This window comes from Archocentrus centrarchus, chromosome 3, assembly GCF_007364275.1.
Source record: "Archocentrus centrarchus isolate MPI-CPG fArcCen1 chromosome 3, fArcCen1, whole genome shotgun sequence".
In the NCBI taxonomy this organism is placed as follows: Eukaryota; Metazoa; Chordata; class Actinopteri; order Cichliformes; family Cichlidae; genus Archocentrus; species Archocentrus centrarchus.
In genome coordinates this window covers 31,995,914-32,067,181 of record NC_044348.1, presented here as the reverse complement: position 1 = coordinate 32,067,181, position 71,268 = coordinate 31,995,914, and the positions used below count along the sequence as shown (strand labels likewise).

General features: G+C 41.5%; 5 protein-coding genes across 5 annotated transcripts in view; 1 reads left to right on the top strand and 4 right to left on the bottom strand.

Annotated features, from left to right (window-relative positions):
• The window catches only part of LOC115778251 (calponin homology domain-containing protein DDB_G0272472-like), a 6,722-nt gene extending 6,400 nt beyond the window's left edge, over nucleotides 1-322 (bottom strand). Inside the window, exon 1 of the mRNA XM_030726311.1 lies at nucleotides 1-322. This exon is cut by the window's left edge and continues 636 nt beyond it. Coding sequence (XP_030582171.1) covers nucleotides 1-322 — 322 coding nt within the window.
• A 6,887-nt stretch (nucleotides 323-7,209) lies between these two features.
• Nucleotides 7,210-14,081, top strand: LOC115778379 (uncharacterized). The gene is made up of 2 exons (XM_030726480.1): nucleotides 7,210-7,279; nucleotides 12,839-14,081. The coding sequence occupies exon 2, from the start codon at nucleotides 12,864-12,866 to the stop codon at nucleotides 13,776-13,778; it is 915 nt and encodes a 304-aa protein (XP_030582340.1). The 5' UTR covers nucleotides 7,210-7,279; nucleotides 12,839-12,863; the 3' UTR covers nucleotides 13,779-14,081.
• An 8,867-nt stretch (nucleotides 14,082-22,948) lies between these two features.
• LOC115778296 (adhesion G-protein coupled receptor G1-like) lies at nucleotides 22,949-32,058 on the bottom strand. The gene is made up of 12 exons (XM_030726361.1): nucleotides 32,001-32,058; nucleotides 31,626-31,677; nucleotides 30,593-30,677; nucleotides 30,244-30,363; nucleotides 29,682-29,831; nucleotides 29,541-29,595; nucleotides 29,359-29,450; nucleotides 28,385-28,503; nucleotides 26,885-27,165; nucleotides 23,613-23,715; nucleotides 23,152-23,480; nucleotides 22,949-23,071 (listed from the first exon to the last, which is right to left on the bottom strand). The coding sequence occupies exons 1-12, from the start codon at nucleotides 32,056-32,058 to the stop codon at nucleotides 23,025-23,027; spliced, it is 1,491 nt and encodes a 496-aa protein (XP_030582221.1). The 3' UTR covers nucleotides 22,949-23,024.
• Nucleotides 32,059-35,349: 3,291 nt separating this feature from the next.
• LOC115778062 (adhesion G protein-coupled receptor G3-like) lies at nucleotides 35,350-43,058 on the bottom strand. The gene is made up of 12 exons (XM_030726078.1): nucleotides 42,921-43,058; nucleotides 42,619-42,673; nucleotides 40,996-41,083; nucleotides 40,760-40,882; nucleotides 40,180-40,329; nucleotides 40,033-40,087; nucleotides 39,841-39,932; nucleotides 39,531-39,649; nucleotides 37,194-37,468; nucleotides 36,221-36,314; nucleotides 35,806-36,134; nucleotides 35,350-35,725 (listed from the first exon to the last, which is right to left on the bottom strand). Exons 1-12 carry the CDS (start codon nucleotides 42,973-42,975, stop codon nucleotides 35,607-35,609), a joined length of 1,554 nt encoding a protein of 517 aa, XP_030581938.1. The 5' UTR covers nucleotides 42,976-43,058; the 3' UTR covers nucleotides 35,350-35,606.
• A 16,455-nt stretch (nucleotides 43,059-59,513) lies between these two features.
• On the bottom strand, nucleotides 59,514-68,909 carry LOC115778250 (adhesion G-protein coupled receptor G1-like). The gene is made up of 10 exons (XM_030726310.1): nucleotides 68,772-68,909; nucleotides 67,512-67,637; nucleotides 66,052-66,097; nucleotides 65,791-65,879; nucleotides 64,993-65,108; nucleotides 61,529-61,797; nucleotides 61,368-61,452; nucleotides 61,048-61,177; nucleotides 60,527-60,683; nucleotides 59,514-59,647 (listed from the first exon to the last, which is right to left on the bottom strand). The coding sequence occupies exons 1-10, from the start codon at nucleotides 68,907-68,909 to the stop codon at nucleotides 59,538-59,540; spliced, it is 1,266 nt and encodes a 421-aa protein (XP_030582170.1). The 3' UTR covers nucleotides 59,514-59,537.
• Between the last annotated feature and the right edge of the window lie 2,359 nt (nucleotides 68,910-71,268).

Sequence of the window (71,268 nt, the reverse complement as noted above, 5' to 3'; positions counted from 1 at the left end):
TGTGTGCATCTTCCAGGTCACGGATTTTGCGTTGCTCCTCTATGTGTTCATTGAGCTTGCGCTGCAACTCGTTGTTTTTAGCTTCTTGTTGCTCGTTTTCTTTAAGCAGTTCTTTATTTGTTTTCTGGACTTCATCAAACTTCTTTTGCAAGTCTTCATCTTTTTCCTTGACCCAGTGAATCACATCAAATTTGAATGTATCTTTCGGGTGCCAGATCGTGTTCCGCAACTTTCTGTTTTTCTTTTCCTGTTCATGGATCTTGTCCTCCAACTCTGTTAGTTTATTGTCCTGTTGAACCTTTTCTATGAGCCTTTTTTCCATTTCTTGCAGGGTGTCATTAACAGAGGTGGGAAGTAACGAAGTACAAATACTTCGTTACTGTACTTAAGTAGATTTTTCAGGTATCTGTACTTTACTTAAGTATTTATTTTTCTGACTACTTTTTACTTTTACTCCCTACATTTTTACACAAGTATCTGTACTTTCTACTTCTTACATTTTCAAACAGACTCGTTACTTTTTAACACGTCAGAGAGAAGTTTGCATTTCCGGTCAGTGCGCCGTCAAACATCAAACGATCTGAGCCTAAACGGAGGAATAATAACACATTAGAGACAATCGTACTGGCGTATCCTCCATCATCGGGGCTTATCTCGTACAAAGAGATTAAATACGCAAACCCATATAATTAACGTCCCATTTATAGCGCTATAATCAGGGGTCACAGCGGGCCGGACCGAGTCCGTAAGTTGCGCTGCAGCACACAAACAGCTTAGCTAGCGCTACTGAAGAGGAGCGAGCATGAAGGAAGTAACGTGTGGCAGGTAAATGCAACGTTTCTAAATGCTCAACAAATATCAGCAAACACACAAAGTGTGTGCAGTTTGTTACACAGTGTGTCTGCTAGCTAAAAGAAGAGCTGCTGTATTTCAGGGAGAGCAAAGAGAGAGAAGTTCACTCAGAGATGGAGAAAGAGGACAGGAGAGGAAGAAGAGAGGTTAGAATTAAAGGTAAGGACTGGAAAATAAACTGAAGTATGCTGACTTTGTGTTATTCAAAGATTCTATGAAAATGCTGCAATTTAGTGTTTAATAAATAGGTTAGTTTGTTGTACTTACTACAGTAAAGCTCTGTGTTGGTGCACAGTGTTTGTGTTCATGGTCAGAGTTACAGGTTACATCAGTGCAGCAGAGATGAGTTTGAATCAAAGCTGCTGATGCTGAGATTCATTCACTGAATCCAACATTTCTACAGCCTGTATGCTGTCAGTGTAGGGGATGCAGATCAGCCCAGATAGCTGTGAAATACTGGGTTACATCTTTGTGAGTTCAGTTCATCCACACAGAGCAGTAAACCTCAGAGCAGCAGCAGCAGGTCAGCTGATCACAGCCTGCACACCAACATCATTTACTGCAGCTCACAATAGAAAGCTGTGATTCTTCTCCCCATGCAGAGCCACTACAGCTGATCTTAGGGTTCCTCCACTTTCTGAATCCCACTGTAACCCCTGAGTATCCTCATGTTGGTGTTTAGGTGGAGGCACAGTCACCCTCTACTATGGAGGACACAGAGAACAGAGCTGTGTTTAAATTCCCTTTAACAGTTTGTGTCCTACATAACAGATTCAAGCTGAGTGCATTCATTAGAATAAAAATTTAGATTGGAATAACATTTGTATTCTCATGTACTATTTTATATTATTACAATAATATATAATGAGGTTCGGTTTGTTTTACACAAAAATAGCAGGTAGAAACATCCTCCAAAGAACTACTTTTACTTTCTTACTTTGAGTACATTTCAGAGCCTGTACTTTTTTAATTTTACTTAAGTAGAGAAGTTGAACCAGTACTTCGACTTTTACTAAAGTATTTTTTAACATAAGTACTTGTACTTCTACTTAAGTACAGAATGTCAGTACTTTTGCCACCTCTGCACAAATCACACACTTGGTTTTAAGTATTCTGCTATTAGTGCAGAATAATCTAGTCCAGGTTTGAAGTGATTAGGTGTTGTAGTTTTTTAACTATAGCAGATTAAAGATGCTGAAGGTGATGAAAAATTAAGTGGAATGGCCCTTTAGCCATTTCCCGAATCGGAAGCTGCAATCGGAAACCAACTTCAGCTTCGTCAGGTAGCTGATATTACTCCAGACTGAGCACATGAAGGATTTTATTGAGCCTCTCCAGGACTGACTGCAGGTAAAGTTAAGCTAACACAGCCTATTGTTCTCCAAATTCAGTCTGAGAGCATCCATCAGGTTAAAGTGGGTCTCACGATTTCAGGTGTTGCTGTAAAGTATTTAATAAGCTTTAGAAATGGATTTAGTTATGTCTCTGCTAAGACTTTTGATTCAAATTTAATTCCTTTTTTCTTATCGGTGCTGGAAATCCTTGAAAATGCTTCGATTTTAAAATTGTCCTTTCAAGGATTGAAAAGTGCTTGATTTTTGGTCACAGTACTTGAAACTGCTTAAAACTGTAACTGCCCTAAAAAAAATATCTGAATAGTTAACTTATGAGATGGAAACGAACCTGCACGTCTGCATGTGAGCTGTCAGTCTGTTTGTGACCCCGCCCCTCCCCAGAAGACAGTCGCTGTGAGAGAGTGAGCGGACCTTTAGGAGGTCACATTTTTTTAGCCGGCCAGAGTGGGGCTTTAATTATTGTTGGCTGGAAAACTGCAAATCCCAGTAATGGATAAGACGAGTATGGAATTATAATTAAGTCAAAAGAAAACAATCCGCTCAAATTCCCCAAGCGTAGGTATTCACTTCTGGCGAGTAAATTCACCAACTCCAGTGCGTTGAAGGTGTATGAACCCTATTTATTATCTTTGCTTGACCTTAAACTTTTCCACAATGCACATTTGGACTCTAACTTATTGAAAGTCCCTATTTATACAGTTAAAATACTTTGATTTACCAAAGTTTAATATCCAACGTGCCCCCCCAAAAAATTAGCTTAAGATTTCCTGAAGTTTAATCATTATAATCCTTAAATTTATTCATGTCTTCTGTTACAGATCAACTCAGCCTGCCTTTCCCCCTCCACCTTGTCTGCTACCTCACTGAAGTAAGCCAAAATTCAATCTTAGAGTTCATTTAGATACTTTTTCCTAAAACTGCAAATAATTTCTGCCAGAAATATTACGTGTGAACTGTTACAAGGGGAGGGGAATCTTGTCTATTTTTTGTGTGTTAGACTTTTTTTGTGTACACACACCTGAGCTTGTAATATGCTGTCAGAAATCTTGCAGATGCACATCAATACTTGAAAAGCAACTGTAATGGACGTTAAGCTTTGACTGTTATAATATATTCTCCATTTAAAGAAAAATAGCTGTTATTGCCAGTATAAGTGGCAATAACAGCTTCTTCTCTGTTATAATGTGTAAGTTCTGTGACTTCAGGTTTTGTCCTGTGGTCAAGATTGAGGCTTGTTTGCCTGCTTTAAAATCCTGTCTGCTCTCTGAATAATAACAAAAATGCGTTTCTAAAATATTTATTTTTAGATAAAATGAATAGAAAGACTCTGCCTGTCTCCAACTCCACCTCAAGATGGAGGGCCCGTGTAGACGTAGAGAACCGACTTAAACAAATGAGGGATGACGCCACAAATTTAATTGACTTTCAGAAGACAACAGAGAGGAACCTTGACCATGGACACATCAGTGAAGAGCATTTTCATGAAAGTCAAACTGGCACTGATAATCCACACTGTCTAGACCATCATTGGGCAATTCCAGGCTTCGAGGTCCGGTGTCCTGCAGGTTCTAGATGTGTCCCTGATCCAACACACCTGAGTCAAATATAGAAGTCATTAGCAGGACTCTGGAGAAATTGACTGCATACTGAGGAGGTAATTCAGCCATTTGACTCAGGTGTGTTGGATCAGGGACACATCTAAAACCTGCAGGACACCGGCCCTCGAGGCCTGGAGTTGCCCACCCCTGGTCTAGACACTGAAACCAGTGCTGGTTTTAGTGAGCAAGATGGCATGGAGATAGATCTAGGCCTGTCTGAGGATTTTGAGGTTGCTGCTTGTGATGTTCAGACTCAGACATCTGAGTCTGATCAATGTGATGATGAACTCCAAGACTTGGTTTCACTCTCTGACAGTTTATTCAACTGGGCCATACAATTTCATATTTACTTGGTCGCTTTGACAGCATTATTGGCCATACTTCGCATTTACCATTCTGATATTCCAAAGGATGCTAGGACACTCCTCAGAACTGAGACAGAATACTCAGTTCTTGAAAGGGCTGGAGGACAGTACCACTATTTTGGCATTCTGGCTTCTCTTAGAAATACATTGTTAAAGTTCAAACACACGTTAGCAGACAGTTTCACTTTGAAGTTACAAATCAACATAGATGGACTTCCTTTGTTCAAGAGTGCTTGTCTGCAGTTGTGGCCCATCCTTGGTCTACTATTAAGTGTTCCCATGAAGGAACCTGTAGTTATAGGTCTGTTCTGTGGACCAAAGAAACCAAATTCAGCAAAAGACTTCCTTGAAGACTTTGTTACAGAGTTGCAACAGCTTGAAAATGGTTTTGATTTAGAAGGTAAACAGTTAAAACTCAAGCTGCATACAGTCATCTGTGACACACCAGCCAGGTCCTTTTGTTAAAAACACAAAGAACCACAATGCCTACCATGGATGTGACAAATGTGTGCAGCCTGGAAACTATATTAACAGACGCATGACATACCCATGTGCAGACTATGCCCTACGGACAGATGAATCATTCACAAACATGGCTGATGAGAGTCGTCATCACGAGGGACCACATCGATTTATTGGCAGTAGTGTGGGTGTGGTTTCACGGTTCCCTCTAGATTACATGCATTTAGTTTGTTTAGGAGTTGTTAGAAGAACGCTACACATCTGGCTCAGGGGTCCTCTGAATTTTCGACTACCTGTGAACATAGTGGAGAGAATGTCAGCAAAACTGTTAGAAATGCGTTCCTTTATTCCTGTAGAGTTTGCACGGAAGCCCAGATCTCTGAGGGAATTGATCGTTGGAAGGCCACAGAATTTAGGCAGTTTCTCCTGTACACAGGAGAAGAGGATGGGCACATTTCTGGATCAAAATATGTACTGTAATTTCATGCTACTCTTATCTGGTGTTGCTATTTTAGTAAGTTCCAGACTGTCCTGCCACACACAGTATGCCCGTACTTTGCTGAAATGTTTTGTTAGTCACTTTGGTAAAATATATGGAAAAGATCAAATTGCTCATAATGTACATGGTTTGGTCCATCTAGCAGATGATGTACAATGACATGGTTGTCTGGACTCATTTCCTGCATTTCCTTATGAAAATTATCTGCATAAGCTCAAAAGGCTCATCAGGAAACCAGAGTTCCCCCTTGCCCAAATAATCCGTCGATTGTCTGAAATTAGAATTATGGAAGCTCCTCTTTTAAAAAGCCACATTATGCTGGAGGTTGTGTACATAACATTGTAGAGTGCAGTGATGGAGTCTATGTGGTATACAAGGAATTCTCAGATAAATCTTTGTTCTTTGATTATCCATTTAACCCTGACTATCTGAATATTTATAACATTTCACAAACATCAGATTTACTCAAGTGTGTTAAAGTGTCAGAGCTTGTTGTAATTTGTGCTGTTTTGCCTCATAGAGATGGTTTTGTGGCCATACTGACGTTCCATGCCTTTTAGGGACACATCAGATTTTTCTCTGTATCTGTCTGTTGTCCTTGCTGGCAGTATGACTTCATAGCTATTAAGGCTGTTTTTTCTAACAGGCATTTAAAATGTCAAGGATGATGCCACTTTGTTATATTATTTTCTAAGCAAAGCAATAGTGGTAGTGTTGCTGGTTGCAGCGCTTTTTTTTTTGTTTTTTGTTGTTTGATTTCTTTTTCCACTTCAAGATGTTCCATTTGGTCGAGTTCCAGAGCAACAAAGCGGTAGCAGTAGTACCAGAAAACTGGCGCTGCGATGGTGTTACCTACTGGCCCAACTATAGAAGTGATGAAAGAGCGGATAAGGCAGTAAAACATGTAGAGGAGCCAGGACCAGACTGGAAGACATACGATATCAGAATTATCAAATCATGTGGTATGCAATTTCTCATACACCTCTGCCTATTTTAAGTAAATACTGAAATATATTTGCTATTATATTTTATGTGTTTAAAGACAGCTGTGTTATCTATTGTAAACTCAAATTTGTAATTTGTAGATCAGTACTTTGAGGCACGACAGCTTCTGAAGAAATCTCTCACGTGCAGCACATCAGCCCTTCAGTCAGAAGAGGAAGAGGAGGAAATACGACCAAAAAGGAAGACAAAGGTGTGATAGGTTGATTTTATTATTCTATTGATTATTAATCAAAGTTCATAATTGAGGTAAATATCTCCATGGGAATTGTTAAGAATATAACCTATCATTCTTCCATCGGTGATCTACTTGTTGAGCCTTTTTGTTAATGTGTGGGATATGTGATCGTTTAGTCATACCTTGCACTGCAGGAGGGGGGCACTCCGGCCGCGGTGCTTCATTCTCAATGAAGCTGCTGAAGGAGAAGCATCGCGTTCGAGTGTATTTATTGATTTCCTTTCCCCTTCTCAGGTATGTGATGAGTGTTTGTGCTCCTAAGCTGTGGAGATATGTGCCGAGTCTTGTTTGACTCTCTGTAGACTGACTCACTACCTGTTCAAGACGTTTTGAAGTGTTATTTCTTTTGCATTTCTTGTAGCATACTGTTGGCTAGCTAGCTGAGCTAAGTGCTCTACGCTGCCGCTAGCATAGTGCACTGCGCCGCCAGAATGTGTGCATACGGTGATGGCGATGCATGTGCGTGTTAGTTCTGTTTGTACTGAACAACTATTGTAGAGAGAATAGGAATAAGGAAAAATGTCTGTTGATGTGTGTATATAAGTGTTATTTTCAATACTTTGGAGTTTGATGATTTAAATTTGTGTTTAATAATTTGCTTGGCCATTTATGTCATATTTGGGTTTACCTGCAAGGGAGGACGGGGAAATTATACTGTACCTTGGTTGAAATCATTATTTACCTGTGAAGACAGATGAAGGAAGATCATTTTGTGATATTGTCCTAGAACTGACTGATGTGTACTTTTGTTATAGTGTTTCATATTAATGTTTTGTATCTATGTGTATACTTCAAAATAATTATATATTCTCAATGAAGCTGCTGAAGGAGAAGCATCGCGTTCGAGTGTATTTATTGATTTCCTTTCCCCTTCTCAGGGTGTAACATTTTGGAGGCACCGCTGGGATGAATGTGATGAGGGTCCTGCTGTCCCAGATAGATGCCCTGGTCATCATTCAACCCCTTCCATCTACAAACGGGCTGAGAGATACGGTGTGGTGGTTCCGCGACCGAGCAGAGGGATCCGCATGCAATCTGAGGTCATCTACTGGTACCAGGAGAGCTACACTGTCTATTCTGCAAAGAGAAGGTCCTGCATCACACTAATACATTGCAAAAACTAGAGACTGAAATGGATTCTTCAGAGTTGGAGGACTTGAAATTAGAAGTTTTTGGAGCTTTGTACACATTGAACAAGGACACTTTGATTGAAGTTTGTGATTTTCTGTGTATTGGTGGTTCAAAACTTGAAAATGTATCAGGTAGAAGCCGCTCCTCCCTAATTTCATATGTCATAAGGCACTTAGAAAGAGAGGAGCTGGGCGAGCTTGAGGATCAAGGTATGGCTGAGTTCCTGGTTTTGAAAGATAAAATCGCTGAGTTGCAACAGGCTACTCAGAATAGTGCACTAGAACACATAACCTCAGATGCTAACCTGACAAATGAGACACAAGAGCAGGTCACCCAGCCTTCAGAAGAAGAGCGACTGAAAAGAGAGATAGAGACACTCCAGTTGGCTTTAGCATTATCACGACTGGAAAAAACAAATCCAATTAGTGGAGCCAAACAGTCTGTGAGTGGGAAGGATAACCATGCCAAACAGGTCCCCCAGCCCTGCCTATCATTACCATGGGGCCGAGAATTCAGAATAGCTGGCCAGATTGGTGAGCCAGGCCAAAAGGACAAACTTACCTTCTCCAGTCTAGCACACCAAATTGAACAAGCCATCAGCAAAGGAGTTCCTGAAATAGAAATAGTTGATGCAGTAATCAGGTCAATAGCACCAGGCTTACAATTACGCAGTTATCTGGAGGGCAGAACCAACCTTAACTTGCCTACCTTGAGGAGGATTCTGAGGTCCCACTATCAAGAAAAAGGTGCAACAGAACTGTACAAACAGCTCACATCAGAGGTCCAGAGTAGTAAGGAAACCCCACAAACCTTTTTAATTCGAGCTCTGGATTTGAGACAAAAAATCCTATTTGCTTCACAGGAAGAGGAATCTGGTTTAAGATATGATCCTGTCCTTGTGCAAAGCATGTTTCTCCACACAGTTCTGACAGGCTTGCAGAATGACAACATCAGAAGTGACCTGCAGCCATACCTCCAACAAGCAACAACTGGTGATGAGCTGCTTCTTGAGAAACTCAATGTTGCCTGTGCAAATGAAGCAGAGAGACAAAAGAAAAAGAAAACACTTTCCCAGGGGCGGCCAACCACTGTGCACTCACTCCAGTCTGACACTCCTGCAGATAAAAAAGGAAAAACCCAAAATCCTGAAACCAACATCAAACCGCAGTCCGACCTGCTGAATGAACTCAAAGAAATACGTTCTGATATGGCATTGTTGAAAAACTTGGGCGCTGAAGTTGCACAAATCAGAGAGGCAATCCAACATCCCAATTCAGCACAAACACAGTACTTTGCCTTACCCATGGTGCCAGAATGTGCTCCTCCTCCTCCTCCGCTCCAGCACTGGCCACAAAACTGGTCTCCTGCAGGGTCGGGACAAAGAGGTGATACAGCTCAGAATCAGCCGAGAGTTGCACCACAACGCCAGTATCCCACTCTAAATCGTGCACGCCTCAGAAAGTGTGTTGGCTGCCAGCAAAGTGGAACTGAATATTGCACCCACTGCTATAGATGTGGTAGTAGCGAGCACTTCCTCGCAGGTTGCAGGGTGAGAATCCCTAGACAAGACAGGGATGGTCCTTTAAACGGAAGAGGGTTACCCCCGCGGGACAGGGAGTAACTAGTAATAGTGTAATGTCCCAACAGCTTTGCTCCCACTGTGGTGTTCATGGGAAACTCAAAAGACTCAGAAGGTGTGCAGCCTGTAAAAAAAGCATTTATTGTTCTAAGATCTGTCAAGCTGAACATTGGCCAAAACACAGAAAAAACTGTAATAAACAACCAAAACCTCAGGTAAACCAGCACATTCACCCAAAAACAAGTTCTGTACGCCCCATAAAGGTGGATAGCCAATCCCGTCTGGTTGCTCTTGTAGGGAAGCAGTGTATGGTTGAATGTTATATACAAAACTGCAGAACTCAAGCGTTATGGGATACAGGCTCCCAAGTGTGTATTGTTGATGAAAAGTGGAAACAGAGACATTTACCACATGAAAAATTAAAAGACATCTCTGAGTTACTTGATGCACCTGATGACTTGAAAATCACAGCTGCCAATGGACAGAACATGCCTTATAAGGGTTTCATTGAAGTCAATTTTAGTTTGGCTGCTGAGGGAGCCAACTCTAAAGAACTTGTTATTCCCATGTTAGTGATGAAAGGTGGAAACCTTCCACAGCCCATTATAGGCTTTAATGTCATTGAACAAATAGTGAAGACCAGTACTGTAGAGCAAATGGATACCGCAAGAACAGAGCAGCTGCATGAGTCATTGAGAGTGGCTTTCCCATGCCTTGGAGAGAAAAATGTCACTACCTTCGTTGATCTGGTGACTGCTGACCGATCACATGACTATGTGGTGAGAACGTCAAAAGAGAAAATCCTTGTACCCAAACACACCTCTGTGCAGATTGACTGTAGGGTGCAGACCAAGCCACCGAATAAAGACACTACCCTTCTCTTTGAGCCTGACATAAATCCTCAGTGGGCTGAAGGGCTTGAGTTTTGTGAGACTTTGATAACACTCAGAAAGGGTGTTCCTCCTTACATTGCTCTCGATGTGCAAAATCCCACTGATCATGACATTGAGTTATCAGGAAAAACTGTTGTGGGCACCTTACAGCAAGTCCAAGCTGTGTATCCAGCTACAATTTTAGAGGAACCAAATCAGTGTCCCCCAGTGTTAGTCAATCACGTGGCTGCAGAGAGTGGGCGGGTTCCTGACACTCCATGGGATCCACCAATTGATCTGAGCCATCTGAGTGAACCTGAAAGAGTGGTGGTACAAGGGATGCTTCGTGATGAATGCGCTTCCTTTTCTAAATCAGATGATGACATTGGGCGTATCGAAAAGCTGAAACTGAAAATATCACTCAAGGATTTGGATCCTGTGGCACGCACTTACCTGTCAGTACCGAAGCCACTGTATAAGGAGATGAAAGAATACCTGCACAACCTTATTGCACAAGGATGGGTAGAGAAGTCCAACTCATCTTATGCCTCACCAGTTGTCTGTGTGAGAAAAAAAGATGGTAGCTTACGTCTTTGTATAGACTACCGAGAACTCAACAAAAAGACTCACCCTGACAGACAGCCAATTCCTCGAGTGCAGGACATCCTCGACAGTCTTGGTGGCAACTCGTGGTTCTCCTTGTTAGACCAGGGAAAGGCCTACCATCAGGGCTTTATGGATGAAGAGAGCAGGCCTTTGACTGCATTTGTGACACCATGGGGCCTGTACGAATGGATAAGAATCCCATTCGGACTAATGAATGCACCTGCAGCTTTCCAACGCTGCATGGAAGAGTGTCTGGAAGAGGTGCGAGACAACATCTGTGTACCATACCTGGATGACACTCTAGTGTACAGTCACTCATTTGAGGATCATGTCAGTCATGTTAGGAAAGTGCTCCAACTGCTGAGGAATTATGGAGTCAAGCTAAAACCCAGTAAGTGCGAATTATTTAAACCTGAGGTTCGCTACCTGGGAAGGATTGTTTCAGCAGAAGGTAGCAAAATCGACCCAAGTGACACCATAGTAGTAAGAGCTTTGAAAGATAAGGCGCCAAGCAATGTGGGAGAGCTGCGGACTGTCATGGGTTTGTTAAGCTACTATAGACAGTATATACAGGACTTCTCCCGTATTGCAGGGCCCCTTTATGACTTACTGAAAGGCACAGCAGAAGACAATAATGTGCCGCAAAACAGGACAAACACAAGACAGTCTACAAGAAGGAGCAAAGCTGTACCATCCCATAAGCCAATTGTGTGGACTGAAAAACACCAGTGCATATTGGAACGTCTAATAGATTGTTTGGTTGAACCACCAATCCTTGGGTTCCCAGACTTCTCTAAACCATTCATCCTCCACACCGATGCCTCAAACCAGGGCCTCGGGGCAGTTCTTTATCAGCAACAGGATGATAAGCTCCGTGTAATAGCTTATGGTTCCCGAACATTGACTGCAGCTGAACGGAATTATCACCTACATTCAGGAAAATTGGAATTCCTTGCACTAAAGTGGGCTGTCACAGAGAAATTCAGAGACTATCTCTATTATGCGCCTACGTTCACAGTGTTCACTGACAACAATCCTCTCACCTACATTCTGTCAAGTGCCAAGCTCAATGCAACAGGATGTAGATGGGTGGCAGAGCTCGCAGATTTCCATTTCACCATCCGATATCGTCCAGGGAGAGAGAATGTGGATGCTGATAGCCTGTCAAGAATAAATGTTAAAATAGAGGAAATGATCAAACACTGCACAGAGGAAGTGGGATCAGATTGTGTGGCAACAATAACCCAAGCTGTTGAGACACAAGAATCTAACTTAGCAAATGTCTGTGCAATGCTTTCCCCTCTCCAGTGTACAGCAGTCAGTGAAGAGACACACAAACCATTCCCAGTGGCAGAGATTAGGCAAGCACAGCAGGATGATGAAAACATTAGCCCAATAATGCAGTGCAAAATAAGGAATGAAAGGCCATCAAGACAACAATTCAATGCATTAAGCACCCACAGTAAGTGCCTACTGCGTGAATGGGAAAAACTTCATATTGATAACAATGGCATTCTTTGTAGGAAGACAACAAACAAGACACAGCTTGTACTACCTGAGAAGTATAAAACCACTGTACTGATAGAATTGCATGATGAAATGGGTCATCAAGGCACTGATCGAACAACATCGTTGGTCAGGGATAGATTCTTTTGGCCTTACATGCAAAAAGACATTGAACATTATGTGACAAAGACCTGTACTTGCCTGAAACAAAAACCACCATGTAGAGAAACGAGGGCCCCTCTCACAAGTATTGTTACCACACAGCCATTTGAACTGGTGTCAATAGATTTTCTTCACTTGGACAAATGTAAAGGTGGATACGAGTATATCTTGGTAATCGTTGATCACTTTACTCGTTTTGCACAGGCTTATGCCACCACCTCTAAGTCTGCCAAAACAGTGGCTGATCGTATATTTAACGATTATGCCTTGAAGTTTGGACTGCCAGCACGGATACACCATGATCAGGGTGGCGAATTTGAGAACCAACTCTTTTCCCAGTTGAAAAAGAACTGTGGCATAGTAGGATCCCGAACGACACCTTATCACCCACAAGGAAATGGGCAGGTTGAACGCTTCAACCGAACACTATTACAAATGTTAAAGACACTTACTGATCAGCAGAAAACAAGCTGGAAAGAATCCCTGAACAAGTTGATCTATGCATATAACTGCACGCAATGTGAGGTAACTGGTTTTTCCCCTTTCTACCTTCTGTTCGGAAGGTCCCCAAGGTTACCTATTGATCTCCTGTTCGGTCTCACCACTGGGACAGGGAAAACAGACCACCGAGCATACATGGAGAAATGGAAACAAGAAATGCAGGAGGCACATGAAATAGTACGAGAGAACGCAAAGAAGGCAGCAGAGAGAAGTAAAAAACATTATGATGGGAAAGTAAGAAGCTCTGTGCTATGTCCTGGCGATCGAGTCCTTGTTCGAAACCTGACACCTAGGGGAGGAACTGGAAAGCTTCGTAATCACTGGGAACAGGATATTCATGTTGTGATCCGTCAGGTTGCAGAAGGCCTCCCGGTGTATGAAGTCAAGCCTGAGCAAGGAAGAGGAAGGTCAAGAACCATGCATCGCAACTTGTTGCTGCCGTGTGATTACTTACCTCTGGAAACTGAGCCAAAAGCACCACCAAAGGAAGAGAAAAGAAGGGGGAAGGAGACAGAGACAGAAAATGCAGATCAGAAAGAGGAAGATGAAGAAGAGGAATGGGTGTACTGTTACAAACCAGTAATACACTCTCAAATGCCCCATGCAGACGGAGTGATTGAGCGTGCAGACACACAACAGGACAGTGGTCAGGAGAAACAAAATTTGAGTGATGATGAATTGATTGAAGGAAGGCTCATAGCAAACACAGATGAGCCTGAAACACAACAGGAAAATGTGCCACAGGAAGAGAACTATCAGGACAGGGATGAGAGCTTAGTTGAAAAAGCAGTGGATGAAATTCCAGCATTCCAACATCTAGAGCCACCTGGAGGAGAAAAAGAACAGACAGATGGTGCACCAAGGAGGGAAAGACGAGCCCCTAAAGTCTTCACCTATGATCAACTTGGGACTCCAACATGCTATAGTACAGCATATGGAAATGAAAGGCTCTACCAACATCAGCCCATACAATATCAACACATTCGACCAGTGACACTGTGGACCAATCCATTCCAGACCTACCAACCTATAATTATGCAAGGATACTAGACACAGATTCAGTGCCGAAAATGATGAATGAAGAGAACAGATCACTAAATTTGGGTGATTAATTGGCGGTACCCTCCCACCGATCACGTGGTTGAGCCAACTAGGATATAATGACTTAAGAACCCTTGGTTTATGAGTGCTGTGATGTCGGGACGACATCTAACTTTGTAGGGGAGAGTGTGATAGGTTGATTTTATTATTCTATTGATTATTAATCAAAGTTCATAATTGAGGTAAATATCTCCATGGGAATTGTTAAGAATATAACCTATCATTCTTCCATCGGTGATCTACTTGTTGAGCCTTTTTGTTAATGTGTGGGATATGTGATCGTTTAGTCATACCTTGCACTGCAGGAGGGGGGCACTCCGGCCGCGGTGCTTCATTCTCAATGAAGCTGCTGAAGGAGAAGCATCGCGTTCGAGTGTATTTATTGATTTCCTTTCCCCTTCTCAGGTATGTGATGAGTGTTTGTGCTCCTAAGCTGTGGAGATATGTGCCGAGTCTTGTTTGACTCTCTGTAGACTGACTCACTACCTGTTCAAGACGTTTTGAAGTGTTATTTCTTTTGCATTTCTTGTAGCATACTGTTGGCTAGCTAGCTGAGCTAAGTGCTCTACGCTGCCGCTAGCATAGTGCACTGCGCCGCCAGAATGTGTGCATACGGTGATGGCGATGCATGTGCGTGTTAGTTCTGTTTGTACTGAACAACTATTGTAGAGAGAATAGGAATAAGGAAAAATGTCTGTTGATGTGTGTATATAAGTGTTATTTTCAATACTTTGGAGTTTGATGATTTAAATTTGTGTTTAATAATTTGCTTGGCCATTTATGTCATATTTGGGTTTACCTGCAAGGGAGGACGGGGAAATTATACTGTACCTTGGTTGAAATCATTATTTACCTGTGAAGACAGATGAAGGAAGATCATTTTGTGATATTGTCCTAGAACTGACTGATGTGTACTTTTGTTATAGTGTTTCATATTAATGTTTTGTATCTATGTGTATACTTCAAAATAATTATATATTCTCAATGAAGCTGCTGAAGGAGAAGCATCGCGTTCGAGTGTATTTATTGATTTCCTTTCCCCTTCTCAGGGTGTAACAAAGGCAACGTTAGTATACACATTTTTTTTTTCTTTCTAGATTTGCTTTTTTGGCCATCATTACTCAAAACACAGGCAGCACAGTAGTGTGGTGGTTAGCACTAACATAACATAGAATAACATCTGGACGGCCTGGGTTCGATTCCACCTTGGCCTGGGCCCCTCTCTCTCTGTGTGGAGTTTGCATGTTCTCTCTGTGTCTGCGTGGGTTTCCTCCCACAGTCCAAAGACATGAACTTACTGGGGTTAGGTTAGTCACTCTAAATTGCCCATAGGTGTGAATGGCTGTCTGTCTGTCTGTGTTGGTCCTATGACAGGCTGGTGACAGCTGGGATAGGCTCCAGCCCCCCCATGACCCTGAACAGGATAAGCAGAAGAGAATGGATGATATTCAAATCACAGAATTCGAAAGCAATTAGGGTAGTGTACAGCTTGAGTAAAGTAAAAATTATATGTTTTAATAATGACAAACTAAGTATTAAGTATTTTTATTTTTCTATTCTGCTTGACAGTCATTTCTTTGGGGACTCTGACAGTGACACAGAAGAAGAAGTTCACCTGAAAAGGAAAGCCAGAGCTGCAGTAAGAAGCTCACTACAACCACCTGCTCCAGTTATCCAACCACCACCTTTCACTGGAGCTAGCATCCACACAATTCCTTCTTCTGCAAAAACTCCATCACCACCACTGCTTGCCCAGATGGAACACAGACCAAGAGATGAGCCAGCTCCTTCTTCAAGCCACGCCTACAGGCCTACTTGGAAAGGGGGACGGTATGGCTCAGACACAGTTACCTGCTCTGGTAAGCAATCTCTTAAACAGCTAATATTCACCTTTCGGTGACTGATAATTACATCACAAATGCAGTTATTCTCAGTGCAACATCCAAGTGAAAATAAACTAATCGAATGTAACAATGCATTTCTTCCTGAATGTACATTGATTTTTTTCCAAAAGTGTATACAGTAAATCCTGAATAATCGGCATATTGTATTCTTTGTAAATATGAATACTACACTATAGCCATTTGCCATGTAATCCAGTTATTGGAAAAGATTACAGCAAATTTGTCTCATTTCTTCTTCCAGCAGCTGCAGAAGTTCAAATATTGAGCTTACTGGAGTACATTAAACACCAACAAGACCAATTAACCACCAAAGTAAACTATCTGACCAACACGCTCAACTCAACTGTCCAAGAAAGAGAAATACCTGACCCTGTACAGTTTCCACTACAATCAATGGAGGAAGTGGAGGATTTTGAGAAATGGCTCAAAGATCCTGCTAATTATCACATGAAGCAGTGTGTGGTGAGTTTTCATCTGATTACCATTCTACTTGACATTCAACACAAAGGAATCCCACTTTTGTCAATGTCATGGTTTTGTATAATACGAATGATGCTGTTTATAATGAAAAGCTGAATGTTAAATACTAGGAATAACCAGATCCAGGTTTTTACAGTCCAGATAAGATGTGGTTATTTGCCAATACCCGTGTTAAATTGATAATCTGTATTGCTCACTGAGAGACTGGAAATGCTTCTTTGTGAATAAGGAAATGTTCCGCTTAACTCAAATGGCATTCCTAACTTTTTAAAATGAAATGTGACAAATACATGTAAATAAATTTACAAAGTGTGTTGGCTGTGCAGCTGAAGTGAATTTATATTTAATCGCACTGACAACAATAAGTTATGTTCAATAAAAGTATAAAATTGTTTTATGTGCACTGCTAAAATGAATGAATATATTACCATTTTGAGCAGGACTAAGTAGTAAGAATTGCAAACTGAATAGCCGTTTCAGGAAAAATGTAAAATGATTATTTTATTTTTCTATATCTGCACGCCAAGATACTGAAACTGGAGTTGCTCCTGATGCCGTCAGAGTGTGAATGGGTGAATGAGACATGTTCTGTAAAGCTCTTTGAGCTCTATAGGCTCTATCAGATCCACTCTGATTACCATTTACACTGCAGTCACACCAGTACTGAGTACACAGTGGGCTGCCCTAACAGGCCCCACACTACACAGCCCACATGGTGCAATACTGCCACCAGTTGGTATAGAGTGGAGACCACTGCTTCAGTCAACACATTTGTCAGATTGTTACACCAGATGCCTTTCCTGCCCCTGCCCCCCCCCCCCCCCCCCCCCCACATTGTGAGTTCTTTTGCAGTATATCAATAAGATCCCACTGAACTTCCTGACGTTTTGAATCAGTCGCCTTCTCTCAGCCTCATATTTCTGACAGTGTAATAAAACGTGTCCTATGGTTGCATCTTCTCCACGATAGCCACGTTTCCCTGTGTGGTGATTAATTATAAATAAGGTGCCAGCAAACACATCCATGAGGGGCCCACAGTGGGTAAGTGGGGGACTGTGTGGGCAGGGCAAACGCACACTTCTCTTACATGGTCCTCAAGTAGGTGTGTCAACACAGAACCCACAGCAATTTGCCCTGTGGAGTGCCTGTGTGGGTTTTATATGGCCAGCACCACTCAGAGTTCCCCACACGATTCCCTCCTGGGGGCCCCACGAGAGCAAAACTGCTGTGGGGTCCACATGGACGAGCCTGCATGGGTCCCCCCACATGGGTTTTCTGTGGGCAAGCTCACAGTTGGCTCACCCACAGAAAACCCATATGTGGGCCCCACAGTGCAAAACTGCTGTGGGGTCTGTGTGAGCTCTTGGGGCCCTCGTAGGAAGAAATGTGGGTTTGCCCCACTCACACAGCCCTCCAGTTCACCCCCAGCTACCCACTGTGGGTGAGCGCGGGCATGTTTGCTGATGTTAAAGCGTGTTTCAGGTTATGAATTTTTGCTTCTTGTGTGTCTCCTTGCACAAACATGAATGTTCAGAGTGTTACAGTGAAGCCAGTGATCACGAAGAAGCTGAAACCACAGACATACCACCCCCACCATACTCCGAACAGACCCTGCAGGGCCCTGTGGATGCCTCCGGCCCACCTGGTAGCACACATGAGGTCAGTAAGGTTTCTGGCTGGATGCACATCCACTCCTAAGAGTGAACATTTATTCATTTATTTAAATGTAAGTTAACAGTGACCACAGGCACAGTCTGTCCTTAATAACACTGCGTGGGGTCAAGAGCATTTTACGTTTCCAGTGAGCACAGTTTGTCATTATTACATATGAGTGCAAGCTAAAACTCCACCACACAGAGAAGAAAACGTTCCACAGCCAGCATCCAGGACGTGTAGCACGCACATCTGTGAATGCATCAGGAAGCCTGGACAGGTTTTCGAGCAACACGTGTTGCTCTTTCAGGACAGGCCTTGCTCGTTTCAGCAAGAAGATGGCCCACCTACCCTTAGCACATTAGCATGACTATGTAAAAAGTGAAATCATGGTGCTAACTGGCCTGAATGCAGTCCAGGACTTAGACACGCTCAAAACTTTGCTGCTAAACATGAGTAGTGAAGAATTTTTGCTTTTCCAGCTAAAACATTTGGTTCCCGCGAGCTCCGGGTGTTGGTTAAATAATGCTGATGCATTATTTAGTAGAGGAAACAAGCTTCCATGGCAAACCGATGGATCCATCAGGTTCTAAACTACAGCGATCAGAAATAAAATAGTCCTGCAGCTTTACTTGATGCAAGAGAAATACTGAATCTCTGCTGTGAGGCTTCAGTTTCAGTCCACAGCACCCACTTTGTACTTAATCCCACATTGTTTGAGCAGTTTGTCTCGATTAATATATTAACCGTGAATGTCATGCAGACTTTATAAAATTACATTAAATATCTAAAACTTAGTTATAGTTTAACACAAATTTAATAGGTAAACATTACAAAATTACCACAGATAAACATATAAAACCTGGTATTAATGAAGACATCATGTGTTCTCATAAGTAACAAATTTTGCACATTTTACAGCACAAAGCATTCATTTTGGATTATTTTAGTCAGCTGCATTGAAGCTATTGAGAGTCACCTCCCTGCTTTTTCTCATGTGTTCAGTTTTCAGAGTTCAGGTTTATGCAGCTCATGGGCACGGCCTCTTAATGAATCACTTTGCAACCATAACAAGCACAAACTGTACAGCCTGATTCTTGAGTTGACATATTTGTAATAAGAAAAAAGCTCAAAAGAAAACAGAACCCTGTAATTATATCAAGCCAGAGTTATCCACAAGTAATTATGAGGAAGTGATGATACTCATGAACTGGTCCTGCTTCTACACTTTACCAGTAACCAAATGATCATCTCCAAAGTATACATGCATGCTGGGAAGGCTGTACGCTACAATGAGCCCTCCATTCCAGTAAATTGCAAACACTGCAGATGCTGTAGACCTGCACGTATGCCGCAGTCTTCTTGCAGCTTGTTCCCTGACAGGCTGAAACTCAACAAGTATTTTCTACCAGACTGGCAAGAGAGGAGCCTACACGAAGCTGATCGATCTGGTGAAGAAGCATCCACAGGCACTGGGAGAATTTAGTGTGTCAGGAAATGAAGTAGAGGACGCAGCCGCTGCAAGACAGTACGTTCTGATGTTGTACAGAACGAAGCGCAAGTGTACTGCTCTTCATTACTTGAGGCATTTCTATGTTTCCACAACAGATCGAGTAGCAGCCAGTCTACCACCACCTGAAAACTCTTTCAGAGAGCATGTGCTGAGAACAAGACTGCAGACCCTGGTCTGGAGATCTGGAGATCAAGTTGCTGTTTTTTGTGATGTTTTTTCTTATAAATTTAAGGAGTCACAGAAACAACCTGATTAAACACCCTTTTGTGCATCTGGCACAACTATAACTGTCATTTTCTAATAGAGGGGATTCAGCTGAACAAAGATATATAGGTTGTGGCTTGCTATCCCACCAGTTGGGGTTCATCCCCCAAAGTTGGTCTATGCCACAGCTCTATAAATGCACTGAGCTGCTGCCATGTGATTGGCTGATGATATATTTGTGTTAACAAGCAGTTGAATGCTGGAGGTGACCAATAAAGTGGCCAGTGAGTGTGATCTATTTTTAAAGAATCAGTGCTTTTACATGTGAAACATGTAAAAGCACCTGCCCCCTGGCAGTGGCTGGTTCGAGTCCCCGTCTGAGCGCATGCTGTCATTGTGTCCCTGGGCAAGACACTTAACCCACATTGCCTAAGTGTAAATGTGTTTGGTGGTGGTCAGAGGGCCCGTAGGCGTAAATTGGCAGCCACGCCTCTATCAGACTGGCCCAGGGCAGCTGTGGCTACATTAGTAGCTTACCACCACCAGGTATGATTGAGGTGTGAATGAATAGTGCATGAAATTGTCAAGCGTCTTTGAGTGTCTAGAAAAGCACTATATAAGACTAATGCATTATTAGTAGTATTAAATCAATCAAATTGCCACTAATACGGATGGGAAAGTATTAAAAAAATAAATGAATAATTTTTTTCTACTCCTTTTTGGGCTTTTTTTTTTTATGATGTTCTCATTTAAAATTTGTTGCATATCTATTCTTCTCCTGCTGAATGATTTTATGCAGCTGCAAAAAGTTGCTTGGTACCTCCTCGTCTTTCATTTTGATCAGTTTCTCAGTGTCCACATCCGGAGTGGACAGCGGCAGGATGGGGATCGGGCTCTCCATACGGTTGTCCTGAGCCAGTTTACTGAGAGACCAAGAAGAAGGAGAAGAGGACTCAGATCTGTGCTGAAGCCTGTAAACAGCAGCAGCTATCTAAGAGGTTTAAAAGGAAAAATTCACACTTGCTGCTGTGCTTTTTATCATGCTCTCATTTCTCACTGCACTCCTTCGCACACACGTACCTGGTCATCTCCTGTATGCACTGCGCTCAGTTTTCATAGCGGACGTCGCAGGTTACGTCTTTGAGGTCGTGCGTGTGCGAACGAATCAGCATGTTCCTGAGTTTCACAAAGTCGCAGTGTGACTGGTTTTCCACTGTGCAAAGAAACACGTGTCATTAATTATTAAGAGATGCAAACTGTTTCTAATTTGTGTTCAGGCTGAAGATGGAGAATATTTGATTGCACATACCTTCAACAATCCCCCAAGGGTACAGTGTTCCCCTCACTCTCCTTGTCTTGTCTCTTTCCATTTTCACCAAGTGCTGCTCATAGAGGACCATCTGATGGTTGTGATTTCCCTTTATATTGTAGGGTACATTGAGACTAATGTTACTGTGAGCTGGCACTATAAAAATAAAGCTGAACTGAATTTAAACGCCGCTCACACATTTGCACGCAGCATCTGTCACATTAAGTGCGGTTTCAAATCAACCAGCCCAAAGTGGAGGTGTGAATGTGGGTCAAAAGCCCACAGCCCCAACACCACAGAGCAGACTGCAAAGGAAGACTTTTTGTTTTGTACAAAGTCTTTTCAGCCTTGCACATTTTTCATTCTTATGCTATGTAAGGGGTCACTATGGAGAAACTGTGTTGTGTATTTCTGTAGTTCAACACTCAGTTTCACTTCCTGCCACATAAACATCAGCAACTCTAATAATAATCACTGAAAAGTCATTTCAGTCCAAAGAAATGAGATGATTTTATTTTAATATTAAACACCGAAGAACTCTGACGGGAATTTTCACTGTTAGCCAGTAACAATGCTCAACATGAAAACTGAACCCAGAGGTCAGAAATTAATAGCTTCCACTTAGCTGCCTTGCAACATTGTTTTGCAATCATCTGCACAGTACGTAACGATGTGTCTGCACAGCCTTCTCATTCTAAGGCTGTCAAATACTGTTGTCCTCTCAAAGCTGCTGGTGCAGTGACCAGTACTCACTGAGCAAGCTGCTGACAGGGTAAGTGGGGTCTGTGATATGCAACAGGACTGATGGCAATCATTACACTTGATCCACTGAAGCAAAAGCTGACAGTCAGTTGAAAATAGCATTACCATTTCCCCCTAACCAACATTAAACCTAACTAACATTAAACCTCACACTTTGTGACAGTTACCAAAACTAACCTGCACCAGGTGTGCTTTGGTGAGCGTGCCATCCTGCACAGATTATCAAAAGTGTCATTGTTAAGGGTGCAGGATTTGTGCTGTGAATTAAAATATGTTAATCAAAAAAAAAAATTTAATCACATTTTTTACCAAATCAAACAGCTTTTAGTCCTAACTAGGAAGTGAAAGCAAAAAGGAAGTAAAATTCAAATGAAAACGCTCTTGAACTGGACACAAACATCAGGTTTCTGGCTGACGTACTTCTGACTTCTCCACTGCCAACATTCCCATCTCCTCCTCCTGCTCCTTACTGATCTTTTGGAGGACTGTTATTTGTAGGAGTCAGATGTGACCAGTGCAGCACCAAAGGACAGCATTAGTTTGTATGAAACCAACCAAATAAGCCTTTCATCTTCACTTTATCTGAATGAAAAAGGTGAAAACATGAAGACATTACCTGAAAGTGTAAAGCTCACTAAGTGACTGACTTGGTACCAGACGCTCTGACAGGTAATAACAGTAAATTCTGTAGTATGTAGGTAAAGTGTGCAGGATCGATGCATTTCCATCTACAGCAACTTACCTAAGCCACAATATGGTATAAAAATTTCAAATGTGCCACACATGAACTTTTTTTAATTGAGTAAATTATTTAAATTTTTTTCCCTTCTCACATCAAAAATTAATCATAAAAATGATGGTTGTATTTTTTTTTCAAAATGAACGTTTGCATAAAAAAGAGGAAACAAAACATCATAAAGTAAAGGGGTGAGGGGAAACAACTGGGAACAACAGGTGAAATGAATAAGACTAATAACAGGAAGTAAAACAGCACACAAAATACATGGAGCACAAGACTACCAAAATAAAAACAGAAAGTGAACAAAACACATGCAGACCTAACACAGGAAAATTGACAAAGGGGATCAGACATTCACAAAGAAACAACAGGAAGGGAAACTATACAGAACATCTAAACAACAAACTGAGAAAACTATCTAAAAGATACACTAAAAGGCACAACCCAAGAAAAATAAAACAGAGCTACAGTATACAAAAGAAACACAAAACACTGGGCCACTGGCCCAGGACCCTGACAAATTATTGTTCATCCAAGCATCACTCAACACCTAATATAGGTCATAGATAATGTATTTGACTTGGCTTTGGACTGCTGCTCATTATTTTCTGACAAATGCGTTAGTGTCAGATTAAGACTTCCGAGCAAAAGCCACAGACCACAGGAACACAAACACACCTGAGGAGAGAAAAAAACTTTGTCAGTTCTTCCAGAAAATGATCCAGTGTGTACTTTATATTTGGATCATTCACACTAACCTTGAAGGGAGTTGAATATTGTGAATACGTAGATCCCAGCGAGTGAAATGTAGGTGGTGCTGGCTAACCCCCACGGTAACCCCAGCACACAGCTGAGGCCCAGCACTGTGACGCTGTCCTTCCACAGCCTCTTTCTTTTCTCTTTGTTTATATTCTTCCAGTCGCTGTTGCTGCCAAAGTCTCTGTCATCCTTTCTTATCGTCCACATCTTAAACACCACCAGCCCCAGCATGCATCCATTAAACACCACCACCAAGAAAGGGAAGGCCACGGTAGTGATGTAGCTGGTTAGAAGATGCTTTTGTGGGAACTTGCTGCTCATCCAGCATCTGCCCATTATTAAAATAAGGAAAGGAAAAAAGAAACACTGAGCACCACTAACATCACAGTATGCATTTACATAGAAGTTAATCCAGCTGGGTCGTTGCATATTTAAAATCATACCACTGATACTTTCTTACATGTGCGCTGTTGAATTGCTGTTTTTGGCATCCCTTAGTTGCAGAGTGTATTTGCCATAAACACCTGAAATCCCACAAATTGCTGCGATCAGTGTAGGAAAACCTGAACAAAGGAAAGAGATAGAATTAATTTAACTGAATCATGAAATGCAGACTCAGATAAAACCAAATAAAAATGTCTGAAATGTGTATCGTTTGTATCCACTGTCTCTGGAGCTTGAAAAAGGCGACTGGACTTCTTTTTGTTTCTTGAAGACGTTTCACCTCTCATCCGAAAGGTTTCTTCAGTTCTCAACCAAATGGTGGAGAGACCCAGGTATTTAAACCCCTGTGGGCGTAGTCCCCTGGAGGTGGTTATGACCCTCTATTGATCATGTGCTTGAACACATGTGCCCAGGTGTGAAGGGGGCGTGGGTCATATTTAATCAGTGGTTTCAGTTGAAACCAATTTAGGACTCCGCTCCATTGTTTCCTGTGGCCTATTGAGGTCACTGGAACAAAGGTGTGAATGGGGGTTGAGACGTCTGGGAAGGGAGCTCAGGACAGCACTGTAAGCGGGGGAAAGTTGGTGACGTAATCCACCTCCTCTGTTCAATGATGGTTGTTCACAGTGGACATAGATGGCTTCTTTCACTCCTCTTTCAAACCATCTGTTTTCCCTGTCCAAAATGTGGACATTGGCATCCTCAAAAGAGTGCCCTTTTTCCTTCAGATGCAGATGTACTGCTGAATCTTGTCCTGTCGAAGTGGCTCTTCTATGTTTTGCCATTCGTTTGTGAAGAGGCTGTTTGGTTTCACCAATGTAGAGGTCCGAGCACTCTTCACTGCACTGAACAGCATACACTACATCGCTGATCTTGTGTTTGGCGGGTTTGTCCTTGGGATGAACCAGTTTTTGTCTTAGGGTGTGACTTGGTTTGAAGTATACTGAGATGTCATGCTTGGAGAAAATTCTTCTGAGTTTCTCTGACAAGCCTGACACATATGGGATGACAATGTTGTTCCTCTTGTCCTTCCTATTCTCTGTAGTTTGTGTTTGGCCTTCATTCCTGTGCATCTTAGCTGATTTGATGAAGGCCCAGTTGGGGTAACCGCATGTTTTGAGGGCTTTCTTAACGTGTGTGTGTTCCTTATGCTTCCCTTCTGCCTTAGAGGGAACACTTTCCGCACGGTGTTGTAGGGTCCTGATCACCCCAAGTTTGTGTTCCAGAGGGTGGTGGGAGTCAAAGAGGAGATACTGGTCTGTGTGTGTGGGCTTCCGGTAAACTTCAATGTTGAGGCTTCCATCTTCCTCGATAAGCACCGCACAGTCCAGGAATGGTAACTTGTTATCTCTGGTGTCCTCCCTGGTAAAACGTATGTATTTATCCACTGAGTTAATGTGACGAGTGAAGGCTTCTACTTCTCGGGTTTTGATTTTGACCCAGGTGTCATCTACATATCTGTACCAGTGGCTAGGTGCCGTCCCTTTGAAAGAACCAAGAGCTTTACTTTCCACTTCCTCCATGTAAAGGTTGGCTACAATGGGAGACACTGGGGAGCCCATGGCACATCCATGCTTCTGTCTGTAGAATCCATCATTGTATTTAAAATATGTTGTGGTAAGGCAGAGATCTAAAAGTGCACAAATCTGATCTGGGGTGAAGCTGGTTCTGTTCAGTAAGGAATCGTCTTCCTGTAGTCGTCTTCTGACGGTCTCCACTGCCTCAGTTGTAGGTATGCAAGTGAAAAGTGAAACCACATCAAAGGACACCATGGTTTCATCTGGATCCAGTACAAGATTCTGGACCTTGTTAGTAAAATCTGTAGAGTTTTCAATGTGGTGGGGTGTGATGCCAACAAGCGGTGATAAGATGGTGGCGAGGTGTTTGGAAATGTTGTAGGTGACCGAGTTTATACTGCTGATAATGGGTCGAAGTGGGACTCCTTCTTTGTGGATCTTTGGGAGTCCATAAATGCATGGAGTGGCTTCTCCAGGGTACAGGCGGTAGTAAGTGGGGCGGTCAATGGCTTTTTCCTTTTCAAGTTGTTGCAGGCAGCAAACAACTTTTTTCTTGTAGTTGCTTGTGGGATCACGTCTCAAGACCTCATAAGTATTGTTGTCACTGAGGAGTGTAGTAATTTTGTTGTGGTAATCCGATGAATTCAGCACAACCGTGCACCTCCCCTTGTCGGCTGGCAGTATGGTGATGTTTTGATCCTTGCTTAGGGCTGTGATGGCCTTCTTCTCCTGAATGGTGAGGTTGGATGGAGGAAGTCTTGCACTGGAGAGAGTGGCTGAAACTTTCGTCACCAACTTTCGTCACCAACTTTCCCCCGCTTACAGTGCTGTCCTGAGCTCCCTTCCCAGACGTCTCAACCCCCATTCACACCTTTGTTCCAGTGACCTCAATAGGCCACAGGAAACAATGGAGCGGAGTCCTAAATTGGTTTCAACTGAAACCACTGATTAAATATGACCCACGCCCCCTTCACACCTGGGCACATGTGTTCAAGCACATGATCAATAGAGGGTCATAACCACCTCCAGGGGACTACGCCCACAGGGGTTTAAATACCTGGGTCTCTCCACCATTTGGTTGAGAACTGAAGAAACCTTTCGGATGAGAGGTGAAACGTCTTCAAGAAACAAAAAGAAGTCCAGTCGCCTTTTTCAAGCTCCAGAGACTACTATGACCTGGATAACTGAGAATCTACACAGACATATCGTTTGTATCCACTGCAGTTTGTTTCACAGGATGAATGTTAGAGTTCCACCACCTTCCTGACTTCAGTGTGATAACTCTGTGTGTGTGCGTGAAATGCAAATATTGGAACTTCTCATTAAAACATGGCTTCACTAAAACAACAAAACAAAAGATGAATATGGGTCCAGGCCAGCCTTGAGAAGTTTTGAGAAGATTATTTTGTTTTTATCCCACTGAGGCTGGATTACCGCAGTTCCTTGGATTTAGTTAAGTCATGAGAACTACAGCTGGTTCAAAATGCTGATGCTAGACTCCCCGCAAAAATATTTACCTACCTCCATTACACGAGCTACTTGTATAATTTAAGATTAATTGTAAAAAGATTTTGCTTGCCCGTGAGTAACTGTGTAAAATTTGGCAACCAGAGACTGCAGAAAATCAATGATATTCTCAACTTCGATGTGAGTAATTGATCCAACAACCAATGGGAGCTCAGGATACCAGTGACTGACACATGACAGTATAGTAAATTCATTATGAAGGTTACCTAGACAGCCACTAGTGCCCCAACCAAACTCTACTCACCCCATCCAACCAGGCTGAGTTTGAGCAGGTATCTCCTGATATAGATGTTAAAGACCCGGACAAGCAGAAAGTAGATTTGAAACCCTTCCAGAGCAGTCCAGGTCAGGGTGGCCAGCAGGGACCAATGTAGAAGGAGACCCAGAACCAGGCAAACTGAGCTGTCCTCGTTTTCCTGCAGCAGCCATGCCCAGAAACTGCACAGCAGGAAGGTGAGGTGGAGGCAGAGCATCGCCCCTGTTAGCTGCATGTGCAGACCTACGGCCTTCTCAGGACGCCGCCGACTGAAAAGGAAGCAGGATTATTCTCTTACTGCCAGTGTTGCAGGTACTGGACATTATTTGGCATTTTTAAATCACTTTCAAAATCTATTCATACTTTCCATGGCAATAACTTTACACTAACAGAGCTGATGTGCTTGCAGATTCCCATAATGGCCGTCAGGCAAAACATGCGAGATAAAGTGTCCTGTGTATGTGCAGGGAAGGCTGGTGGTGCAGTGCATCAAAAACACAAAAAAGGAGAAGAAATGAAAGCTGCCAGCAGTGATGATGAAGGCCTTCCACATGGAGGTATGCTACAGCTGAGGCCTGCTGTCGATTGGCGTGCTACTGTCAATGCATTTCTTGCAGTCAACCCCTGGATTTTAACTGGTTGGCGCATAAAGAAGTTGCTTGTAATGTCATGCTGCTGTAAATTGTAGAACTCACAGTTAAAAATTTCACATATACTGGATACGGATTTCCGTTTGCATCTAGGTGGGAAGGAAAAACTTCCTTTTAACAGGAAGAAACCTCCATTAGAAGTCAGGGAGGGGCAGCCATCTGCTGAGGCCAACATTATGAGAGCCTCTGCAACCTCTGACATCCTTCTCTGCAGAGAGAAAGCAGTTAGAGGATGATTGCAGATGTTCGTGCTTCTTTTTTCTTTTAGTCCAACCCTGACAAAAATGCAACATTCACGGTTACTAAATTAGTAAATGCATTTTTAATTGCAGGCACGTCTTCTCTGTCCACAAACACTTCGGTGGGCTTCTGTGCTATTTTGCATCATCTGAGGTTTTTGCCACAGTGTGATGCAGAAGCTCCCCCACTGAATGACGTCATAAGCATAAGTTTTTTCCTTCAAAACTTGTAAACAAATATTTGACTCATGACTGTGGCGTGCTGCTGCTTAACAAAAAAAAAAAAACACGTTTGACGAGCTGGTTTTATGTTCCACCAGATGTGACACTGTGTAACTGAAGTGGTCAGACTCAAGAAATATGTCTGATCTTTAATAACACAACTTCATTCTGTGTGTGAATATGTTTTGTTTTTTTTTATATGATTTGCCTTTAAAATGAAAAGACTGTTTTCTTTCTATGAAATCAGTCCAGCAGTGGACACTTTGTGTCAACACATTTCTCCAGTGTGTGATAAACGAGTGAAAGAATCTCACACCTGTTAAAGTAAATACTAGAGCTATTACCATATTTAAATATGATCCATAACATTTACTCACCACAGACAAATAAAGATGATCAAGCTGATGAATGTGAAGAAAACGGAGAGTGCTGATCCAATATAAGTGATGTAGCCCAGCTTCCCAGCATCCGTTGTTTGCACTGATATGTCTGGGTTCTGAAACACACGTCTACATATTTGATCCAGGAGCTTCAGCCAAATTGTTTTTCTAAAACTAGAATTTCATGTCTAGTTTTAGGAAATACCAATTTGGAAAATGAAGCCAATGTAGAAGTGCCAAATGCCACACTTCCTGTAATGGGCACTTGAGGCTGACTCCAAAAGCAAGAGAGTTACCATGGTAAAATTGCCATATTAATGGCATTAACAATCAAATTTACAGCCTGGAAAAAAAAAAATATGATTCAGGGCTCCTTAGATAATTTCTCCATTCAAAACAACTGTAATAGAGTTGTAATTGTGGTTATACCTCACTAATATACAAAGTAAGGTGGTGCCTGCATTGGCTAAGCTTCATATTAGTGAGATTATTTGACAAATTATACATGCTATGATATCTGTCCTTAGATTTTGGAGAGAGAATTCTAGTATTCTAGTATTTTATTAGCTTGTTTTTTAGTAATAATTAGCAGATATCTGTATCAGCGTGATGCACTTGTGCAGATTATTGATGAAGCTGGCTGGCCTCCACTCTCCTCTGATCCATGACTCCATAAACCCAACAAGGCATCAGAGAAAACTCAAACACAGAAGCTTCTAAATGCAGACTTCATGCAGATGTCCACCTTTTATACAGTCTATATGTTATACACTAGTTAGTTATTCCTCACATTTATGTCCTGGTATTTTTACTCATGGAAAGAAAGACTGAAGCAAAAGTCATCACCCTTCAAGCTAGATACAACCGGTCCCTTAAATCACATCCTGTGCCTTTAGTTACAGTTTCTAAACAACAATAAGAAAAGGTATTTTTCATCATTGAATTTTATCATTTGCTTTAAAAGATGTTACCACAAGCACAGCAAAGAAGCTGAGATGGTCGCAGCTGCAAATAAATTCCTGTCCAGTTTTATTGGTTCTGCAGCCTTCGCTGCTCCAATAACCTTTGAAGTAAACAAAAACATAATGAATAAATGTGTCATTTAATATTTATTTAATAATCAAAAATACCCAAGATTGACACGTTATTGTACCCGTTTCATTCTCCATCGCAGATTCCTCCCAAAATACACAAGTTCCATTATTTATCTATGAAAAAAAATCAAAACAAGAGAAACACAGGTGGTTACATTTTCTAACTATGACACTGGCCTCCCGTGTTTATGTCTTTTTACCTCTTTGTTGTGTATGAAGATTAACTTGATGGGTTCTGTGAGGTTTCTGACTGAAATGTTTCCTGCCTTCACTGCCAGGACCAACTCCCCAAGCACGCTGCCTTCTCTGCGGTGGATTTGTTTTAGCCTATTTTTCGGGGGAGGACTCAGCTGCAATGAGGGCGACACGTGACAATAACGTTGAGGGGGAGTCCGCATACACTCTGTGCACACGCCAAATGAAACAGACACACCTCAACATCACCTGCATGATCGGATGCAAGGCGCACAAAAAGGAAAGCTGACGTTAAAGGCAGAAGGTTCAAACTGAGGTGGGACTCTGAGGACAAATATGTCATCTGCAGACTTGTGAAAACGATTTGGTGAATTGGGTGTTTATTGTGTGTCTTGTAGAGCTGACATTAGAATTCAATATTCAATATAATGAAAAGCATTAAAGAGGATAATAAGATTTTTTGCAGACTGGCTGAGATCTGGGAACAATTTTCATGAAATAACTGCTGACTGTGAGCAGCAGGGTTACTTCATTGTGAGGGTATGTTATGATTAAATCCTCGCTGACCTTAAAATAAGTGCTGCTGATCACGGAGGCCACCACTTGTACCTCCACTGTGGACACAGCTCGTTGGAGAGCCGAGGATGGGATGTGAGCCCTGTGCTGATGTGTAGGATTCATTTCAACCTGAAAAGCACAAACAAAAGCATGCAAAAGATTGGAACTCATAAGTCCTCTACAGTATGTCACTGAAAACATGTTCAACACAGTTAATAACTAAAAATTAATAAATGTTACCTTTGGTGAGGTTGATTTTTTATTGTTCAGCTATTTCATGAAATATAATAACAAACTTACTTTACGAATTAATTTTTTTTAGGTGTAAAAACCAACTCACCACCCAAAATGTTCTCACCTCTTGTGATGCGTTCACGTGCCGCCGACTGAAGCCAGACAAACGGCTTCTGAGTTCACAGGTTGCAGTTTTTTCCTCATAACACCTGCCAGCACAGGATGCAACACAAAAAGGAAAGCTGGTGTTAAAGGCAGAAGATTCAAACTGTGGCTGTGGCTCAGGAGGTAGAGCAGGTCACCTACTAATCGGAAGATTGGCGGTTTGATTCCTGGCTGCTCCGGGCTGCATGCCAAAGTATCCTTGGGCAAGATACTGAACCCCAAGTTGCTCTCCCATGCAAGTGTTGGAGTATGAATGTTTGTGAATGTTAGACAGTAGAAGCTTAGTTTCATATGGCAGTGCCTGTATGAATGGGTGAATGCAAACGAGTTCTATAAGCACTTTGAGTGCTCAATAAGAGTAGAAAAATACTATATAAGAACTAGTCCATTTACATATAAGTATTCAGTGTGCTGAAAAATGAACTGGACTGGACCTCTCCACCGGGTGTGCTGTTGTTGCCTTTTTGAGCATTTCTCTGACAGTATTGCTTTTCAGCTAATAAAGTCCATCCAATAAGTTCATGTCTGCGAGTGAGATTTTATTATATTTTTCAGTACTTTACTAATTAGCTATCACTAATCAGCCGACATGTATGTCTCTGCATTGCACCCATACATTTTGTGAACACAGTTGCTAACCAAGCTTGCTAGCACTAACTTGTAATTTCCGCTCCACCCTTACTTCTGTAAAAGGTTACTTCTGCCTTAAAAAAAACAAAACAAAACGAGCCATCCATTGACCATAAATGGCACGGTTAACTGTCAGAAAAAGGCGCTGATTGAGTCATTTATGATTTTGAAAGGCATCAGTAGTCTTTAGCTGATGAAGCCATGTGAAAACAGTGAAATGATGACAGTCTAGATACAAACACATTTGAATCTTAATTTAGGTTATAATGTTTCATTGTATAAACACTATTTATTGTGTAAATCATGTAGCAGAACAATACAACTCCAAAACAGGAGTGTTTGGCATCCACTATTTAAGTTACCGTGTCCATGGGAGATCATGTTGTCTGCAGGCAGAGAGGATGTTCTCACACTCTGTCAAAGTGGAACAAACAGCAGGTGGAAAGATCAAAAATAACACAGTTAATAGACTTTAATATTTTATCAGCTTCCAGTTTTGTTTCAGTTTAATTTCAGAGGCAAAATGTTGTGTTACATCTGTTTGGTCAGCACTCACTCAGAGGTTTTTCTGTTGCACAACTAGCTGACTTAGAGTCCATACCACCTGGTAGCAGAGGAGCATCAGTGACTTTATTTATGTGTTGTTTTGCAGAGCCACGACCTTGAGATAGAAACAGCATTATTCACCTCACACTCACACAACACTGCAGCAGCAGTGGCACTGCAAATGTACTCACCACCAGCTTGGGATGCAGAAAAACTGATGATTGTGATGATAAAAAGTCTGATCCACATCGTGTCTCACTAATCCACAAATACACAAAGTCTGTTAGAGAGCCATTTGTTGTGCTGCTCTGCCTGCTTGAAGTGAGCTGAGAGTTTCATGCATTATTAGTAGAGCTGTGGTTGGCAGCTCAGAGGAGGAAGTGAGTGACAGACTGTTTGGTCAAAAGTATCAGAATGACTGAGTAATTTGAAGCTGCTGTTTTTAATTTCCAAAGAAGATGTCACTGAGAACAAAAACTGCCACAATGTGTACAAAAGTAGCAGACAATCACAAATCTGCCACGACCGTTAACCAGACCAGGCTTCAGAGCTATAACTGGTCTAAAGCCAGTTTTGATCATTTATGCAGATTTTTTAAAACTATTTAAATAACAATCACACAGAAACAAATATGAATCATTTGCTGTAACTGAATTACTAACATTAGATGATGCTTGGAAGAAAGAGGAAGTCCCCAAATACTACTGTTGTTCAAAAACGCAACAGATTAGAAGAAGTTAGGTCATAATGACCAAGAAGTACTCAGACCTCTGACTTATGGAGGAAGTGAACCCTGAACCTGCAACACATTATTTTTCTAAAGAAGGCAGTACAGGAAAAATAAAAATCCAAATCTTTGAATGAATCTAGATCACGGGATGTGGTGTTTGTCTGCAGCTGCAAGAAGCAGATAACCTGTAACAGCGAGCCAAATGACCCGTACTCTCGAAGCACCCTTTCTGAGGCCCGAAGCTAACCATAATAACTGGATGGAAGAATCTGTGCTCATACAGGCGTGTCATAACTGTGCAGCCTTTTGCAGAGAAATGATAATTTCTTCTAACGGAGTTAAAAACTACCCAAACAATAAATCATGGGTGACTAAATCTGTTAAATCCAGCATACAGAAAAGGAATCTTGTTTTCAAACATGGCACAGTGCCAGACCTGCATTTAGCTGCTAAGGAGCTGAAACAGAAGCCTAACAGAAGGCAACATTTGTGGTCATGACTCAAGTGTTTCATTCTATTTTTAATATTAGGTGCAGCCAAATGTACAAGATGATGTTGTTTTAGTTCTTGTTTCTAAATCTGAATCTATTCCAAAATTCAAATTTCATAATTTGTTCTGAAATTCTTGAAAAACAGGAGCCGCAATAATCCTGCTGTGTCTCATGCTCACTACTGTTTGTTGATTTATCTTCAGCAGTTTCAACCTCATATTTCACTCAGAAGGTTCATAGAACAGTTTTTACCTGAATAACAATCCTGTGACCTGGATTCTTGACTTTTTAATTATTATGACTCAAAGAGTCCAAATAAACTGAATCCTGTCACATCAAGTCTTCTCCTCCTCGGCCGGCTCCCCCAGGGATGCATGCTTTAAACCGCAGACACAAATACATGTCAGAGCAGGTATGAAAACAGGATAGTTTTCCAGTATCCAGGTGATTCCAGGATAATGAAACCAGGTTTGGAGACAAAGGTTTGTGGTCAGACGTTTATCGACATGTCATGGTCATTTTGGTCTTTTAATTATTTCTAATGATTTATGAAGTGTTCATTTTGGAATGATTGTACAGCATCCATCTTTAATGACTGTAACCCACACAGGGTCTAAATGAATGCACACAGGCTCAAATATACACATACACTCACATCTTTTAACAAGTGCGGCTGAAGGTTCTGTAATGGCTTTTAGCTTGACATGACCAGGGCAATGTCAACTACAACCAGGAGCTTCTCTTTGCCAGGATAAAAAAGATTTGATGACAGCACTCAGATTAGAGGATATTGGTTAGGATGTTCAGGAACGACCAATGCTCAAGCCTGCCACGAACTGCTGGAACAACAGCATCACTGTGGACAGTGAGGAGAGTTTTACATTGACGTGAACTCAGAGGGTGCTCATCAAGAAAGAATCAACACCTTCAAGCTCAACTCAAATCTGCAGCTGCCCACATGGACACGCCAAATGCTTTCTGAAGGAAAGGTTTATGGTCACAGTTACACCAGGAATCCCGAAAATCATGCAATAACACACAAACTGTTTAACATGATAATTAATGTCAAAGATCATATTCAAGAGGCAACCAGCAGATGACAGACTTCATTTATCATTTTTACAATGTAGAGATAAACACCTTTATCAGCAGTAGACAGAGGTGAACTGCATTTATGGCCATCCAGGTGAAAAAGCAGAGCAGGGAGCGAAAAAAGAAAATTTTATTAAATAAAAAACAAAATTAAAAAAAAAAAAAACAAATGGGAGCTTTCGCTTGTGGCATTGCTGCCGCCTGGTGATCAGTGTAAAAAGTAGATTCACAAAGGGCAGCAGAGGGGAAAAAAACCTTGATGAGTCCTGATTTCTGCTGAGATATTCAGAGAACAGTGTCAGAACATGGATCCGTCCTGCCTGGTACGAATGGTTCAGGCTAGCGGTGCTGTTGTAACAGTGTGGGGGGGTCACTCTGGGTCTGCCTGAGTACTGTTGCTGATCACGCCTGTCCCTTTATGACCACACTGTGCCCATCTTCCAGCACACCATGACACAAAGCTCAGATTGATATCAAACATGACGAGTCAACTGGCCTTCACACGTGCAGCTGTAAAATCATGTCAACATGGACCAAAATCCAGCACCTTGTTGAATCTGTGCCACAGAGATTTAATGTAGTTCTGAAGGCCAAACGGGATCCAGTGCATTTAGTGTAATTCTGCTGGTATTGCAGTAACAGGGAATAGAAAGAGAGCATATTTCTCCCATATCAATTTAATAAAGACTGGCTCTTTATTAAATTGAGAATATATTTTAAAATTCTTCTCCTCACATAAAATGTCCTGAATGATCAGGCTCCATCATCTTGAAAACCTCTGAGTATCATATTATCTCAACAGAGGCCGTTTCCTCGAGTTTATAATTGGCGGCAGAACATTGAGCTCTCATCTTGGATAGAAACTGTCTCTACTTTTTTATTAAAATTGTCCATTTTCAGTGTGCAATCTTAATGATTTGAAAGGGAGTGTTTCTCTGAGTGTTAGTTTTAGGTTCCTAAACCTACCAAAATAATCCAATATGGCTGTAGTCAGTGCTAAAGGTGATCATTAGTCTGTATGAAACAAAATCAAAACCAACCTAACAGGTCTTTATCAATCAATCTATACTCAATAAAAAAAATGTCAAGCATGAAGAAAATACCAGGAGCTGTATCACTGACTGACTGATCTGCAATGACCTGCTAATAACAGTAAATTCTGTAGTGTGTGGGATGGATACACAGGAACTTACCCAATGAGCAGTATAAAGAATTCAGATGTGCGACTCATTAACAGCTTTTTTTATTAAGAGCTTCATCAGTAAATTATTGATAACCTTTGCCTGTTCATTTCTGAAAATACTAAAATCATAAGAATCACCATTGTATTTTTTCAAAATTTATATACAACACTGACACATAAAAGAAGAAACAAAACATCAAAATATATACATTTATATACTGTTAGTTATACTGAACTGCATATCAACAGAAGCCAAACCTAATATAGGTCATGGATAATGCCTTCGTCTCGACTGCTAATATCAGTTGTTGAAACTGGTAGTCATCATTTTCTGAGAGGAAGAGTCTCTGACCGATGAGTTGTTTACACCTCGAGACTGTGACCAGGTCAAAGCCACAGACCACAGGAACACAAACACACCTGAGGAGAGAAAAAAACTTTGTCAGTTCATCCAGAAAATGATCCAGTGTGTACTTTACATTTGGATCGTGCACACTAACCTTGAAGGGAGTTGAATATTGTGAATACGTAGATCCCAGCGAGTGAAATGTAGGTGGTGCTGGCTAACCCCCACGGTAACCCCAGCACACAGCTGAGGCCCAGCACTGTGACGCTGTCCTTCCACAGCCTCTTTCTTTTCGCTTTGTTTATCCTCTTCCAGTCGCTGTTGCTGCCAAAGTCTCTGTCATCCTTTCGTATCTTCCACATCTTAAACACCACCAGCCCCAGCATGCATCCATTAAACACCACCACCAAGAAAGGGAAGGCCACGGTAGTGATGTAGCTGGTTAGAAGAAGCTTTTGTGGGAAATCGCTGCTCATCCAGCATCTGCCCGTTATTAAAAACATAAAAAAGTAAAACAGGATGCATTTGCTGAGAAATTAAATCTCCTGGCTCGCTGCTTAGGTTCTTACATGTGTGCTGTTGTAGTGTTGTTGGCATCCTTCAGAGTGTATTTGCCATAAACACCTGAAATCCCACAAATCGCTGCAACCAGTGTAGGAACACCTGAAAACAGAGAAGGCTGATTTGATCTCAGCTTAATCATCGTTCTGTGATGGGGTGAGGCAGTATGATCGCTGTAACTGGTTCTAATACTGCTGCTCGAGTCCCGACCTTTCACCTCTCTCTGTTTAACTGGCTGCCTTAAACGATGGGCTTGCCCCTGAGTTTCTATCAGACTTGTTAATTCTGAGCACCAGACTGTTTACACGACAATGTCTCCAGTGGAAATGGTGTTGTTTTGATGTGTTTCGACCTCCTTTTTACACGGACATGTTTCAGGAACGAAAACAATGTCGTTCCCATTGCCAGACCACAAGTTGGTGGTGTGTGGGTTTTTTTTTTTGCAAAGCTTGTTTATGGAGCACGCACATGCATAGGGGGACTCAGTGGGACTCTGTTCATTATTTACAAAATGGCCAATGTGAGAACCTTTGTGTGAACTGAGGTTGGATTGCTGCTGCACACAACACTAGATCATAAAACTGCAAAAACATGACACATGATTGAAATGCATCTCCGCTAATCCACATGATGGTATAGCAAATGTACATTTTGTTGAAGAAAGGCTAAGTTCAAAGGACTGAGCAGCGTAAGAAGCACTGCTGAATCTGCCGTGGTGATTGTTGTTTATCTATTAGCCCGTGCGCGGAAAAGTGTGCGAGTGCCCCCATTTTCAAAAAGCATCGTTTTATGTTTTGTTTATTTTTTAAACTTCAAATGATTGTTGTTGTGTGTTACCGTGGTGAGTGTCTGTTGTGCTGAAATGTGTTTTATGTAAATACACTGATTGTGCGTGACCTTAAACCCAGTAATATGACTTAATGCAGGTCATTGTCATTTAAAGCTTTGTGACAGTGTTTTACAGCAGCAGTGTCTACTCACCCCATCCAACCAGGCTGAGTTTGAGCAGGTATCTCCTCACATAGATGTTGAAGACCCGGACAAGCAGAAGGTAGAGGTGGAACCCCTCCAGAGCAGTCCAGGTCAGGGTGGCCAGCAGGGACCAGTGTAAAAAGAGACCCAGAACCAGGCAAAATGAGCTGTCCTCCTTCAGCCGTTGGACCAGGAGACTGGACAGCAGGAAGGCGACGTGGAGACACAACATCGCCCCTGTCAGCTGCATGTGCAGACCTACAACCTTCTCGGGCCGCCATCGACTAAAGAGACACAGAATTATTCTCTTAGTGCCATCTTTGCAGATACTGGACATCATCTGGTATTTTTAGACATTTCATTCTCAAAATCTGTTTGTCCCCTTGATGGTAAGACCTCCACGATAACAGAGCAGATAAACATAAAGCATCCAGTCTAAGTGTAACGAAGGCTGGAGGTACCTGTGTATTAATGCACCTTTCTATTTACTATTTGGTGTTGGCTCTCCTGTTCCTGTTTCGGAGCACAGTGGTGGTTTGCTGTCTGTTAGCTGTTTAATCTGTGTAGCTCGATTTATCTGGATAACAACATATTTCAGTGTAATCTTCACCTACTTTATCTAGAGCACACCCTTTGCTGAATCACCTGTATTCACATTATTCACTTTATTTGTTTTTAGAAATTTGCTAGCTTAGCGCAGTGCTGGTTTTTGCTGCAAACCAGACTGAGGAGCTCTCTCCCATCAGACAGCAGTCACAGGCAGGCAGACTGATCACTGTTGAACTTTGGGTGTTTTTCATTAATTTATTGAACAGTTTTTTTTTTGTTTGTTTGTTTTTTTAACCAGTGAACGTGGGGTTCCACACTTTCACAAGTAAGATGCTCAATTTTGACAAGCTGGTTTTGTGTTCCAAACTGATTTTATTTATTAGATCTGTCTGATTTTTCACAAGATGACTTCATTCTGTATATGAATATGTTCCAGGGTTTGCCTTTATAAATAAATTAAAACACAGATTAAATAAATCCAATAATAATGCACTTTGTATCAACACATGACTTCAGTTAAAAGTAGAAGCATGTCACCTCTGCTCAGCCAGAGATATTTTACATTATTTAACTATGTTCTGTGATTTTCTTGATGACAGCACATTATCTTATTTTATGTAACACTGATACTGGGCTTTCCCCTGGGTATGGTGTGGATACACATGGGAGAGTTACTCTCAGCTGAGTTTCTTCTTTCCCTGCAGCAGCCAGCGTGATACCAGCTAGTATTCTGAAGAAACTGTGTAAGCACGTACAATAAAACTTCAAAGAAGAGGTGGACACAAGAGATTACTGGAAAAAGCCAAAGAGGGGAACTGCGTAAGGTTGAGTAATGCTGTGAACATCAGGGAAAAGATATGTACTGCTGACCTGGAAGTGATGACAGACTCACTTCCTCCCTTCTACTTGCCTCATAAATTTCCACAAAGGTTTTTACACAGGTGCAATATCCACCCACAACCAGTCAGCTGATCCTCAGCTGATCACTGACCTAACGCACAAACAGGACCCAGAAGCACTTAAATTGGAGATTTTAATAATTTGACTCAATCGAGACTCTGGGAACATATGAACACTGTGTAACCTACATCACTGCACTAGAGAGTACAACAAGTGGTCTGTGCTGTAGTTCAGTTAGCGAGGCTTATAAATCTCTGTGCGTGCCCTCCCTCAGTGCCTCTAACCTGAACAGTGTGTACCTTACTCCAACTCTGTGGAGAAGATCCCAACCTACAAATTCCTGGGTACCTTCATCTCTGCTGACCTGTCCGGGACTGCTAACACCTCAGTGGTTGCCTAAAAAACACAGCAGTGACTTCACTTCCTCAGAGGTCCCAGGAAGTACAGACTAGGTCAAAACCTGCTGGTGACCTTACACACTTTCAAAGACACCTGTTTGACCTCTGGCCCTCTGACAGGTCTCACAAATCAAGGACTGTTTGAAGGTGTACCCACTCTGTTACACATTATATGATAACTAAAGGCCTCTAATTCTAATTCTTATAATAACAAAAGGATCTCTCATGCTGGTCAACCAGTTGTGGTGGCCTCACAGCAGCTTCAAAAATCAGTGGCCAGATAAGGCAACCTGTTAATCAATAATATGAAGAGCTTAGCTTGTTCTTGTGTTTTCACCTCTTATTTTCCTGCATCAACTCATACAGATGTTAGACTCTGCTTTCTTTATCGTTACTCGCAAAGTGTTTGTTTACTTCAATTTCTTATTCAGTTATTATCACAGTTGGGAACTGTAAAATATCAAGTTTTCTGATTGTGAGCAGTCTGATGTTTACTTACTGTAGACAAATGTAGATGATCAAGCTGATGAATGTGAAGAGGGCTGAGAGTCCTGAGCCAGCGTAAGTGATGTAGCTCAGCTTCTCAGCATCAGATTTTTTCACTGATATTTTTGGATTCTTGAAGATAAAAACAGATGATCTCATAAAACTGTAACACAGTCCAAAACTGAGGTGTGACATCATGTCTGTCTATCTTTTATCCCGTCTTTGTGTAATCTTAGCTCATATTTGAATGTATTGCTGACATTTCTGCTCTTCACCATCCAAATGCTTTCCTTAGTAACAGTTGCTGTAGGAAGAGGCCTTACCACAAGCACGGCAAAGAAGCTCAGATGGTTGCAGCTGCAAATGAATTCCTCTGCTGTTTTTGTGGTTTCACAACCTTCAACACTCCAATAACCTAATACAGAAAATTAGAATAGTAAAAAAACAGTAAACATCTATCTATCTATATATCTATCTATCTGAATAGCTGTACTGGAAGTTATCTGTAGTAGTACCTGTTCCATCCTTCGTCCCTGATTCCTGCCAAAATACACAGGTTCCATTTTCCACCTGGGAAAAAAAAATTAATGAAAATAAGACGAAAACAGGTTATTACATTTTCTAAGTAAGATGCTCGTACAACCTTTTTCATGTCTTTTTACCTCTTTATCGTGTGAGAAGATTAACTTGATGGGTTGTGGGAGGTCTATGAGTGTAACGTTTCCTGCCCGCACTGACAGGACCGAGCCCCTGAACACGACGCCTTCTCTGCGGTGAAACTGTCCCAGACGGCTTCTTCGGGGAGGACTGAGCTGAAATAAAGAGGACACATGACATTTATGTTCGGTTGGGAATAATTTGAATAAAATTAGCTTTTAAACCTGATAAAAGACTTTTTTTTTTTGTAAATGTTGCTTGTTGCTGTAGTCTGCACACCTGCGTGCTTACTTTGCTGGAATAAATGTTAGAAAGTCTAATACATCTTTTTTTGCAGACTCTTTGAGGTTTTTATGTAATAAAAAGCAACATGAATCAAATACTTTTGATTAAATTAGAGCAAAAATTTCTCAGTATGGCTCTTACTAAAACTCAGTCTGACACCAACCACAAAACCAACCACAACTGACAGTGAGCAGGTTCTGTTCATGGAAAGCGATGCACATCAGCATTAGGAGCAGTGCCACCTTCTCGTATGTGACACGATGAAGGTTCTCGTTCTGTTGCACCTTCAGAGTTACTGACCTTAAAATAAGTGCTGTTAATCACAGAGGCCACCACCAGGACCTCTGACACATTTCCTCTGCTTCTCTGCAGAGCTGAGGACGGGATGTGAACCCTGTGTTGAAATGTGGGGCTCACATTAGCCTAAAAAAGCACACAAAAACAATTAATTTTTTTAATAACAGAAGTTCAAAGAAAACACAGTTATTACAGCTGATTTCAGTTCTAAAAAGCACTTCAGCTCAAAAGCAGCTCACCTCTTGAAGCGAGTCTACTGTCAGATGTTTGAGGCCCGGCATGGAGCGACCTTTCGGTCTACAGGTTGCAATTCTGTCCTCGTAACAACTACCAACAGATATTTAACATTCAGAAATGTAAACATACAGTAATAAGAGATATGGATTCTTTCACAATGGGTACTGCTGTTTAATGTGATGATTTCATCTGTTCACAGAACAGAATTTCATATCTTCTGCATATCTCATTATTCTGAATAAATCCATATTGTAGCCCAAAATTATATGTTGGTCAAAAAAAACCCTCAAATGAATAGAAAAAATTGAATAGCAGTGAACCATCCATCCATTTTGTGATTAGAGGAACTTCCTAATTATAATCACACACTGTATTGATTATTTTGGGGAGTGCAAACAACACCCTTAATGCTTTCAAGATTACACACAATAACACCGATCACTGAAAATCAATTAGCAATAATTCCCATATTCCCAGTGTTACAAAACTGTTGCCATCTCAGAACGCAGCAAAGTGTCCTTTGAATCACTGGTCGTAAAAACTTGTCACACATGGAAACTTCATCAGTGTCACATTTGCTTAGAGGTCAGTTTTCATATAAACGGGTTTATTTTAACCTGAACCACCAACTAAACTCGCTTTCCTAAACCTGACCATCACTAATAAATGTAAACATTACATGAAATTCAATAAACACATTTTACACCAACAATGTTCACGGCTTTAATTTGTGTCATAAAACTAACTATTTTATATATAATTTTGTACAGGTTTATAGCGACAACAATTACATTCTGAAGACCTCTTACATACTATAATATGAGCCTGTTCTCTTTCACAGCACGACAGCCTCTGGCATTTACTCAAATCTGCTGCTGTGTCACAGACCTCGGTGTCTTTGCAGTTGATACTGTAATGTATAACTAAGTTGTGGTATTTTAACCAAGTCCACAATCTGTTCACAACCCTAGCAGAGTACTTTTTGGTGCCTAAAGCTAATCAAGCAGCTACTGTAGCAGAAGTGACAAGAAAGAGAAAAAAGTAGAGCTGACAGTAAAAACAAGCATCAACAGTAAGAGAAACACGACGTTCACAGGAATCAGTCTTGTGATTTATGTCGCCTCCACATCTGCCTATGTATGAGCTACCTAAACCAAAATATATTCATGTCTGCTAAAACTTTATAATATTCATCCAAATAATGTTTCTAGATACATCATGAAGTACTTACAAAGTGTAAAAAAAACAACAGTTTAAATACTTATAAAATACTTTACAATACTACAAAATTATGGTTACGCTAAAATGTCAGACTGTGTTCTCCTAGTGGACAGTCCTGTGATTTCAGCCACCCTTTCGAACTTCAGCGTCCAGTCCTGCCGGAGACGCCAGCAGCTTGTAGAAAAGCGCTGAACACTAACACTGTAAGTACTTTTCGAAAACACTCAAAAGCAGTAGCGATGAAAACATTTTAATCAGCAGTAACTTAAATTTTCCCGAGTGAATGCATGAACAGGTTCCACCAGGCATGCCAGACTAGCTTTCACCAACAGCACGTAACTCATGCAGGGGAATGATAAGAGTTTTAAAAAACAGGAACATGAAATAAGAATCAGTTGAATTACCGTGTCCATGAGGCTCCAGTTTGTACACACTCCCTGAGAACGCTTTCACAGAAATCTGTCAAATTGAAGGTTAAAAATTAGCATAGCTAATAAATTTAAATGACATTGGAAGCTGTTAAAACATCAAAGTGATGTCTAACTCAAGAGACACACCAGGAGCCATTTGATCAGTGTGTAACTGCAGGTTTCTGTGTTGTAGCAGATCAGCTGGAGTGATTTTAGTTTCTCATGGATCCATGAGCTTAGTGTGTTATTCACCTCATAAACATATTCCTTTACAGTGACACAGTAAGTTTACTCACCAGCTCCGGACGCAGAGAAACAGATGATCGTGATGAGAAAAAGAGTGACCCACATCGTGTCTCAGTAATCCACAATCACACAAATGCTGTGAGAAGTTCACAGGGTTTTGTTCTGTCTGGCTGAGGTTGGCGAATGAGGTGAACTGTGAGTTTCACATCTACATATATCACATGTTGTTTGACAGACCTGTGGTTAATGCTGAGGAAAGGAAGTGACTCACACCAGTTATGTCGAAGGTAGCGTAAAGAAAACACTTTGAAACTGCAGCTCTGAGTTCTCAGAAAACCTCACTGAGAAAACAGACTGATACGCTGCGTAGAAAAGATCATTTCATGACTCAGTCTGCGGAGACATTCACATACTTTACTGTATTTTGAAGATTTATCGCACAGAAACAAACTAACAAAATAGAAACAAAATATTTTGCTGTAAGTGAAAGGCGAACATGAGATGACGTCTAGAGGAAGACATTTCCAATACGTATGGTTTTCCGACATACGCAATAGAAAACAAAAAGTCAAGTCATGATTGTCAAGAAGTACTGAGACTGACAGGCTGCTGAGGAAGTGAAACTGGAGCTTGCACCACAGTATTTTTTTATAGGTTGCACACATGAAAATCAAATGCAAATGTTTGAACGCAACTGGACCACAGTAGTACCTCTGTTCTTACTGACCCAGTTATCTTTACACAATATATTTACTTTAAAACCAGAATAATTCATGTATTACTGTTCAAATCAGTAATTAATGATTTCTCCAGCCATCCATTTTCTTCGACTGATCCATTTCAGAGTCGTGGTCACACTCACATCTACACCTATTGGTAATTTAGAATCACCACGTAATCTAACCGCCGTAGCTGCATGTCTTTGGGCTGTGGGAGGAAACCCACACACACCAGGGTTATAATAGTTTTGGATTTTACATTATAGTTTAGTTTTAGTTAGTTTTTACTTTTTTTCTCTAATTCAGTTAGTTTTAATTAGTTTTCAGAGTGGTTTTTCTCGTTTTTATTAGTTTTTATTTTTGGTTTCATGCAAAGTTTTAATTAGTTTTAGTTAGTTTCAGTATTAGTTTTAGTATTTTCATACCTAATCAGGTGCAAGATTCAAGGCGCAAAAGTGACTATTGTGTAATGACAAAAAGATACCATTTAAAGAAATATATTCAACAACCAACTGTTCACAAGACATGCTAAATTTGTGTAATATTAAGGACACACATGAACATCAGCAGGGAGAAACAAAGAAAAACATGAACTCCCAAACTCAATAAATTCTACAATAAACTCCACAATAAACTTCAGCATCAGTGCAGCAGATTAACAACACCTACATGTGGTGTTTGACAAAAACAAACTCTTTGAAGGAGTCAAAGCTCAAATCCAGCTGCATCCTGATGTTCTCACCACCTGATGCTGCTTCTGTTTTGGAGCTAGCTTGGTTAGATGCTGCTAATTAAACTTGCAGGGTCTTTGTGGCCTCTGTACACAACCTACGGAAGTTGCCGACCTCATCTCCGCATTTATGCTTGTGTAGCTGGATTGTGTGTGTTAATTACCTTGTGGTCGTGTGCAGGTGTTTGTACTCAAAGAACCTCCATACGGGACTCTGCCGCTTTCTCTGCAGACCGCAGCCATTACTTTGCGGACCAGCACATGCGCACTCTCACAGTTGTCCTGTGGCGCTCCCAGCTTAAACTCGGAGAGCGGAAAAAATGATTTCATGTCAATCCACAAGGCTTAAAAAAAAAAAAACAAGTAAATGAAAGTCAGTTTATCGATAATTTCAGTTAGTTTTAGTTAGTTTTGTAAACTCACAATTCAGTTTTAATTAGTTGTCGTTTTTTCCTTTTAATTATGGTTTTTATTTATTTCAGTTAACGACAATGTTTTTTCAATTTCAGTTTTCGTTATTTCGTTAATAACCCTGACACACACACAGGGAGAACACAGTTTCCACAGAGTGTGTGGAGAAAGGCCCCAGGCTGAGGTGGACTCAAACCAAGACTTTATTGCTTTGAGGCAACAGCCCTAATCACCACACCACTGTGCTGCCCATGAATGATTTATCTATTTTTAAAATCCCTCTTCACTGCTGCAGTGACTGCCACATATTAGCACCGCATGAAGAGGGATTTGTGACTTTAATATTTGAAGTAATGGCAGGAAAGAAAGTATTCATAAAGAGATGCTCAAATTATTGAAGGAACTTAAATGTGTTTTAAAAGCAATCCTAAAAACCTGAGAGACCTCTTAGAAAGATAAACTAGAAATAAGGATTTAAAGAAGTATCAGATGTTTTCAAAGTAATAAAAGGTTACCTCCATTACAAACAGAAAACCCAACACAGATGCAAACCTCTGCGTCAAGCCTTGATTAAATGCTTCATTAACTGCTCTAAAAACCGGACAGCAGGGTTTACACCCACTCATTTCTCTCATTTTCAGATCTCTCTGAATGAACTAGAGGAGCTTTTGCATAATTCACAGTTGAATAAGTTGTTTATCATATAACTTGTTGAATTCTGAATAAATCAGCTACTTGCCATTATAAAAAGGGAGGTGACAGTGGTGTCCAGAGCCCAGTGGCCTCTGAATCAGAGTAAAGATTGTATATATGGTAGAATGTAACTAAAGTATTTAAGTACAGCTTTAATGTACTAATACTTTGCTATATTTTGAATTTCAATATTGTATATAAAAGCTTTATTTGTAATAAAATATTTACAAAGCTTGTGGATTAGGTTTTGTTTTTTAAATTATTTACCTATTCTTTTTTTTACAATTTATTATTTATGATCACTTTCTTGCATTTCTTTCTTTAGTTTTTTATTGATCCATACCTCCACCCAAGGTTGCAGGGAGCTGGAGGCTATCCCACGTGTCACACAGGCTAACTCATTCACACCTAAACCAGCTAAACTCACATTAACCTGGAGGGATGGACAAATGTGTTTGATAATAAATTAAAATTTGAAGAAATGATAATTCAACACTTAACCAAACTTTATTCAGAAATTCATAAACAGCACAATGTGTCATTATATAATATGGACAGTATGGAAAGGAAATAAATCAAAGTATCAGTGTGTTTTTATATCTGATTTAACAGGAGATTAGATGTAAAGTAGAAACAACAGAAAAAAATGAAGCCTATTCAAATTTGACTCCTGAAGTTCTCACAGGAGCTGAAGACGTTCTGTCCTCCATCGCCCTCTTCTTCTGCTTCTTCACCGTCAGACAAATCCACAGGAAGATAAAGAAACCTTTCAAAAGAAAACACAGGAGAACAAATGAACATATCATAGATAAAGTACTCAAACTACTAAAACAAAGCAAAAGACTAAACACACAGCTGACCGTGTGTGGTGTTGAGGATGCAGAAAAGGTAGAGGATGGGGTAGTTGACATATCCAGAGCTCAGGAAGGCGAGGCCCCAGGTGGTCCCCGTCAGGCAGGTAAGACCCAGCAGGGTGAAGCCATTCCTACAGGACGCGCTGAACTTCTCTCGGTCCCCCCACGACTTTCCCTTAGTCTCAGCTCCCAGCTTTGAGTTAGGCTTTAGCACTTGTTTCATCTTACAGATCCTGGAGGCCACCGCCATCAGAATGCCAGAGTTGAAGATAAAAACAAGGGTGAAATATACCAGGTTCAAGGAGTAGAAGAAGGTGTCGTCTGTGATCCAGCAGCTGTAAGACAGCAGAGAGCTGTCAGAGTACAGTTTCACAATCTGTGGGGGTACAGGCTCCCTACAGTCCATCATACAAAGAACAGAAGCAGGATAATTCTCATAATGATATCAAACAGTTTTTGATACTTTGTGGTTTCAACAGTAATCGTTCAATGCATTTTCATTTTTAATTACTTCTGTGTGAGATAGATCTTACTTTAATATCCAGAAACTTCCTCTAGTAAACATTTTTCCCACCATGTTTGAGATGTAAGCAGCAAAGCTGTCAGTTTATTAGCGAAACTGCTGTAAAAGCCGTTGGGTTTGCTATCCTGCTTCCAAGCAAAATAAAGTTGAGTGGGCTTTTTAAATATGCCTGGAGTGTGACATTGAAAATTGTAGTGTACAGACTCCCCAAAATGTCTTCAACCCTCAGGACATATCCTCTGAGAAAGGACAAACTGCACAAAACTCAGTTTAGACTTTGTTTTCTCTAATTGAAAAAAGGGAAGTGTGTTCTTAAACAGCACAACAAAACAGCTGACACACTGTACAGCAGACAAACTGATAATGCAAACACACTCGTGTCTTTGGATTCACATTGCTAAGACAGATGCAAATTTACAGACTGTCCAAAAACAGCTCATTCACTTACATGGAGCTGGTTTGGTTACTGTCAGCCATGGTCATCTGGGTAACTCCATAAAACTGTTTGTAATCCATCACTCCTAAAGAGACTGCCACAATTACACCAGGAATCCCTAACACACACACACACACACACACACACATATGCATGCACACACACGCACGCACACACACGCACACACAAACACCAAGTTAATTAATGTCCAAGATATTACCCAAGAAGCACATGAAAGGCTTCATTTATTACAATGTGGCATCATTGTCAGATATTTCTAACAGATATGATATGAAGCTCTGGTACTGTAGCTGTGTAACCTCTGGTTCAGTATGTTACTGTGTAACAGACACACAGGTTTCCTCATAAACAGATTCCTCTTTTTTCATGTACTAAATACAGTTGATGATATTGCAACACTCACCCCATCCAGCAAGTGAAAGTTTCAGCAGGTAGTGTTTGTAGTAGGTGTTGAAAACCTTTATGAGCAGCAGATAGAGGTGAAGTGCTTCTATGGCCATCCAGGTGAAACAGCACAGCAAGGAGTAATGCATGAATGCTGCAACACACACGCACACCCACTCTGGCTCCAGTGTGGCCCCCCATTCGGTCAGCAGGAAGACTGAATTGAGCAGAAACAAGGCCCCGCTCAGGGATACGTGAATAGACAAGGAGTAGTCCAATTTGTGGTTACTGAGGAGGAGACAAAGAAAAACACAGACACATATGACAATTTCACAGATGAGACAGTTAACATGAAACATAATATAGATTTCTACAATAGGTTTTCCACTGTCCAAGTGGCAGGAATGGCAGAAAAAGGAAAACCAAAAACACTCCACCATAACTTCTTGGAGATTCTGCAGCAATTGCTGCCAACAATAGTGGAGTTATACCATTAATATTCATGATTTTAAAAATTTTGGTTTTTAGTTATTATTTAAAGCTCAGTGTTTTTTGCTTTAAGAGATAGGGTGAGGAGTGCGGCCATCCAGGAGGGTCTCAGAGTAGAGCCGCTGCTCCTCCACATCGAAAGGAGCCAGTTGAGGTGGCTGATTAGGATGCCTCCTGGCCGCCTCTTGGGTGAGGTATTCTAGGCATGTCCCACCGGGAGGAGGCCCCGTGGTAGACCCAGGACACGCTGGGGAGATTATATCTCTCGCCTGACCTGGGAACGCCTTGGGGTCCCTCTACATGAGCTGGAGGAGGTGGCTGGGGAGAGGGAAGCCTGGGCTTCTCCGCTTAGGCTCCTGCCCCCAAAACCCAGCCCCAGATAAGCGGAAGAGAATGGATGGATGGATGGATGGATGGATGGATGGATGGATGGATGGATGGATGGATGGATGGATGGATGGATGGATGGATGGATGGATGGATGGATGGATGGATGTTTTTTGCTTTTGTGATACCTACCGACCAAAAACATATATGATGAGTGACACAGCAGTAAAGAAAGCTGATAGGCCACAGCCTATGTAACTGATGTATGACAGTATTTTCCAGTGTGCTGCTGAGATTTGATCTCGGATCTGCAGAAGGGAAGAAAATTGCTCGTCTTACTTTCAACCACATCTAGAAACAAGTGAGAAGCTTAAGCAGTAGGGTATACCAATACTGAATAAAGATAATTTGAAGATTGCTACAATGAAATTTATTTTCTTATAACTGAAAGCTGCTAAAAACAAGTTCCTCAGGGAGAACTTACCAGAAGAACAGCAAAGGGTGTTGCATGGTCACAGTAACACTCAATGTCCTGTTCATTTGATTGGTTTATGTTGTGAGTCTTACATCCATCAGTTTTCCAGGGCGAATCTGAAAAAAATATAAAACATTATTCTTCATAAATGGGCAATTTCATATTTCTAATAATCTATCCATCCATGCACACATTTTCAATTATGCTCTCTTAACTTCACTTAGGCTCACAGGGGACTGCAGCCTATGCAAAAATTTCAAAAGGCAAGAGGCAGAGTACACCGCCTGGGACAGGCGGTCAGTCCATCACAGGCCTAACACAGAGGAAAACCCACACCCTCTCACATCCACACCTACAGACAAAAAAGAATGCAGGAAGAAGGAAGAGCACAAGCAAATAAACCCACACAAACATGCAGGCGTCAAACAGGAAGGCTCAGCCGACCTGCAGGTTTGAGATGACAGCCACTGCACCACAATGCAGCTGTGCACGTCTCTGCAGCAACGTAGAATGTTGCACTGTCTGTATTATACTGCATGTCTTAATTCATACAGTATACAAAGATTTCAACAATAATTTACTTACATCAAGCTGATGCAGTTTTAAAACATGATGGTTGTAAGATGAATATGAGGGAAAAAATTAAGCGCAACACATAATCGTTAAAGGTTCCCCAACTTATCAGTGAATGAAAAAATAGATAAACATTAGGCAATTTGTAATCTCATTACTGTGCTGTTCATCTTGCAGTAACCAACAAAACTGATATGCACTTACCATACTTATCAAATTCATCAAAATAGTGACAAAGAAACCGCGAGTTGTTCTGTGAAATCAGAAAAAAATGTTAATAATGCTGCATAAAACTTAGCCAAATGTATTTCCCCAGTAGAATAAAACTAATGAAAGAAGAACATTATAATCTTATTGATGATATCACAAACTGCACAATTCAGTGGTTCATTATATGACAAAATGAAAAGCTGTTAGAGGAGGTAAAAAAACCACACAGATAAAATACTGTGCAATAAATGGGTCAAATGTTCTGCTTCTGCACAGATGAAGAAGTGCGGAGGCACGCTACAGTTTTAATAAATGAGTACACTACAGCGTTTTTAAAAAACACCTCAATGGCACTTGAAGACTATCATATAGTATTTCTGTATCCAGATAGTCGATCCATGGGGTCAGTGTTTAGGATCCTGTATATAACCATCCATCCATCCATCCATTCTCTTCCGCTTATCCGGGGCCGGGTCGCGGGGGCAGGAGCCTAAGCAAAGAAGCCCAGGCTTCCCTCTCCCCAGCCACCTCCTCCAGCTCATCCAGAGGGACCCCAAGGCGTTCCCAGGCCAGCCGAGAGATATAATCCCTCCAGCGTGTCCTGGGTCTACCACGGGGCCTCTTCCTGGTGGGACATGCCCGGAACACCTTACCTAAGAGGCGGCCAGGAGGCATCCTAATCAGATGCCCGAGCCACCTCAACTGGCTCCTTTCGATGTGGAGGAGCAGCGGCTCTACTCTGAGCCCATCCCGGATGGCCGCACTCCTCACCTTATCTCTAAGGGAGAGGCCAGCCACCCTTCGAAGGAAACTCATTTCTGCCGCTTGTATTCGCGATCTTATTCTTTCGGTCACTACCCAAAGCTCGTGGCCATAGGTGAGGGTAGGAACGTAGATCGACCAGTAAATCGAGAGCTTCGCTTTTACACTAAGCTCTCTCTTCACCACGACAGACCGGTGCAGCGTCCGCATCACTGCAGAGGCAGCCCCGATCCGTCTGTCGATCTCCTGCTCCCTTCTCCCATCACTCGTGAACAAGACCCCGAGATACTTGAACTCCTCCACATGGGGTAAGAACTCGTTCCTGAGCCGGAGAGAGCACTCCACCTTTTTCCGGCTGAGGACCATGGCCTCAGACTTAGAGGTGCTGATTCTCATACCGGCCGCTTCACACTCGGCTGCGAACCATTCCACTGCGAGCTGTAGGCCACCCCCTGATGAAGCCAACAGAACCGCATCATCCGCAAAAAGCAGAGATGAGACTCTGAGGCCACCGAGGAAGAAGCCTTCCGCCACCTGGCTAGGCCTAGAAATTCTGTCCATAAAAATTATGAACAGAATCGGTGACAAAGGGCAGCCCTGACGGAGTCCAACACCCACAGGAAACGAATCCGACTTATTACCGGCTATACGGACCAAGCTCTCACTGCGGTTGTACAAAGACTGAATGGCCCGCAACAACGGGCCAGACACCCCATACTCCCGCAGGACCTCCCAAAGGACACCCCGAGGGACGCGGTCGAATGCCTTCTCCAAGTCCACAAAGCACATGTAGACTGGTTGGGCAAACTCCCACGCACACTCGAATATCCTTGAGAGGATAAAGAGCTGGTCCAGCATTCTGCAACCAGGTCGAAAACCGCATTGTTCCTCCTGGATCCGAGGTTCGACTAACGGACGGACCCTCCTTTCCAGCACCCTGGCATAGACCTTACCGGGGAGGCTGAGGAGTGTGATCCCCCGAAAGTTGGAGCACACCCTCCGGTCTCCCTTCTTAAAGATGGGGACCACCACCCCGGTCTGCCAATCCATTGGCACTGCCCCAGATCTCCACGCGATGTTGCAGAGGCGTGTCAAGCAAGACAGCCCTACAACATCCAGACCCTTCAGGAACTCAGGGCGAATCTCGTCCACCCCAGGGGCCCTGCCACCAAGGAGTTGTTTAACTACCTCAGTGACCTCACCCCCAGTGATGGTCAAGTCATCTCCCTCGTCCCCAGACTCTGCTTCCACTACAGAAGGCGTGTCAGTGGGATTCAGGAGGTCCTCGAAGTATTCCTTCCACCGTCCGACTATAGCCTCAGTTGAAGTCAGCAGCACCCCCCCCGCACTATAAACAGTGTGAGTGAAGCACTGCTTTCCCCTCCTGAGTCGCCTGACGGTTTGCCAGAATCGCTTCGATGCCGTCCAAAAGTCTTTTTCCATAGCCTCACCGAACTCCTCCCACACTTGCTTCGGCCACTGCTCGAGCTGCATTCCGCTTGGCCTGCCGATACCTGTCAGCTGCCTCCGGAGTCCCACAGGCTAACCAAGCCCGATAGGACTCTTTCTTCAGCTTGATGGCTCCCTTCACCTCCGGTGACCACCATCTGGTTCGGGGGTTACCACCACGACAGGCACCAACCACCTTGCAGCCACAGCTCTGAGCAGCCGCCTCAACAATGGAGGTGCGGAACATGGTCCATTCGGACTCAATGTCCTCAGCCTCCCTCGGAATGCTGTCGAAGTTCTGCCGGAGGTGGGAGTTGAAGATCTCCCGGACTGGGGCTTCTGCCAGGCGTTCCCAGCACACCCTCACAATACGTTTAGGTGTGCCAGGTCTGTCCAGCATCTTCCCCCGCCACCTGATCCAACTCACCACCAGGTGGTGATCAGTTGACAGCTCAGCTCCTCTCTTCACCCGAGTGTCCAGAACATACGGCCGCAGATCTGATGATACGATGACAAAATCGATCATCGACCTGCGCCTAGGGTGTCCTGGTGCCATGTGCACTTATGGACATCCTTATGTTCAAACATGGTGTTCGTTATGGACAAACTGTGGTTTGCACAGAAGTCCAATAACAAAACACCATTCGGGTTCAGATCGGGCAGGCCGTTCCTCCCAATCACGCCCCTCCAGGTCTCACTGTCATTGCCCACGTGAGCGTTGAAGTCTCCCAGCAAGACTATGGAGTCCCCAGATGGAGCACCCCCCAGCACCCCACCCAGCGACTCCAAAAAGGGTGGGTACTCTGAACTGTCATTCGGCGCATAAGCGCAAACAACAGTCAGGACCCATTCCCCAGCTCGAAGGCGCAGGGAAACTACCCTCTTGTCCACCGGTGTAAACTCCGACGTACAGGCAGCAAGCCGGGGGGGGATACAAGAATACCCACCCCAGCTCGCCGCCTCTCACCGAGGGCAACTCCAGACTGGAACAGAGTCCAGCCCTTCTCCAGGAGACTGGTTCCAGAGCCCAGGCCATGCGTTGAGGTGAGCCCAACTATATCTAGCTGGTATCTCTCAACCTCACGCACTAGCTCAGGCTCCTTCCCCACCAGAGAGGTAAATGGTAAATGGTAAATGGACTAGCTCTTATATAGCGCTTTTCTACTCAGTCAGAGCACTCAAAGCGCTATTACAACATGTTTACATTCACCCATGCACTCCCATTCATACAAGCACTTCCATATTTACTAAGCTAAGTGCTTTTTAATTAACTATCATTCACACACATTCATACTTGGGGTTAAGTATCTTGCCCAAGGATACATTGGCATGTAGCCTGGAGTAGCCAGGAATCGAACCGCTGACCTTCTGATCAGTAGGTGACCTGCTCTACCTACTGAGCTACAGCCACCCCATTCCATGTGACATTCCATGTCCCAATAGCCAGTTTTGATAGCCGGGGATCGGTCCGCCAGGGCCTCCGCCCTCGGCCACCGCCCGACACACACTGCACCCGACCCCTACGACACCTCCTGCAGGTGGTGGGCCTACAGGAGGGCGGGCCCATGTAACCTCTTCGGGCTGCGCCCGGCCGAGCACCACGGGCTAATGCCCGGCCACCAGACGCTCTCCCTCGAGCTCCCTCCCAAGGCCTGGCTCCAGGGTGGGGCCCCGGTAACCCTATCCCGGGCAGGGTAAACTGTTCCCTCGTTGTTGCAAACATAGGGGTCTTCTGAACCGCTCTTTGTCTGGACCCTCACCCAGGACCAGTTTGCCAGGTGAGACCCTACCAGGGGGACAAGCCCCCGGACAACATAGCTCCTGGGACAACATAGCTCCTGGGATCACTGGGGCACACAAACCCCTCCACCACGATAAGGTGGCGATTCACGAAGGAGTGTACATAACCCTCAAATTAAATTATTTCATTACTGAATAAGGAAGCTGCTTCTTTCAGCAGCTTTTTTATTCACAGTGGGTCACCACAGCACACATGTTTGATCTGGCACACTTTTATGACCTTCCTGACACAACCTCAAAGGGAGTTTTGTCTCCTGCACCGGGGACTTTTTACATGTTAGGCAAATATGTAAACCACAACACTATGGAGCTACAACTCTGATCAAATAAAAATAAAATAATAATAAAATAAACATTGCTGCACGAAGACTTACATCCAGTTGATTTCTGTCTGTTCTAACTCTGAAAATCATCTTGATTGGAGGATCCAGATTACTGAGTTGCTCGCCCCCTCGCAGCTCGATCCTGAGAACCACTGATGCGATATTCTCCTGTTGAAACTAACATAGGAATGTACAGCAATGGGGAAAACTACAGGTCACTATCACAAGGTGTATATACAAAATATATTATGTAAACAATTAGTTTTAAAAGGAGATAGCTTAAAAATATCCCCCCACCAATACAACTACTACTACTACTAGAAAGAAAGAATCTGTAAAGGCTCAGGACTGAGGCTACTTTTTAAAAGTGCATTGATGATGAAATAGAGATAGCATATACTTGGAAATGGTTGTGATACATGTAGCTGACCAAACCAATAACCCTCTTCTCCTCTGGGATGGTCTTCAGAGCATCCGCAGGCAGCCAAATTCGTGGGATGAATGATTTGTTCTCAGGCTGCAGCTAACAGTGGAGAGAAGAAATTTAATTTACAGCCTTCTGCAGGTCTAAACACACAAAAATGAATCAGTCTTCAGGCAGTTTTAACTGAATGACTGAATCATTAAATTTAACCAGATAAAAGACTTTAAACACATTCATTCATGCCGTCTCAGTCCATGCCATTCCCTCATGTTTCTCACCAACATCTGGCTTGTGTACCTGTGGAGCTTCGATCTGGATTGTGGAATTCATTGCGGTGTTGATCATGTTGATCACGTTCACAGACAAGTAATTCACGCTGTAGGTGCTGGAGGATGCAAGTTCAGTCTGGGTATGATTTATAATGGTATGGATGATATTTCTTTCTGCACTGCAGAAATAAAGTGGACATGGAAGCAAATGAAAGAAGAAGTTCTGCAAACAGATTTATAAATTTTCAGGAAATTTACTTTTGGGAACCAAAAATGTTGAACTTATGTGGCATCAAGAAAAAAAAGTTTTATCCTGCAGGAAGGTACAAATATTTGTGCCAGGTGACCCAGTGGTTGTTGAGATCGCTCAGATATCTCACCAAAGGATCTTGGATCTACCAAGGCGCCATCCTCTGAGCAATTTTGCTCACGTGGCTAAAAATAAGCAGTACTTCAGAAAAAAATATGATCAAAGAATAAAAGACAAACATATCTGCTGCTGCAGGTCTGTTACTTACGTTATAAATTCCCACTTGAGTTTGTTGTCCTCATTGAAGAGGTCTATACACAAATTTCTTATGTTGAAGAGTATATTCAAGTTTTGTTGTGTACGATTCAGAGACTCAATCAATGGCGAGATGGAAGTGTTCACACATTGGAACTCGTAGCAGGTGTGATCTAATAAGTGAGACATGAAACAGATTAAGAAAAAGCCCGGATAGCTGGACAGGCTAAATTTGAGCACACTTACAGTCTTTCAGTTTATATTTTTTTGCAGTTCCATCAGTCACTTCAGCCTCTAAGCAATCAGATGTGCCGTTGAACCATGCAGCCTTTCTTAATGTACACAGAAAGACGCAGGAAAACAGAGGATGCCAACAATCCACCTCTTCATGTTGTTTTTCATTGATGATTGATTGGGTTCCATTAAGTCGAATGGCATAATTAGAAATGCTGAGACACACTGGATACAGAAACAGAAGATGACAAAAAGATACAGCTTACTTTAACATACACGTATTCAGTCAGGGTTAAGCTAAAACGCTTCCAGAGAGAGCAAGTAGTATACACACAGTGCCATGAAAAAGTATTTGTACTTTTTCTGATTTCTTAGTTTTTTGGGGGGTTTTTTGCATATTGGTCACACTTCAATGTTTCAGAGATGATTTCATTTACTAAGGTTTCCAAACTCACCTGGTCCTCTGTGAAAAAGTAATCCCACCCCAACAGTTAATCAATGATTAATCACAGTTAATCATGAATTAACTGTGATTAATCACATTTTTTGGAATGCTGAGTTCTATTTTACTACCACACCCAGACCTGATTACTGTCACACCTGTTAATCAAGAAACTACTTGAATAGAAGGACAAAGTGAAGTAGCTCAAAAAGCAGCACGATCTAAAGAAACTCAAGAATAGCAGAGAAACAAAGTCACTGACATCTATCAGTCTGGAAAGGGTTACAAAGCCATTTCTAAGGCTTTAGGACTCCAGAGAACCACAGTGAGAGCCATCATATACAAATCAAGAGAATTTGGAACAGTGGGGAACCTTCCCAGGAGAGGCCGTCCTACCAAAATTACTCCAACAGCGCCTCAATGACTCACCCAGGAGGTCACAAAAAAACCCAGAATAGCATCTAAAGAACCGCAGGCCTAACTTTTCTCAGTTAAGGTCAGAGTTCATGATTCAACAACAAGAAAGAGACTGGGCAAAAATGGCCTCCATGGGAGAGCTTCAGTCCACCTATGAATGGCTCCAAAGAAACAAAATGAACGCGCGACCTTGTCAAAGTCTGGACTTAAATCTTATTGAGATATTTTGGCATGAACTGAAACGGGCCATTCATCCTCAAAAACCCTCCAATGTGACTGAATTAAAACAATTCTGCAAAGAACAGACAGCCAAAATTCATCCACAGTGATGTGAAGGATTCATTGCCAGTTATGGCAAATGCTTGATTGCAGTTTTTGCTCCTCCTGAACCAAATATCAACTACAACAAGTACTTTTGTTCCACACAGGACCAGGTAGGTTTGGATGACCTTTTGCCCTTAATAAATTAATTTAATTTAAAAATTGCATTTTGTATTTACTTGGGTTATCTTTGTCTAAAATTTAATTTTATTTGATGAAACATGTAAGTATGACTAATATGCAAAACAATAACAAAAAAATACATCAAGAAGGGGCAAATACTTTTTCATGGCATTGTAAGTTTGAGGCTTATTTTAAACTGGAGGTCCTCTAGATGACAAGAAAGTAAAGCAAGCGATATGAATGTGAGAAAACCCCGTCTGATTGTTGGGGTTTCCTCTGTGTTATTGCAGGGACCTTCCAATATAAAGTGCTTTGAGGCAAGTGTTTTTCTGAATTTTCATTCTCTTTTAAATTCTCAGATATACTGTTCCTTTAAGATTGCATAATAAATAAATAAATAAATAAATAACAATTTCTACTGATGAATATAACCTAAACTAACAAAACTGATATTCATACCTTGGTGAGCCAGCGATTCATGCAGCAGCAGCAACAGCAGTAAGGGCACCATCATTTATCTTCTGAATGTGTGGAATAAACATGAAGTTTGAAGAGTTTCATGCAGCTTTATTTAAAATCCACATCAATTTACATCACTACATAAAAAATTTTGTAATGTATGCTCAAGTAAACAAATCAATGAAGTATATGATGCCATGTATTTATGACAATAACACACTTTCTGAATATCGTCAAGTTTAAAACTGTATAAATGTTAGCTCACTCTCAGGTCATTGTAAGTATGCACTAAGATTGTGTGCATCCCCTGACTGGTTGCTGAAGGTTGATGTCACAGGGAAAATAATTGCTCCAGCCTCAGTCACACACAGAGGCTGGTCAGTGACCCCCATTTTTCCCTAGCTAAGGAAAAAAATCAGTATTGCCCACCCGGTTGACAAAAACCTCTTTGTGATGGCTTTGCTCATTTGCATATTGCTGCTATTGCCTGTGGTTTCCATGGAAGTGATGGACTTGTCTACAAACACTGGCCAGCTCCTCTCTGAGCTGTAGTGATGCTGTGAAAACCATCTTCATTTCCTGCTGGCGTTGCATTTTCTCAAGTTTCACCACTGCTCGGCTGGTAGTTTGCAGACAAACACAAAACACTACAGGCAGCCATGGAAATCTGCTAGCAGCCAAAGCTTGTACCAGAAAGTTTTTGGTGCTGCATCTTCTTTAAGCATCTTCATCTGGTGAAAGCCAGAGACTTCCAGGAACCAATTCCAACTAGTCTGGGAATACACATTTTTCCCTAGTGATGGGTGATTGTATCACGTCCAGTATGGCAGACAAATCTAAAGCAATGTGTGCATGACGTCACACCAACCTCGATAAACAGATGAAAGAAACGGTTTGTTTGCTTTGTGTAAAAAAAGTACAGAAATCAGATTGTTATCCATTTCTATCTCCAAATTCCCTCATCTTACAAAGAAATCAACTCCCAACCAATAAAGACAAATATGACGTCACTTCTTCTCTTGGCAATACTACAATAAATGCCATTCAAAATCAGACACAGTGGAAAATCTCATATACAGAATTCTGTAGGCCATTTACAAGATTTCCTCCTTGATGTTTATAAAACGAAAACTTTTCTAACTAGATAAATTTACCCATTAATGCATGACTTTCATGATAGTTACACTCCAAACACACCAAAAAAGAAAGAAAGAAAAAAATAATAAAACTTACATTAAGATTCAGTGGATATCACTGAAGTAAGCAGGATGGAGCAGACAAGCATCACTGAGCTGTTCTGCCTGAGTGATCTCATGATCAGGTGTTTTAAGGTTAAAATACAGAGGTGCTTCTGTGCTGTCTGCCGGACGTGTTTGTTTTAGGCAAATGTTCTTTATGGGGCCAATAAAATGACTGCAGTTCAAAACACTATTTTCAGTGGAGTTTGGACTTTGGCGTCAGTCTGCTGCAAATTAGGTCTGTTAATCGGAATATTATTATATACAATTAAAAAACAGCAAAATGATGTCAAAATTTCCAGTTTTTATTGCTCATACTGACACTGCAGCTTTTATGAATTAGCACGGTATTTAGAAATACATGTTCAGATGTGCAAACTGGAACAGAAAAGGTTCATATTTTGATAAAGTTACTAAAGAAATTTCTAAAAATCTGAAAACAGGATTAGAATAAAACATGTAATGCATGCACAATACAATACAATGCTAATGGTGTAGTCAACTTAACAACATCAGAATTTCTCAAAGTATTAAACCAGTGGCAGGTGAGCTGCATTTAAAACCAAGATCAGGTCTGTATGTGGAGCAGAAAAGTGGACATGTGACTTCAAGGAGAAAACCAATAAGGACCATTTTCTGTAGTTATTCCTCTGACCTCTGGACAATCCAGTGGGAGTTGGTGCACAAGAAATATTTGATCTTTTCTCCATCTTCTGGTCATTCTGGATTCTCTTTCCTGCATCAACTTTCACCTCCAGAAGTGCCAGAAATTAAAAAAAAAAAAGGTTTAAATGTGTAGCCATCTTATGTCAGCTGGTCTTGGGAATAATAAACCCTTTACCACAAAGATTTACATTAAGAAGAAATTTTCAAATATTAGAGCAGAGTTGTTAAAATGTTCATGCTGTCACATTCATTTACATCATTTAGAATCAGTTACTCCATGATCTGTTAAATTGTTATGAATATAAATGTCCTGATCTAAAGCAGAAACAATATTGCCACACTTTACTGTATTGTGCTGTACATTCCACCAACGCACTTCTTGATATGTTTCTAGTAGTCTTTAAGCTGGTTGATGGTGCTGCGCGTTTCACTGCTCGTTGGAGGAACTGAGTTTTTAGCCTTTCTCAGTGACATCACAAACCACAGGAAGATGAAGAAACCTGCACGGCACAAAGGAGAGAGTGAAGCAAAGGATCAAACTGAGTACAGGAATTTCCATGAGTGTGTAAATCATGCAAATGAAACTGATAATTCATCTTTATCAGGTTAATGTTTATTCACGCACAGTAAAAAAAAACCAAAAACTGTCATGTCAAAATCCATTCCACATTCTTCTGCTCTTACCAAAAGCCTTCCCTTCCTTTTATTAGCAATGTTGCAGCTCACTGAAACCTTTAATCAACACTCTAACCAACACAGAGGACTAATAAATATTTTCTGGTAATTTCCAAATCAATTTCATCCATCCATTTTCTTATCCAGCTTGGTGCTGCAGGAGCTTATCCCAGCTGTCATAGCGCGTGAGACAGGGAACACCCTGGACATGTCTAACACAAAACTGAAAATATTATTATAACTTTATAAAACTTTACAGAACATTATTGTATTGACTCCTCACAGCCCACCTGCAGTACCTTCTTCTCACACCAGGGGACACAAAATGTGGACTCAGCAAGTTTTTTTATGTACCAAAAGTTTTATATATTTAATCAAGGAATTCAAAAATTTACATTCATGCATTGAAAATCTTCAGTTACAAGGCTGTACTACATACAAGTGAGTAAAATGTTTTGTTTTTACATTTTTATTATTTTTTCCAGCATCTGGGATGTATCATAGTATCATAATCAAAACTACACCAAGTTTATGTCTGTCACATAGATAATATGTGCACTTTACCAAGTAGATTTTTGGGCATATGCTCAGAACAGGTGATATCATATGAGAGGCTTCACGTTTACCTTGATTTTGATAAAAGGTTAGTCCTCTAGCCATGATTCCCTTCAACAGAGAATCACATAGAAGCAGATTGTACTGACCTTGCAGTGAGTTCAGGATGCAGAAAAGGTAGACACCAGGAGTGGTCAGGGATCCAAATGAGAAGAAGACCAGGCCCCAGGTAATGCCAAGCAGAGCACTGACTCCCAGCAGACGACAAATATGTTGCCCGACTCTTTTACGGTCAATATGTCCAAACTGTTTTGCCAAATACAAAAGCAGGTTATAGACAAATTGCAACTAACAGAGTCCTTGAAATGCAAAGTGTGTTCTCTGGACTCAGTTGTTCTCTTATAGTGTGTTTAATGGAAACTTTTTATTTTAAGTATTTATTAAAAAATATTACTAGTACATAGCGTTCTTTAAAAAAAAATAAAAAGCTAAATAAGGAAACTCATATTTTTGTCGCTTAAAAAGCAAATGGGAATTTTAAATTAAATAAGGAATAATTAAATGAGGAATAATGTTGGTTGGTTGCTGGTAAAACCAGTTAATTGTTGGTTTGGGGTTTTAAAGGGACCAGCTGATTTTGAAATGAGTTGACTTATGGTGACAAAATTACCTTTTTGCGATGCCCAACACTGAAAACACGTCTGACTGTCACCCCAAACATGATCATGTTAAAGAAGAACACCATGGAGAACAGTCCTGCTGTAGTCACCACTTTCACAGTTTCATTGGTGATATAGCATCTACAAAGAAAGGAAAAAGATGATGATTTAATGTCCCACAAACAGTAATGTAAGAGACTCAGTGTATCTACTTAAAAAAGATTTGATTATTTTTCCTTCTCAACATCCAAATATACAGAAATTCTGATGCACATGCAATTTAAATACAAATTACGTCTAGATTTTACATGAATAAAAATTTGTTCCTTACATTGCAGTTCCATCTGAGTTAGAGACATGACCATAAAACGCTCTGTCTATGATCACCACCACTGACACAATGACTGCAGGGACACCTGAAACATGTAAAATGAGCAGTCATAGGTTTGCAGACTGAAAAAGACAACTTTCTGTTTGAAGGATTCCACTCACCCCATCCCACCACACAGAGTTTCAGCAGGTATCTGCTGACATAGATGTCGAAGACTTTGACAACAAGAAGGTAGAGGTTGAATCCCTCCAAGGCCATCCAGCTGAAAGTGGCCAGCAGGGAGTAGTGAAGTAAAAGAGCCATATAAAAACAAAGTCCAGTGGAGGACCCTGCTGCCACTGTCTGACTGGGCAGGAAGTGCAGGTTGAGGAGGATCAGGGCAATTACGAGGTTGATGTGGATCTTCATAGAAGCATCTTCTCTGAGTGTCCTGTTAGACAGGGGAAAGGTGATCTGTGGTGAATGACAGCTTTTGTGTCAAGTCAATGGTCATATTTTGCTTGCAAGGAAATTATGCCATATGAAATGGAGGAAGAAAGAATGGAATCGATAAGAGATTTAAAATACAGAAGGAAGGAGAGGAAAAGTAAGAGAGGGTGATTACATTGCCTTTTAAATTAAAGAAAAAATGGAAAGAAACAAAAAGGCATTAGGTCAGTAAAAAATTTGGATGACAGAGCAAAGAGAGGGCAGAGGGTAAAGATCCTAATTTTACATGTTGAAAATATGAAAGGGGGTTCAGTGTTCCAACATCTGCAATGGATATCGCAACTAGAGACTGACAAGGTACAGCACAAATGTTACAACAAGGGGGAGCCAGGACCTCAGCTCAGGGGAGATATCATCATCCTCACACTCCAAGATTTGGTACCAAACCCCAAAAACAATTCACTTTCAATTTTATTTATATAGCACCAAATCAAAACAAACAGGCACCTCAAAGCGCTTTATATTGTAAGCTAAAGACCCCACAATAATTAAAACAACTGATTGTTGAATGCCAGAGCAGCTGAGCCAAAAGAGAAGATCGTGACTAAGCTGGAAACCTGGACCCTCCGTGGCCAGTTACCAAGTCTACGTGAAGTACCCTCTGAAAGTCTGCTAGAAGATGTGAAATGCAACACTACAGATGATCACTACTGCAACCGTCACTGACACCAACCAGCAGCCACAGACACCGAGACAAGAAATCTCTTTTGCATGAAGGGTTTCATCCCAAATCCAGCAGCCTGAGACTGTACGCTAAGCAGAAGGAAGGAGGCCGAGGACTAGTGAGTGTCAGAACCACGGTCCTAGATGAAACAACAAAGATCCATGAATGCATAAGGAAGATGGCCACAAGGGATCATGTGCTTAGTGAGTACTTCAGGCAGCAGAAACCCGAGAAAGAAGAGAAAGAAGAGGAACCATCATGGAAGGCCAGGCCACTGCGAGGCATGTACCACCGACAGATAGAAGAAGAGCTGAAATCAAAAAATCCTACCAATGGCTGGACAAAGCTGGACTGACAGACAGCACAGAGGCACTAATCATGGCAACCTGTGTCCCATTAGCGCACACAGGCCAGCCTTAGTCCAATAACTTGTGTGCTGCTGTGACTCCGTCAGACTGAGCTCTCAATTGCCGTGGCAGGGTTACGTGCTGTGATTGGCTGGTGGATGCATTCCTATTGGTCACTGGGCGAATCATGCTCACTCCATGCCCTTAATGCATGGTGTGACATGATGGGCTTTTTAACAGCTTTCCATATTTCCTATGGAAATCTGCTCACTCATACAGCTCATCAGTCAATAATCCTCCATTAGTCTGGTAAAACCGGAAGACAAATGAGTTCCTGTCAGAGGGTGGGTATATGCATGCCCACTCACTTCTACCTTGACAGTTCTGATCCTTCTGTCTGATCCTGGAAAGGTGTCTGTAATCAGTCCAACAGGCCATACTACATGGGGAAGTTGGGGATCAATAATAACTGCTTTGCCCAGGAGAACATCAGGAGTCTCTGCTTGCCATTTGTGTCTGGTCTGTAGGCTCGGAAAATAATATTTAATAAAATGCTTCCAGAAATATTCAGCCAGGGTTAGGGGGTTAGGGAGTGACTGGGTCCACATCAGCCACACCTGAGGATACGTAACCAAGGGGCTTTGAATTCAGAATCCCTTCAACTTTTGTGAAGAGAGTCTGCAGAATCTCTTCTGTTACAATCTGTGCCCCTAAAGTTGTCTGTAGGGCCTGCTTCAAGGAGGGAATCTCTCTTTTCCAGCACCCACCAAAATGGGGAGGACCTCACCTGCTGAGCAGCAACCTGTGCCTGTAGTTCAGGGCAGGACGTTAAAAGCTTTCTTCACCTCTTTCCCCGCCTTTGAAGTTAGTGCCTTGATCAGAAAGCAGTTCAGATGGTTTTCCCCTGCGTGCTATGAATCGTTGGAATGCCATAAGAAAGGAGTCAGTGTCCATGGTGGAGAGGGAGGTCAACGTAGACTGCTCTAGTGGTGAGGCATTTAAATATGATGCCCCATCGCTTCTCATTTCTTGTACAGGCTAAAACAGTCCTCGCCTGTTGAGTAGAATGAAGGCTGGTGAAGCCAGAGTCTTTCGAGGCACTCTCCACTCATAGACAGCAGGGGGGTCTTCACGTTTACAATCCCACCAAATGAACTGGAGCAGTGGCTGGTCTTCCGTTAGAAGTCGGACCTGATGAAACATCCCACAGATGTCTCTGCTGATTGCTGATTGATGACTGTATAAGATTCTAGGACTCAATCTATGGCAGCGCCTCCAGAAGGGGGGCAGCATGGCCACAGTTCACCTATCTCCTGTTTGTCTTCTTGGATGGGTGTTCTGTTAACTGTAATTTCCCCATTGTGGGATCAATAAAGTATCATCATCATCATCATCATCTCCATTTCTTAGCAACACCTTGCAGATTTTCAATAGGACTTTACATCCTCCTAGGGGTTTTTCAGTGTATAACACTTCCTCTCCCAGTTGTGTGGTGCCAGTGTCCATTGTTGAAGATGATGCTTGGGCTGTCTCAACTTTCCTAGTGGACCAGTCATTGACGTCATGGAGGACAAGGAGATGTTATCGGTTGCATATCTTACAGCAAATTTTCAAATCTCATTCTGCCTGATGGGTCCTACCACAGCGCCAGCATCAGTTATTATCTTGATCCAGCTTTGCCTTTGAGCTTTATATAGCTGTCTGAAGTTGGAGCAGTTGTGTGTGTGGGGTGCAGGCTGTGCAGAGATGCCCCTGAGACAATCCAGCACATAACAGCAGGGTGCAAGATGCTTGCAGGTAGGGCATACATGGAACACCATAATCACGTGGCTGCCATAGTATACAGGAATATCTGTGCTGAGTATGACCTGGAAGTCACGGGATCAAAGCAGGGTACACCCCCAAGAATGACCAAGCTAAGATCCCGTGGGGCTTCCAGATACAGACAAACTGGTGACGGCTAACCAACTGGACATAGTAATCATGGACAAGCACAGGAAGAAGGCCGTAATGATAGTTATAGTAATACCAAGAGATAAAAAGAAAAAAAAAGGACCCAAGCTTGGAGGTCAAAGACCGCCCACAGGGTGAGTGGTGAATAACTTTCTTATCTGTGTATATATACCCATTTGTGATGAAGAGCAAAACAGCAATGGCCAGAGTTAAAAGGGAAAAACAGCAGCCAGTCAGTGTAAGGTATGTTAAAATCTCCTGGTCTTCAAGTGAGATGGAAACGGGCACCTGTGGAAAAAAAATACACATTCCTGTTATCTTTAAATATTTCTGCTGTCACAGTTAGTGAGATAAATTTGAGATTCTGAGGTATTTTTAATGTGAGTGACTCAGTATTATAGTGACATCTCTATGCAGAAACACAATAAGTGGGGGTGGTTAGCACAGTGGTGTGGTGGTTAGCACTGCTGCCTCACAGCAAGAAGGTCCTAGGTTTGATTCCATCTTGGCTGGAGTCTTTCTGTGTGGTGTTTGCGTGGGTTTCCTCCGGGTACTCTGGTTTTCTCCCACAGTCCAAAGACATGCCTTTACTGGGGTTAGGTTAATTGGTTATTCATAGGTGTGAATTTTTCTAAGCAGAGGGGCTTTCTCAGGATCAAATCACAGCTTGTTTCTAATAAGATTCTGAAATAGTTTGTGAACACTGGATGAGCTTCTGATTGAAAACTAACTTTATCACAGATATAGAATTTATTGAACACAAGTTTTCTATCAGTAATCCACCTGCTTGAAGCAGTGCAGATAAATGGTTGTCAGGGCGGGGAAACAAGAGATTGATGGACAAAATGAGATTTCTTGAATTATCAGTAAGATGTTATGTTTATATTTTGTTGAAGGGACTCCCCTGAAGTCACAAGAAATTCAACTCTTAGAATCCACTTTGTACAGTGAAACAGACAAACAGTCCTACCATGAGCACAGCAAAGTATGTGAAGTGGTCACAGGAACAGGTGACATTACTGGGTGTCGACAGAGTGATGCAGCCATCCTGACTAAAACCTGGTAAGTCAAACAAACAGATCCATTATACATGTGATGCTGTCACATCTGAATTACAACACCTCAGGTTTTTCATCCTGAGTGAATCCACAAACCAGAAATACAAACACAAACAAGAAATAATTGTGTTCTACATCACTGCTTGTAACAGTTGTGGGGTTTGGTTACTCACTGTTTGTTGAAAAATCAAAGAACTGACAGGAGGGTGTTTGGGTTTCCTATGACACAAAAATACTCCACGGTTACATGTGAATAATAATACACATTTACACTCACTGCCCACTTTGTTAGGAACATCTGTTCAACTGCTGGTTAACAGAAATATCTAATCAGCCAATCACATGGCAGCAACCCAGTGCATTTAGGCATAATTCAAGATGATGTGCTGAATTTCCAACTGAGCCTCAGAATGGGGAAGAAAGATGTCTTTGAATGTGGTACGGTTATTGGTACCAGACAGGCTAATCTGAGTATTTCAGAAACTGCTCATCTACTGGGATTTTTCCACACAGCCATCTCCGGGATTTATAGAGAATGGTCTGAAAAGGAGAAACTATCCAGTGAGCAGCAGTACTATGGGCAAAAATGCCTTGTGGATGCCAGAGGTGGAAGACTACTTTGAGCTCATAGGAAGGCAACTGTAATTCAGATAACCACTTGTTGCAACCAAGGTATACAGAGAAACATCTGTGAATGAACAGGACATCAGACCTTGGAGCAGAAGAGCTACAGCAGCAGAAGACCACACCACATGCCACTCTTGTCAGCTAAGAAAAATTTGCACCGGCTCTCCAAAATTGGTAAATAGAAGAAAATAGACTGGTCTGATGAGTTTCAATTTCTGCTGTCAGAAAAGATCCACGCTGCTTTCTATCAATGGATCATATTTTCTGGGTACCTTAATCCAAATGAGTACTTTTTAAATACTGCAGTCTGCCTGAGAATTGTTGCTGACCATGTCCATTCCTTCATAACCAAAGTGTCCTCATCTTCTGATAGCTGCTTTCAGCATGTAGTTTCACAAAGCTCAAATCATCTCAAATGGGTTCTTTAAATGTTTCAGCACCTTTGACCCCAGGGAGGGGGTACTTCATTTCACACAACAATAATCTCCTCAAAGTTATATTGTAAGGTAAAAACCATACAACAATATGGAGAAAACCCAACAATCAGATGACACCCTATGAGCAAGCACTTGGTAACAGTGAGAAGGAAAAACTCCCTTTTAACAAATGTAATGAAATGGGAGATCCACAGCATGGATGTGCAGCTGAAAAATCAGCAACAGCTGTGTGATATTCTCATCAATATGGACATCTCAGAGATTAGTTCATTAATCTGCATGAATTCAGCCAATTCAGCATCTTGTTAAATTTCAGCCTGGTACTGGCAAGATATGCCTAATGAAGTGGCCATTGAGTGTTTTAATTTTTTAATTTTTAACATTTTATTTTTTACTGAGAAAAATTTACACGATACAAGTGTTATTTATGTGTAATGGAAGATTATACATATGAATCCTTTTACTAACTTTTTGTGAGAATGCAGACTATTTGTTCATGTTGTTTTAAAAATAATATAAAGGTGTGGAAGGTAAGACTGGAGTACGTGATGAAATGAAGCTGTAGTTACATTTATCTTCCTGGTAATCTCCACGGTGATGTTGACACGCTGCTGTAGTCCTGATATGTTCTTGCCCTGCACACTCAGGCCAACCAGTCTCTGATCATACACTTCATATGAGGAGCCAAAAATATTCTGCAATATAACGTAAGCTTGTCAGCTGGCTTGTGGAACATTTCTTCTTTCCTGGGGTATCTACTTCCTTCATTTAAATAAATAAGCAATCTGATTACTTTTGATTTAAATGTAGTGTTGCTTCAAAAGCCTATCTTTTTGACGTGTCATGTCACAAAAATGTTTTCCCTTCTTTTTCTGCTAGATGTTGTTGTCTTTAGCAGATTTATTAGCTTACTAGTATTTAATGACAAATGAATTAGCCAGAAAATATTAACATTTTAGTTTTGTTACAAATCTTATTGGGATAAAAAAAAAAGCAAGACCAACTGTAAGTGGGAGTTAATATTTATACTGTAAATATGTAAAATTAGTATACATGGGTGGGGGGGTTTCCTCATACCTTTTTCTACAGAATTTTATATAACAGAGAGCACTCTCTGACCCTTACTGTTTCAGGCAACTTAAACAATGAGAAGACAATCGCGTTCCTTTCTCCAGCAATAACTTCTCTCGGTAGACGAATGTAGACTGTTCTGTTGAGAACATCCGTTAATCCCGCCTTCATCATCAATAACAGAAAGAGAAACACTGCATGTGAATACTTGTAACAGCTTAATGCAGTTCTTGAGCTATTTTGCACGTTGTATTGCATGGCAAACAGTGAGCTGTCCTTGGTGCTAGAGGCAAAGCTGCATGATCAGAACAATCATTACAATTCATTCCAATTTTAATCAATGTGTATACAAGTTAAGTTTCATGGCAATCGATCTGTGATATGAAGATGGGAAGATTTATACAAAATGATATTCCACACAGTAGAGCTCAGTAAAAAGTGACAAATCACTAAAGTTATCATGGTTACACAATCTCAGATCCACAAATAGAAATATTCAAATATAACAGTAAAAGAACGATGTGACCTGTTAATTGTCCTTATGACAAAGTCATGTATCAACAAAGTATCAACAAAGTCTGCACCAAATACTCATCATAAAAAATTATCATGTGGATCCAAATATGTATGCAGATCATTTAAAGATATGACAATGAGATCTAAACCAAAGGGGTGGGCAGTGCTGATATTTCTGAAACTCTGTCAGCCAGTGAAAATATCTCCATTTGACTTCAGATCTGTCATATTTGTTCTCATACCTCGTTGTCACTGGCAAAAATTTCAAGGCTTTCAGCAGTATCATTGGGTTTGAACAGGAGGACAACTAAGTTGTAGGAATGCATCATTATGGTCCCTTCCACTTTTGTTCCATCAAGAATCATTTCTAGGTTCCTCATGGTGCTTGGAAAATAAAAAATAAAAAATATTAATATGCATCATTTTGATTTCCAAATCCTCACTATATGCATAATAGAATATCTTAAATATGATTTTAATTTCAATCACTTGCAAATTCTTCATGTTTTACTCTCATATAAATGTTTGACCAAAGACTTTTTTTTTTTTTTTTTTTTTTTTTTTTTTTTTACAAACAAACAGGAACACAGATGCCAGACGAACATAAAAAATTTAGATGTTTACTCAATGGTGTTTCCAGGGATGGCAGGTTCCAAATTGCTCCATACATACTCCAAACAGCAGCTGACTGTTAAAGAAATAAAGGAAAGATACCATGCTCTATTCACAAAGTCAATTAAAAGTTCCACATAGTCAAAGGAATTAAAGTTTCATCTCGCAATCCAAAATATTCATTATACTATAATCTTATCCCACAGACTGTGTGGAAAAAGGTGATTTGTGGAACCCAATGTGGAGAGGTAGCGTCCCGTACGACTGCACTCTTCACCCTGTCTCTAACAGGGAGGTCAGTCACCATTTGGAGAAATCTCATTTCCACTCCTTCTATATGTGATCTCGTCCTTTCAGTCACGATTCAAAGCTCGTGACCACACACTGTTGAAAAATTCTCGTGAAATCACAGAAATATTCCTGCTGTCAATCTCCCCTCACTCATGAAGACCCTTTTGTCAAGTGTCAGAATTTATTTATTTATTATTATTATTATTAGTAGTAGTAGTAGTATTATTATTATTAGTAGTAGTAGTAGTAGTAGTAGTAGTAGTATTATAACATCTCCCTAGTGATTGAAAGAAGAAGATCATGCCTTCTGGGCGCCTCTTGGTCACTTCCTGTTTTATTTTGACAGTCCTGTGTTCTTTGTGCTTTGTGTGGTTTTGCCTCCTTTGTGTTATTAGTTTCATTTGGTTCACCTGTTGTTCCCTGCTGTGTCCACGCTCTCAATTTCCTTGTGTTTATTTAAGTTCTCAGTTTTTTGTGTTCCTTGTTGCGTCTTCATCTGTGTTCCCTCCCAGCTGTGTGTTCCCCTGTTTAGTGTTTTTCTCTTTTTCTCCCAGGCTTGTTATTTTGTCTTTTGTACAGCCTTGGTTGAGATTAGGATTTTGTGTTTTGAATTTTGTATTCTGTGAGAAGTTTTTAGCATTGAAGCTGCCTCAAAGTTTAGTTTTCTCATGCGTCCTGTATTTTGGTCCAACCCCCACACATATGACAGGGTCGGGCCCAGATGGTACTGGTTGCGAGAGCAACGGGGAACAACAGGTGCCGTTTGGCCTGACTGCATCTCATTGGTTAGAGCACGTCACCTGCTGGTCAGACAGTTGGTACAGTAGTTCGAGCCCTACCTGCACCTGTCCACCTTCCTTTTTATAATTGCATTTTTCTGGAGCCTCAGCTCCCAAAATACTTCCGTGATTTCATGACAGAAATTTTCAGCTCTTTTTTTAGTGCCCCAACTGCCGGAATTTTTGTGATTTGAGTTTTTTTTTTTTTTTTTAAACAGTGCAGTCAGCGCAATGATCAGATGGAGCAGGTACTGAAATTACAAAGACTTGATAAATGTTTTGGTTTGTTTTTACCTTGTTTAAAAACACTATAACCACCTACTGTATTGCTCAGATTGCTCCTCATGCTGAACATGCAGAATGTAACATCTTTGCACACTTAACACCTTAAATATTGCTACAAACCATGGCTCTCTCCATTATGGGCAGCAGTACTCCCCAACAGGAGTTATTGAGTTTCTTTTGAAGATAAAACAACACACCACATCACAGAAACTGCTGGGTAACAACTTGAGAAACACAAACAATCCCTGACCACCAAAGTCCCAAGACCTTGATTCATGATCAAAAAGTATGCCAAGTTTTTATTACTTGTTAATATAATTGTTAATTGTTAAGAAAATGTTAAAGAAATAATTACACACTTACCCATGCTCACAGTACAGTTTAGACCACAGTCTGCACAGACTCCAGTTCCTGATACACAATTCTGAGAGAGCAGGTTCAGAGAGACAAACGACACCAAGCAGCAGAGCATCGACCGCTTCATTCTGTTACGTTTAGAACAAAAATCTGTCTGTGCTTAACAGTGAAAGGCTGTAGTTCACAAAAACAAATCACATTAATGAAATAGGTGGAATAAATTTGCATTACTTTACAACTTTGCACCAGAGTTAGGGCTCTAGCAGGACTCTCTACTTGAGGCCCCAGTACTGCACCTATTCTGCTATATGCATTGATAAAGCACTATTATTTCTCCATCTTTAAGTAATTATGATAAGAGAAAGGAGGAAATACAGTTTAATATTTGCGCCACAATATCTGTGGCACAAATATG

Coding starts and splice junctions, on each gene's coding strand:
- LOC115778296 (XM_030726361.1), bottom strand. CDS start 32,058: ATGTGGATCAGACTTTTTATCATCACAATCATCAGTTTTTCTGCATCC. Junction 30,364..30,592: donor ACGTGAACGCATCACAAGAG/GTGAGAACATTT, acceptor TGTGCTTTTCAG/GTTGAAATGAATCCTACACA. Junction 29,451..29,540: donor TGCGATGGAGAATGAAACGG/GTACAATAACGT, acceptor TTTACTTCAAAG/GTTATTGGAGCAGCGAAGGC.
- LOC115778379 (XM_030726480.1), top strand. CDS start 12,864: ATGGAGAAATGGAAACAAGAAATGCAGGAGGCACATGAAATAGTACGA.
- LOC115778250 (XM_030726310.1), bottom strand. CDS start 68,909: ATGAGGAACCTAGAAATGATTCTTGATGGAACAAAAGTGGAAGGGACC. Junction 65,880..66,051: donor CTTTGATTTTTCAACAAACA/GTGAGTAACCAA, acceptor TTGACTTACCAG/GTTTTAGTCAGGATGGCTGC. Junction 61,798..64,992: donor TTGCTCTTCATCACAAATGG/GTATATATACAC, acceptor CCTGTCTAACAG/GACACTCAGAGAAGATGCTT.
- LOC115778062 (XM_030726078.1), bottom strand. CDS start 42,975: ATGTGGGTCACTCTTTTTCTCATCACGATCATCTGTTTCTCTGCGTCC. Junction 39,650..39,840: donor GCTTCTTTGCCGTGCTTGTG/GTAAGGCCTCTT, acceptor TTTATCTTCAAG/AATCCAAAAATATCAGTGAA. Junction 35,726..35,805: donor AATATTCAACTCCCTTCAAG/GTTAGTGTGCAC, acceptor TTCTCTCCTCAG/GTGTGTTTGTGTTCCTGTGG.